Source organism: Protopterus annectens, chromosome 10.part0 (assembly GCF_019279795.1).
Source record: "Protopterus annectens isolate FY-2018-M chromosome 10.part0, PAN1.0, whole genome shotgun sequence".
In the NCBI taxonomy this organism is placed as follows: Eukaryota; Metazoa; Chordata; order Ceratodontiformes; family Protopteridae; genus Protopterus; species Protopterus annectens.
In genome coordinates, this window is record NC_056744.1 from 147813593 (window position 1) to 147885681 (window position 72089).

General features: G+C 41.9%; 1 protein-coding gene across 1 annotated transcript; it reads right to left on the bottom strand.

Moving 5' to 3' along the window:
• Nucleotides 1-15437: 15437 nt before the first annotated feature.
• Nucleotides 15438-39984, bottom strand: LOC122813013 (monocarboxylate transporter 7-like). Its single transcript, XM_044085117.1, has 6 exons — nucleotides 39750-39984; nucleotides 33059-33312; nucleotides 31646-31789; nucleotides 29899-30027; nucleotides 20249-21088; nucleotides 15438-18471 (listed from the first exon to the last, which is right to left on the bottom strand). Exons 2-6 carry the CDS (start codon nucleotides 33291-33293, stop codon nucleotides 18206-18208), a joined length of 1614 nt encoding a protein of 537 aa, XP_043941052.1. The 5' UTR covers nucleotides 33294-33312; nucleotides 39750-39984; the 3' UTR covers nucleotides 15438-18205.
• Between the last annotated feature and the right edge of the window lie 32105 nt (nucleotides 39985-72089).

Consider the following 72089-nt stretch of genomic DNA (forward strand, 5'->3'; position numbering starts at 1 on the left):
GTCTATGAATCATTACAAGAGACACCAAGTCCAAGTGCACATAAAGGGTGACTTACATGTTAGGCACATGGTGAAGTGTAAAGCCAAGTAGGGAGCCTTTGGCTGCTTGACCATGACTAAAGAAATTGCAATGAATGATGCTCTGCAGCAGAGCTGCTTTACTTTATAGCTACATTTGGACTGAACAAAGTATTTGCAGTGTGAAAAGTACCAAAAGTGTTGGGCTGATCCATTGGCAGGAACCAAGTCACTGGCATAAAAAAAAAAAAAACACTAATGAAATTAGAATTAGTAAAAAAATTGCTCTGTTATGATTTGCACAATGTCGTTAATGAGACTTGGGGTGAAATGAGAGGTATGCTGCCTGTAATTGCATATACAAGGCGTCATAAGCTCTAGAAGGAGGACTGAAAAATGGCACAATTCCAGAGGTCAGGAACATACCCGAAATTAAGTGAGGTTGAAATAACAGGTGGAAACCAGGATATTATGCAGTTGTAGACTAAAAAATTATGGATGAAGCCCAGCCCATTATTATCCAGAGTGATCTTTGTTTCCATTTTATTAAGTAATTCTGTGGGAACATGAAGACAGGAATGGGGGAAATGGGACATGAAGAGGCTCTCAAAGGTATTAGTTATGCATTATTGGTTAAAGCGCTTCATATCTGCCCAGCTTACTTGCAAATTTCATCTGCATTCCAGAACATTAGTTCCTGAGGAAGACTGCATATACTGAAACTGAGGTTTTTACAAGAAAGCCTTTTTGGAAAAAATATTGATGAAAATGGTGGTATCCCCCACCCCCATATGTTTCTGCAAAATTCACAAGAGCCATGTGTATAGTCACTGGCACCAGTAATGGTATGCTGAGGGGTAAACTAAATTTAAGCAGAACAGAATATCAAGGAAGTAATTAAGTCCAGTAATACATCTGTGGGAAAGGTTGTGTGGCACAGGATAGAAATAGTTGCAAGATACTAGTGTACACCATTCAACTAGTGCATAACCAAGTCTAAGAATTACAAAACTACGTTTGACTAGCAGAAGGTGGTGTTGCAATAGAAATGAAGGCAGTGTTGATATGAACATATGCCGTGTTCAACAAAGTCAGTGATTTCTTTAGCACAAGTTCTAAGAGCAGTGTATCTCTGGACTGTAATGAGATCATCAGTATCCCCTGGCCATTATTCATTCCATTCTCTAGAAGCACTCTGCCTGTCCTAGTATATTCTCTCTGGTGACCCTCCACACTCCAGCCAGAACTCTCAGGAGCTCTAAGCTACTGCTACTAGAAATCTCGAAGCCAAATAAAACCATAGGCCAAAGCATATACAGCTACACCCCAGCCCATAACTGGAACAAACTACCCCCTGATATCAGAAAAATACCTACTTCACATGAATTCAAAAAAGTAATGAAACAATATCCCCTCCCCAACTTGCAACTGTAACTCCTATCCTTTCTTAATCTATTCACCTCTTACTGACACTCTCCTGAAGCTGTCTCGTTGTCTGCCCTACTTAACTGTTTGACACTAACTCCAAACAAAGAATCCCTATCTATTACTGTATTGCAACCCAATTGTGTTTATTTCCTGTCTTGAACAGTCGTGGAACTCTCACACAGGAATTTTGTTGTATAATGCCTTTTAATGGATGCTGTTCAATCTCAGTATATACTACCACTACTTGTATAATGTATTTTTAAAGCTTTTTTGTACCACTACTCTGTTGTATAAAGTATACATTTCTCCTCAGGTATCCACTGAAAATGAACTTTAGCTCAGCTGGACCAAGATATACTACTCAGACAAGCTCCTCGTGGGTCTGCAGAGTGGTCCTAGCAGCAGGGAACTGAGAAAAGCGACTATTTTCTGGATTTAATTATCTTTGCTTTTTTTTCACTTGGAATAGCTTCTGTAGCTTACCCTGAACTAGCTTCAACTGTTTTTTAACTGTTTGCTGCATTATTTTAAAATCTGCACTTAAAGTTACATTTTAGTCAAATTTGATCGAAAGTTTGTTGTTTGTTTGTTTAATTTAACTGTGGAGGCTGCCCACTAAAGTGTGCTAGCCTGTGTAACTAATTTATCACTGTTTCTGCATTTTCTGTGAGTTTCTACCAAAAAAAAACAAAAAAATAATCCTTGTTTTCCCACCTTCCTTGACTAGTTTAGACCAGTTTACAGGCATTGCTGTATTCTGGGCTGTGGTGTAGTTCCTGTGTTGTCTATTACCTTACTTGGATAGAAGGAAGTTTCTTTGCTCATCAGTGGGAGTGGGGAGCCTTGAGCAGCCTATCTGTCCCTGTAGGAAGTGACCTCAGCACAAGAAGCTGTAGTAATTGGTTGTTTTGGACCATTTCTAGCTCTTTTGTAGTTCACTGTTTAAAATCTGCCTCTGGGCATTTTTTTTCTGGCTATACTACTCAGACAAGCTCCTCGTGGGTCTGCAGAGTGGTCCTAGCAGCAGGGAACTCAGAAAAGTGACTACTTTCTGGATTTAATTATCTTTGCTTTTTTCACTTGGAATAGCTTCTGTAGCTTACCCTGAACTAGCTTGAACTGTTTTTAAACTGTTTGCTGCATTATTTTTAAATCTGCACTTAAAGTAACATTTTAGTCACATTTGATCAAAAGTTTGTGGTTTGTTTGTTTAATTTAACTGTGGAGGCTGCCCACTAAAGTGTGCTAGCCTGTGTAACTAATTTATCACTGTTTCTGCATTTTCTGTGTGTTTCTACCAAAAACAAAAAATAATCCTTGTTTTCCCGCCTTCCTCAACTAGTTTAGACCAGTTTACAGGCATTGCTGTATTCTGGGCTGTGGTGTAGTTCCTGTGTTGTCCATTACCTTACTTGGATAGAAGGAAGTTTCTTTGCTCACCAGTGGGAGTGGGGAGCCTTGAGCAGTTTATCTGTCCCTGTAGGAAGTGACCTCAGCACAAGAAGCTGTAGTAATTGGTTGTTTTGGACCATTTCTAGCTCTTTTGTAGTTCACTGTTTAAAATCCACCTCTGGGCATTTTTTTTCTGGCTATACTACTCAGACAAGCTCCTCGTGGGTCTGCAGAGTGGTCCTAGCAGCAGGGAACTCAGAAAAGTGACTACTTTCTGGATTTAAGTATCTTTGCTTTTTTCACTTGGAATAGCTTCTGTAGCTTACCCTGAACTAGCTTGAACTGTTTTTTAACTGTTTGCTGCATTATTTTAAAATCTGCACTTAAAGTTACATTTTAGTCAAATTTGATCGAAAGTTTGTTGTTTGTTTGTTTAATTTAACTGTGGAGGCTGCCCACTAAAGTGTGCTAGCCTGTGTAACTAATTTATCACTGTTTCTGCATTTTCTGTGTGTTTCTACCAAAAAACAAAAAAATAATCCTTGTTTTCCCGCCTTCCTCAACTAGTTTAGACCAGTTTACAGGCATTGCTGTATTCTGGGCTGTGGTGTAGTTCCTGTGTTGTCCATTACCTTACTTGGATAGAAGGAAGTTTCTTTGCTCACCAGTGGGAGTGGGGAGCCTTGAGCAGTCTATCTGTCCCTGTAGGAAGTGACCTCAGCACAAGAAGCTGTAGTAATTGGTTGTTTTGGACCATTTCTAGCTCTTTTGTAGTTCACTGTTTAAAATCCACCTCTGGGCATTTTTTTTCTGGCTATACTACTCAGACAAGCTCCTCGTGGGTCTGCAGAGTGGTCCTAGCAGCAGGGAACTCAGAAAAGTGACTACTTTCTGGATTTAAGTATCTTTGCTTTTTTCACTTGGAATAGCTTCTGTAGCTTACCCTGAACTAGCTTGAACTGTTTTTTAACTGTTTGCTGCATTATTTTAAAATCTGCACTTAAAGTTACATTTTAGTCAAATTTGATCGAAAGTTTGTTGTTTGTTTGTTTAATTTAACTGTGGAGGCTGCCCACTAAAGTGTGCTAGCCTGTGTAACTAATTTATCACTGTTTCTGCATTTTCTGTGTGTTTCTACCAAAAAAACAAAAAAATAATCCTTGTTTTCCCGCCTTCCTTGACTAGTTTAGACCAGTTTACAGGCATTGCTGTATTCTGGGCTGTGGTGTAGTTCCTGTGTTGTCCATTACCTTACTTGGATAGAAGGAAGTTTCTTTGCTCACCAGTGGGAGTGGGGTGCCTTGATCAGTCTATCTGTCCCTGTAGGAAGTGACCTCAGCACAAGAAGCTGTAGTAATTGGTTGTTTTGAACCATTTCTAGCTCTTTTGTAGTTCACTGTTTAAAATCCGCCTCTGGGCGTTTTTTTCTGGCTATACTACTCAGACAAGCTCCTCGTGGGTCTGCAGAGTGGTCCTAGCAGCAGGGAACTCAGAAAAGTGACTACTTTCTGGATTTAAGTATCTTTGCTTTTTTCACTTGGAATAGCTTCTGTAGCTTACCCTGAACTAGCTTGAACTGTTTTTTAACTGTTTGCTGCATTATTTTAAAATCTGCACTTAAAGTTACATTTTAGTCAAATTTGATCGAAAGTTTGTTGTTTGTTTGTTTAATTTAACTGTGGAGGCTGCCCACTAAAGTGTGCTAGCCTGTGTAACTAATTTATCACTGTTTCTGCATTTTCTGTGTGTTTCTACGAAAACAAAAAAATAATCCTTGTTTTCCCACCTTCCTCAACTAGTTTAGACCAGTTTACAGGCATTGCTGTATTCTGGGCTGTGGTGTAGTTCCTGTGTTGTCCATTACCTTACTTGGATAGAAGGAAGTTTCTTTGCTCACCAGTGGGAGTGGGGAGCCTTGAGCAGCCTATCTGTCCCTGTAGGAAGTGACCTCAGCACAAGAAGCTGTAGTAATTGGTTGTTTTGGACCATTTCTAGCTCTTTTGTAGTTCACTGTTTAAAATCCGCCTCTGGGCATTTTTTTTCTGGCTATACTACTCAGACAAGCTCCTCGTGGGTCTGCAGAGTGGTCCTAGCAGCAGGGAACTCAGAAAAGCGACTACTTTCTGGATTTAAGTATCTTTGCTTTTTTTTCACTTGGAATAGCTTCTGTAGCATACCCTGAACTAGCTTGAACTGTTTTTAACTGTTTGCTGCATTATTTTAAAATCTGCACTTAAAGTTACATTTTAGTCGAATTTGATCGAAAGTTTGTTGTTTGTTTGTTTAATTTAACTGTGGAGGCTGCCCACTAAAGTGTGCTAGCCTGTGTAACTAATTTATCACTGTTTCTGCATTTTCTGTGTGTTTCTACCAAAAAAACAAAATAATAATCCTTGTTTTCCCACCTTCCTTGACTAGTTTAGACCAGTTTACAGGCATTGCTGTATTCTGGGCTGTGGTGTAGTTCCTGTGTTGTCCATTACCTTACTTGGATAGAAGGAAGTTTCTTTGCTCACCAGTGGGAGTGGGGAGCCTTGAGCAGTCTATCTGTCCATGTAGGAAGTGACCTCAGCACAAGAAGCTGTAGTAATTGGTTGTTTTGGACTATTTCTAGCTCTTTTTTAGTTCACTGTTTAAAATCCGCCTCTGGGCGTTTTTTTCTGGCTATACTACTCAGACAAGCTCTTTGTGGGTCTACAGAGTGGTCCTAGAAGCAGGGAACTCAGAAAAGCGACTACTTTCTGGATTTAAGTATCTTTGCTTTTTTTTCACTTGGAATAGCTTCTGTAGCTTACCCTGAACTAGCTTGAACTGTTTTTTTTTAACTTTGTGCTGCATTATTTTAAAATCTGCACTTAAAGTTACATTTTAGTCGAATGTGATCGAAAGTTTGTTGTTTGTTTGTTTAATTTAACTGTGGAGGCTGCCCACTAAAGTGTGCTAGCCTGTGTAGCTAATTTATCACTGTTTCTGGATTTTCTGTGTGTTTCTACCAAAAAAACAAAAAAAATAATCCTTGTTTTCCCACCTTCCTCGACTAGTTTAGACCAGTTTACAGGCATTGCTGTATTCTGGGCTGTGGTGTAGTTCCTGTGTTGTCCATTACCTTACTTGGATAGAAGGAAGTTTCTTTGCTCACCAGTGAGAGTGGGGAGCCTTGAGCAGCCTATCTGTCCCTGTAGGAAGTGACCTCATCACAAGAAGCTGTAGTAATTGGTTGTTTTGGACCATTTCTAGCTCTTTTGTAGTTCACTGTTTAAAATCCACCTCTGGGCATTTTTTCTGGCTATACTACTCAGACAAGCTCCTCGTGGGTCTGCAGAGTGGTCCTAGCAGCAGGGAACTCAGAAAAGCGACTACTTTCTGGATTTAAGTATCTTTGCTTTTTTTTCACTTGGAATAGCTTCTGTAGCTTACCCTGAACTAGCTCGAACTGTTTTTTAACTGTTTGCTGCATTATTTTAAAATCTGCACTTAAAGTTACATTTTAGTCAAATTTGATCGAAAGTTTGTTTGTTTAATTTAACTGTGGAGGCTGCCCACTAAAGTGTGCTAGCCTGTGTAACTAATTTATCACTGTTTCTGCATTTTCTGTGTGTTTCTACCAAAAAAACAAAAAAAAATCCTTGCTTTCCTGCCTTCCTCGACTAGTTTAGACCAGTTTACAGGCATTGCTGTATTCTGGGCTGTGGTTTAGTTCCTGTGTTGTCCATTACCTTACTTGGATAGAAGGAAGTTTCTTTGCTCACCAGTGGGAGTGGGGAGCCTTGAGCAGCCTATCTGTCCCTGTAGGAAGTGACCTCAGCACAAGAAGCTGTAGTAATTGGTTGTTTTGGACCATTTCTAGCTCTTTTGTAGTTCACTGTTTAAAATCCGCGTTTGCACGGCTTTGCGCATTTGTGCGCATAGCGCAGCACCGGTTAAACTTTTTCTGGCTCCGCCAAGTCTGCTCTTCAAATTTTCCCTTAAGGAAGCTCTACTCTTAGTATAACCAGACTACTCACTATATTATAAGCCTAGCACTTGTTCTCAATACTTCTCTACTAAGTAAGCACTCTCGTACTATGTAAAGCACTACATCTACTCACCACCCCTGTGAATATCCACTTTCCTTAAAGGTACAGCACTCCCTTATACTGTTCTAGCATGTTGAGTGGTAGATTACTGGCGTCGTCTCCAGTTCAGCTGGTCAATCTAGGTATCTTGAGACAATGCTACAATAGTCTCATGTACACAGACAACACTCTCCTCCTCCCAACAAACACAAATACATGTGAGAGATGCAACTATATAGCCAAACTGGAGACTGAACTCTCTCAACTTAGGGCTGGCATGATCAGACAGGAGGAGATGGCAACCACACACACAACAATCCATGCTGGTGTGAATGACCTGAGACGTACCTCCCTGGACTACATGAAAAGAGACATAGAGGAGCTCTCCGATTATGTAGCCCAGGCTGGTATGACCCTGACCCTGAGCAGCATCCTGCCCTCACCAAGAATGATACCACAATACAAAGACAAGATGATCAGTTTAACAATTGGCTCAAGTACTGGTGTCATTCTAAGGGGATCCAATATCTGTCTGCCTGGGATGACATGTTGGACAAGCCACGCTGCTTCGCAAGGGATGGCTTACACCTGTCACCACTGGGCTTCCGGATATTGGCTAAGGCTCTTGTCACCCCCATAGTGCCTTTTTTAGGCAAGGCTCAGAAGACAAACCCACCTCCTTAGAAAACAAAAATGGAAAAAAAATAAGGGTAATGCTGCTCAACACCAGAAGTCTAAATCTCAAGATGCAGGCACTTGATGCGCTCCTCAGCATGGAGAACATCGACGTCTGTGCAGTAACTGAAACCTGGTTCAAGGCTCCGGAGAGCACCCCAGCGCTACTAGGCTATACCTCGTATCATGCTTTTCGGCCCCAAAACCCAGGCCGAACCACAAAGGGAGGGGGAGTGTCCATATTCATCAAGGACACCCACACCTCCAGGTTAGTAGCAACACATGAAGCATCAGAGACCATACAGGTGCAACTAACTATAGGCAAAACTGCTATACAACTGGTAGCATGTTACAGACCACCCTCCCAATCTCAAGAACCCCACTCAGCCTTCCTGAAGACATTGGAGGATATGAATGTATCACAAAATACCATCATACTAGGAGACTTCAACTGCCCAAACATAGATTGGGTACATTATTCTAGCCCTAATACCCTAGCCCAAAGGTTCCTGGAATTCATAAATTCAAATGCACTGGAACAACTAGTCACCTCTCCCACTAGGGGAGATAATATACTAGACCTGATCATCACAAACATGGGGAAAAAATGCTCCACACCGGAAGTATACCCCTCACTAGTGAGATCTGACCACAAACTAATCACCCTGGATGTACATATCCCACCTCCACCCCCAGCACAAAAGACCACCGTGAGAAAATTCTCAAAAGCAGACTTCACTCTTCTTAAGATTGAGATGGTATCCTTTAAGCCCACTGTGCCAGTGGATACCACATCCCACAATGCCGAATCCTTCACAAATGCTTTTTATGGACATCTCCAAGAATGCATGGATCATGCAATCCCAAACAAATCCAAGTCCCTCTCCACCAAAGGTAAGCGTCCTGTCTGGTGGACCTCAGCCATAAACAAATAGTATAACAAAAGAAGGAAGCTACTGCACGTCAGAGCAAAATCCCATGAAGGGAAGACATCTCTGATCAACATTAGCAAAAAACTACATTCTCTCATAAAAACACCCAAGGCCAACTTTGAGAGAAAAATCGCTAAGGACACTAAAGATAACCACAAAGCCTTCTTCAGCTATGTTAGAAACCTGGGCGGAAACCCTCAGATATGCTCAGAGTTGGTTCACAACAACATAAAATATACTGAACCCACAGATATTGCCAACATTCTGGCTGACAGGTTCAGTGCAAATTTCTCCCCTCCTTCACCCCCAAAAGAAGAAATACTTATCCCAGCTGAATGTAATCTCCCTGTCATCTCAGATGTCCAAGTGAGATCCGCTCTAAACAAAGCAAAAAACACAGCATCAATGGGACCTGACGGTATCCCGGGTTGCATGTTACGTGAACTCCAAGAGGAGCTAAACCCACACATAAAAATGCTATTTAACCTTAGCCTTACTTCGGGATATGTACCTGAACACTGGCGTACAGCAACAGTGGTCTCACTCCACAAGGGGGGTGCCTCTACAGACCCTGGAAACTACCACCCCATAAGCTTAACCAGCCTGGTCTGCAAAGCTATGGAAAGAATCATTATGGAACTCATAAACAGAGACATAGGGGACCTACAGACACTTGACCCCACCCAGTTCGGCTTTGTAAAGGGCAGATCCTGCCTTTTAAACCTGGTTGACTTTTTTGAAACAGTCACTAGAGCCATTGATGAGGGCAAAGGAGTCCATACAGCATACCTGGACTTGGCTAAGGCCTTCGACACAATACCCCGCCCAGGCATCATAGATAAGCTCAACAGCTTAAAAGTAAACCCTTATGTCACTAGATGGGTTGCAAACTGGGTGAAGGACAGAACCCATAAAGTTAAAATCGCTGGAGCAATGTCAGACTCAAAGCCAGTCACAAGTGGTGTCCCACAGGGATCTGTCCTGGGACCCCTCTTGTTCAGCATTTATTTCTCAGATGTTAAAGCAAACATGGGAGGGCTGTGGCTGACAAAGTTCGCAGATGATTGCAAACTAGGCGCCATAGTCGATACACCAGCAGACACACACATCCTACAAAAAGGCCTCACAGAAACGGACAACTGGTGCCGGAGTCACGGCCTTAAACTAAATGCCAAAAAATGTATAGTCATCCCCTTTGGGAAAAACAAAGTACCAACAAATTATCACATAGACAGCAACCCACTGAGTACGGAAAAAGTAATCAGAGACCTAGGGACCCAAGTCGACAGTGACCTCGCATCTGGCACCCACGTTGCCAAAGTGGTTAGAAAAACATTCTACCTTGCACACCTCATCATGAAGGGATTCACATCCAGATCCAAGGATGTCATTGTACCCCTATATTCCTCCCTCATCAGACCCATGATTGAGTACAATGCCCCATTTGGTATGTACCTCACCCGGCATTTGCAACAGCTGGAGAGACCACAAAAGTACCTCACCAAGAGGATCAAGGGTCTCCAACATATGTCTTATTCTGCCAGACTAAAGAAACTTCAGCTCTATTCAGTAGCATACCACCTGCTCAGAGGTGATCTCTGCCTGACGTACAAGGCCATGTCCAATCAGGATCTGATGGACATGCTCCACCTCAAAAAATCCAAATCCATCAGGACCACGAGAGTTAAAGACTTAAACCTCTGCACAAGTATGAATAGGACATACTGGAGGGATAGATTCATAACCCAGAGGCTTCCCATGCTTTGAAACAGGCTCCCAGTTCGTATTAGGCAGAGCCCCTCACTGACTCTTTTCAAGAGAAATCTTGATGAGTGGATGGGAGTTCGTAAGTTTACCCCAAGGGTCACATCTGTGTCACTACTAGACAGGGGCACAGTAAACTAATTCTATTATATAAGGGGACCTTCATTGTGTCACTACTAGACAGAGGCACAGTATTCTAAATTTATTCTGTACAATTTTTGTACCATTTCATGGGGTGGCAAAAGCCACATCACTATGGCTAGGCTTACAAATGCCCCAGGGCAGATAGCCTAGTACTATACTATGAAACTATGAAACTAAACCTGGTTAACAAATGTCAAACAAACCACCACCAAATGCTGAGAACACTATTAGTTAACAGATACATACATTTCCTCTTAGAGACCTAAACGCATTTTACTAAGCCCACTACTTTGCTTTTATGTGTGTTATCTGTCTAGACTGCATTGTATGAGTTGGGACTGCATTGTTAAATATAAAGTGTTCCTATCAGTGTGTTATTTTTCTGGTTATAGTTCCTTCTATTTGGCACATGTATGTACTAATATATGTATGCATCTATCATCAAGTACCAACCCCTATCTCCTAGTTTCCTGAAAGGTTTGCAACACTAGGACACCTCCATAAGAAAATCTATCTGGAAACATCCCTGTACTAACCTTGACTCTGTAAAGACCTGCCAATATTAAAATTATTTGTATCCTGTCTGTATGCATTAGTTTTTAGCTGAACTGGGTCTGTAGCACAACTAAAAATCCCTGTAATACCCCACAGTTTACCCTATAAAACTGAAGTGGATAAATCCCTATAACTTTATCAATAAGCGACCATATCTATGTTACTATGCTCTTAATACTACAAAATATAGCAAAATTGGTAGAAGAAACTCAGTAAGTAAATTGGGTAAAAAAAGAGGCTTCTAAAGTTAAATTACGCTAAAAGTGTAAACCAAAGGCTAAAATAAAAAGTTCATTTTTAAAAAGTCTTGTACTCACGTAGCATACTCAGGTCCTGCAGATCTCGTGGACTGGCTTTGCCAGCATTCATACCATGTAGACTGACGGTTGCATCCTTATGTATCTGTACCTTTTGGATCTTATGTTTATTTTATCTTTTTTATTTTTTATTTTTTCTTTTTTTTTTTTATTTGTAATGTGGAGTTTTTCTCCTCGGCCTCCCGAAAAAATTGGCCTGAGCCCAGTGGACTGGACCTCCCCGGTCATCAAACTGAAATAAATAAATAAATAAAGAACTAAAACAAGAACTGCACCATGGTTTTCGAAAGATACCAGACAAATGATCTTACTCAGAAACAAAGTGAGGGCTACCTGGCATACCACAAAATCCCCCCTAGATCAACTCAGATATAGACAGGTAAGGAAAGAGACAAAAAAAAACATTACGCTAGACAAAAAAAAAACCTTTTACTGCCAATTACAACAGAGGCACCAAAACAATCTGCAAATGTTCTGGGCAGACATAAATAAACATTTTCACCCAGGACAAACTACCACTCCTACCCCATCAGCCATCAACCAAAAACCTTCAGAGGATGTTGCCAATACCTTCAACAATTTATTTACACAAACTATCCAGCAAACTATCTCCCATAATCAGTTTCCAACTATTCTTTAACTTTTAACCAGTTTCTACATCACTTATTCAAACTCTAATAAAGAAACTAAAACCAACCACCCTATCTGCGGATCTCCTCCCTGCTGAGTATCTTCAAAAAGCAGTGGACGCCATAGCATGCCCTGTCTCTATACTTATCAATAGAACTATATCAGAATCCTCCATTCCCTCCATCTGGAAGATATCAAATGTTATTCCACTCGATAAAGGAGGTCGCTCAACAGAACTGTCAAATTACAGGCCTATAGCTATTCTATCACCCCTGGCTAAAATTATGGAGTAGTGTACCCATAAACAACTTCTGTGCTATTTCATTCAAAACAATTGCCTGGCCAAATCACAGCCTGGATTCTGACCTTTCCACAGCACCACCACTGCCCTCCTCTCCTTCTCTAATGTTATCAATCAAAATCAAAACAACAACAAGCTCTCTTCTGCCCTCTTTCTTGAACTTTCCAAAGTTTTCGACATGATAAACTACCCACTACTCATAAATACACTCAAGACTATCCCTCTAGATGACCAGGCTATCCAGTGGTTTCAATCCTACCTGTTTGAGAGGCAACAGACTGTACTTTGGCAGAAAAAGCTATCTTCCCTGCTACCCATCACCCTAGGTGTCCCCCAGGGCTGTATATTAGGTCCCCTCCTATTTTCTATGTTTATCAATGACCTGTACACTGTCATCCCTAAAGCATCTTGTATTCAATATGCGGATGATTCCACTCAGATTTACTCTGCCACCTCTCCTACAGACCTGCAGACTCTATAACCCAAAATGTTTTTAATACTATTGAAAATTGGCTGTTAGATCCTCAACTAATTTTAAATCCAAACAAAAGGAATCTGTTGCTCTTCTCTTCCACATGCAAGGCCTCCTCTCCTACCTTTACTATAAAATCTAAAAATGGAACTATCATTGCCCCAGGTTTTAGTACCAAGCTCTTAGGGTAACAGTTGACAATAGCCTCCAGTTTGATTTGCATATTAATCAAACCATCAAAAAAGTTAACAAAAAAACTTGAATCTCTTTACAAGATTAAACCATTTCTAACTCCACTAGCTAGGACTGTTATTGCCCGCACACATCTACTCTCCACTCTGCTCTATGCCACTCCTCTTTTCACTAACTTGAGTAAAACTGACTTTAAACTCTCTAGCTGCTACAACCATATTGCTAGATTTGCCACTGGTGCAGTCTACAGATCGCACCACTCTCTGAACCTAAATCTCCTAGGGTGGTGTGAATTGCCTAACCAACTTCAGTACAGCCAATTAATAGTAACCTATAAAATGCTCTACCAACCTGAAAACACACCAGTACTTAAAAGCATCATAACCTCTTATAGTAATTTCAAGATACTTCACTTATCCAACAAGCTACTAATTCAAACACTCAAATCCAACAACTCAGCAGGCAACTCTCCATTTGCCAACTATGTTGGCAAAACATGGAACTCACTCTCTGCTGGGCTTACCTCAGATCCCACTCTATCCCATTTCAAAAATAACCTTAAACTGCTCCTTAAAAGCCACTAGCTTTGTCTTTGTTCTTACCCTAACTCCCACAATACAAACACGTGCTAAATAGGACACTTGTTGTGAAGGCTGCCAGCCTAGTCAGATAGAATTTTATAGATAATTCAATCATTTGGAAATATTAATGTAAGGCACAGGCCTGATGTCTTAAATGGAAAAAAATAGTTACACGTGGAACTGGAAAAAATGTAACAACAGTGCACTCTACTGACAAAGTAAAGCATGTTGTGACCCTTTGATGTAAACACAGCTCCAGACAGTCTAGATGAAGGAATTCTTGCTATTGTTTTAAGGCCAGAGTTAATGACCAGAATCTGCATGCATAAATGTCCTTTATTGCTCTGGTTTCTGCCCAGAGGTGAAGAATGTAAATATAGTTTGTTATCCTGGGAACCCAGGGAAGTGTGAAGAATGATGTAATGTGAACCAGGAATGTGATTTTAAAACAGAGAAAATCAGAGAGCATTAAGTATTTTTGTCTTGACCATCCAACTCATCAGCACTGTCTTTTCTCTATATATAAGTTTTTCTTAGACTTGTGTTTTCTCTTAGAAATAGCTAGCAACTAGAAAGATTAGACTGTGTTTTCTGTGATGTCAGAACTGTACTACCAAATTATTTTAAGTATTTGTCTGTGATCTCTGAATTCTTGACTAGCACTGTGTAGTAAAAAGTATTGTCTTGTGTTTTTATTATTTATTAAATATTTTAAAACCTTTCAACTGTGGTGGTTTTGTGTAGAGATAATTTAAGCTCTAGAGTACATTGCATGTATATAGTGATCATGTACCAAGTCACTCTAATAAGCCTTGACTGCTTAGTCACACTTACCAATTGGATAATAATATTGCACAGTAATAATTGGACACCCTTTTAAGGGCCTTTGAGTAGCTGATAAATATTAGTGGGTGGTGGCATCTGTTACTACCATATAGTCTAGGAAAAAGGGGCACAGCTGGAGAACATGTACCAGCCTTCCCCAGGACTGTCTGTGTGGTTATTTAAACTCTTCTCAAAGTGTGTGTGTCAGCTAGGGACACGAAGCACTGGTTGGACAGAGAGGGTGCTGCAGGTTTTAGCTTGCCCACTAGGCTGAGATCTGGACCCTATAGCTGTGCCAGTAGGGAGTCTTATTGGGGACCTGGAGAGCAAGGCAGCGACCAGGCCTGGACTGAATGTGATCTCTGTGTGCTCTTAAGGGAAATTGCACTTTACTGTGTGTATTCGTTATCCATTCCTCCTATATGAGATGCCCCTCACTGGCGTTAGTAGTGAGGATTGTGGCTCTTTGATTGCTGGACCAGGGCATGGGCGTCACACCTGTCTTCATCTAGTTTTCTTTCTTAATGAAAGGTTACTACTTCATATTAAATATGATAGACTGTGTGCTATTGAAATGTGCTTGTAATAGTGATTTACTTGTATTATGTAAAATACCTCTGTATGTACAATACCTCTTTGTATGTGTGGTGTTGTAATAGTGCTCTGAATGTAACATGTAATTTCTCTGTGTGTATGTATGGAGCTTTTCTTCCCAGGCCTCCACTGAAAATGGACATATATCCAGTCGGACTATCCCAGTAAACAAATGTAAAATAAATAAAACAAAAATAAATAATGAGCAAAGCAAAAAACTGTAACGTAATCTTTGTCAGCAGGCATCCCATGTACTTGAAACGGGAAGATCAAAGGCAGTGGTTCTATTCTCACAGATGCTGGGATTAAAAGTTCCCCCTATGTGCACTGCAGTGCAGCAAAGAGAGGATAATGTAAGTTACAGGCGACATCCTTTAGACAGGACACATTTGCCCCTGCTAATGGTAGCTCAGGATGATCTTCAAGGTGCCATGTTAACGGGAAAAGCACCTTTGTCATGGCCATATTTTCGTCATACCTGTATGAATGGGTTGGAGAAGGGTTGTTAGTCTAATGCTATCTGGTTGTTAATATGACATTTATCACACAGCAATACTACAGATTTAGAAAATCAAAGTCAAACGCTTTATTGAAAAAAGTTTCTGTTTCAGCATTTTTAAACTTTTACAGTAAAAATACAAACATTTTTGTCAGCCTCACTCCGCCATTTACATGGGAAATACTGATGTACTCAAGCATAAAATGAAATATAATTTACTGTACATTTTATACATTCTCTTTAAATAACACAAGGTTACAAATAAAATGCCCTGAGGTAAAATAATGTGCTCTTGCACATTTCCAGCCAGTGACAAAGCAGCAGATTCACGTGAAATGAACAGACTTAAACTGTGTTGAGTGGAAAACATGATGCTCTGCTTAAGGCAAAAAAGTGGAACAATTTCAGTCTTTTGCACTGTATTATTAGGAGGGGAAACAGGAAGTTTTCATGAATCAAGTTTATGACCAGACAGCAGGGTTGCGATAATTTGCTGCAAAAAAATGCCCTTTTTTTGTTAATTATTACATGACAAACTAATACTACAGATTCGGTAACATAGATTTGGGAAGCTTTATTACCTGGCGAGCAATGCAGGCTTCAGTTATAAAAATGTTAGGAATGTCAAGGTAGATTTTTGCAACAAAAACAAGCCAAGTAATGAATGACAAATGAATGGCTACAGACTTCGGTAACAGAGGACAGATTAGGTGGCTTTGCCTGACAATGCAGACATCAATTACAATCAGACATCAATTACAAAAAAAAAATGTCAAGGTAGCTATTTTACTGACTGGAATCTAAGTTTACCACTATCTTTTCCACCTCGTACAAAACATCTGCATGAATAATTATAAAAATTAAAAATAATTTACAATGCAAATGAAGAGCCAGTGAGGCTTTAATAAATATGCAAGTGAAGAACACACAAAAATATCGCTAAGTCTTAAAAGCATAAAATAATTTTTGGGAAGCCTTTTAAGTCTGGACCCAGCAGCTGATACTCTTTCTACCAAATATTAAAGGCTGGACATTCCTCTTGACCATAGATTGCAGACACTTGTTGAATATCTTACATGCACACTGATCCCAAACCTAGTTCAAACAAAATGCTGCAATTACAATATTGTTAAAGGCAGACATCTGCTGAATGTAAAATTTGTGGTGCAGGTCATTACCAGCCACAGCTACACAATATGCAGCCCTGGTGCCTTTAGAAACCTACAAAGGGGCAATTTTGTAGGGGCAACTCTTAGCAGTGCCATAAAGACTGTGCATGATGAGGGACAGCTGCACCTGGAGATGTGTGAAACACATTTATGCTCTAGCTCACATTACAGCAGCTCTTTAGGACTCTGTACAGACAACCTTCCTTGTTCACCATTATGGAAGCTGAAATAGTAATGAAAAGGGTGGTATTAGCTCCCAACAGCCCTCCTGAAAGGGTTATTTAAATAATTCAGTTACTATTAGTCTCTCCCCCAAAGCAGCAGACTAAATATAATGTTTCATCCAGTTTCCCAAACTAATTAAATTAATGACAAGTAGTACACCATCTGCCAGCTATAATGCAGTCATAATCTCATAAAAATTTGCCATTTCAAAGCTTGGAGAGGGTCTGCCTGTACTGAAAGTGTAAGCATAGACAGCTGGGTGGAAGAGACTGGGAAGACCTCAATGCCTCCCTGGTGACTCCCAGTTTATATCAAAGACCTCAGTGCCTAACCACAAAAGGTTGTGAGCCAGTCCCCTGGACTGCATGCTTGCTATCCAGCCCTGAGCAGTAGTTCTGAGAGGGCTGAAGTCAAAGTCCCCTTCAAAAGGAGGTTAGGAAACAGGTTAAGCACCACTACAAGAAAGGGATACGGCTCAGAATACTGACTGGAAACTGGCTTCGGGTTTCAGCTACTAGCTAGCTCTACACAAGAAAAGCAGCCAGCGGGCCAAAATAGCAGCACAACTGCCCCTACAAAAAAAAAATATATTGAGACTTCTAAAATTGAAACAGATATGCTCATGGCCTATCGCTGCTAGGACTTCACCAGTGCTGAACACTTCCAGAATTACAACACATAGCATTTTGTGATCCAGGACCAGACAGCTGCTGAGAGGCACACCACCCAGCCTCTTTGTTTACAGCTATAGGAAAGACAGACTTGAAGTTCACAAAATTACATTTATCATAACCTACCCGCAAGACTCTATGTGTCTTCAGCATGCATTTTAAAGGCTTGAAAGTGTTCCCTCAGGCAGATACAAGTGTATCTGAATGGAATGATTTATATAGTGCATCTCCAACCATGATGAAGACACCACACAGCTGATGCACTGAATTTAATGTTCCCTTTCACTATATAGGAGATACAAGTATACGGCTAGTCAAGTTCATGTGCTTTATTAGGTGTGCCCACCCTTTTTTTTACATCTTGAACTAATGTAATAGTGTCTGTGTTAACTTTTAACCAACAACTGAAGAAGAGACATAAAGCTTTTTATAATAAAGCCCATGCCCATATCAGAATGCGTATTCATCATTTTGCTTCAGTCTGACAATTCATTTTCCAACACTTGACATTTTTTAAACTAATGTAAACATGTCCAGACAGACGTGGGGCACAGAAGGCCATTTAAAGGATGGAATGCAGTCTGCACAAGGCAGCACATGCTTCAATTGGGGGAGGGGGATGAGGTAAACTAAACTCCCTTTAACCACATTCCTAAGTAACTTGCTCTCATCTCTAATACAAATGTCATTGCATAGGCAGCATGCAACTTAGTATTTCTACACATATTTCAGTCATTTGTACTGTATTTCTTAACAGACTGACAGTTCAGACACAGCTTCCATATTCATGATCTGGTTTGAGGTCAAATTCTAGAAAATCGTCAGGCACATTTACTACAGCTTTCAAGTAATTAGGGTCTTGTTTGTGGTCCAGTGGATCTTTGTGGTCTACAGATTCAGGCTGTTTCCCTCTTTTGCACACTCCTGCCTTGCAGGGTCGTACTAATGCCAAGAACAACGCAGCGATTGCCATCCCACCAGCACAGAAGTAGAAGGCAGAGCCATAGTTCTGTGTTTTATCAATCAGTAAACCTGGAAAACAAAACCAAAAGATTGTCCATTAATTGTGTAACACAAGGCACTACTAACGTAGCATGACAGGTAATGGTACTAGTACACTGACATCTTCTCAAGCACAATCCAAATTTAAAGGGTTTTAAACGACTATATGCCACACTACCCCAGTCTGCCACCTCCCGTATTGCATCAAGTTCAGCCTTGAAATCTCTCTATTTGCACGTGAAAACAAGTAAAACATGTCCTGAAACAGTCTTGCAACACATGAAAAGCACATATAGCAAACCCTATTGGTAGTTCCTCCAGTTAAACCTTACTAGCATGTGTGAAAATACTCTGGTATGTTCAAGTGTGTTTCATCCATTTTAAGAAAGCAGAGGGTTTACTACATTTATCCACAATCTCACCAAAACGCATTACCAAAAACTGTCTGCATTTCAGCCACTTTCCATCTATCAGTCAGGAAAACACTGGTGGTCAGAACATAGCCCAAAGGCGCTATCGTTGTTTCCTATACATACAAGGGTGCTCTGAAATTGTAGGTCTTTGTAATGTAAACCTGCCTGATACCGTTATACAACCTGAATCTGGTCTTCAAACACTGCAAACAGATACGGAAATGGGGCAAATGTTTTGATGAACTGCACATTTCATGCCAGATATGTTTGGGACTTTCTGGGATTATAGGTTAGAGCATTAAAGTGGCTACTACTGTTGGAAATCCCCACCCACATCCAAGGAATGCAAGGGGGGGGGGCTCTACCTCCCAGAAAAGAGGGGAGGGGCTCTACCTCCCAGAAAAGAGCTGTTTCAGTGTGAAATCTGTTTACAGTATTGCAACTACCTGCTTAATAACTGGACTGACATTTCACTATGGCAAAAAATTAGACAGGCGAGTACCTGCAAGTTTTCAGCTCATTTGAGAATAAGCAATGACATGTAAGAGAGAGAGATGGTGTTACACTTACTAGTCCAGGGCACTTACAGTTCCCATGTGGGACAGCAGGAACACAGTCCCAGCCAAGAGCCCCCCCCCCCACTGCCTGCTAGCGCTATCAAAACTGGTAACATTACATCAAGGAGTAAAAATACATAGAGTCCTGGGTGCAAAATCCTCTGGTACAGGACCGGTTTAGACATCCACTTGGGGGACAACAGCCTGCACATGTGATGCATGAGGTTTGTCAGGTGCATCACTTGTACTATATAACTGGAAGAGTGAGGGGAACACTTGATCTCACTAATATCAAGACCCTGACCCACTGAAAGGGAAGTAGGTAAAGGTGTTTGACATGGGGGGGGGGGTGGCATTTGCTACTTTTCTTAGCCCAGCACAAAGGCCATTCTCTAGCCACCTTACATTAACATCTGTCTCACTGCAAACTCTGCTTTATCCATTCATGGGGAGGGGAAGGAGGAGGAGAGGAAGCATTTCAACTTAATGTAAGATCAAATTTGCCATCAAGTCTTTAGCTCCAATCCAATTTAGTACTGTACTCCTAGGGAGTTCTAGTTAGGAAACTCAGGTCAGCCACTTATGCTCCACGGCTACATGTACCAGTTTCCCAACATGGGCATTCACATTCCACAACACAGCACAGCCAAAGTGCCTCTTCAGCTGTGATAAGCAATGTTAACCCTACTTCAGCTTATGCCTTAAGCCCCCCCCCCCCAAGAGATACTGTTGCATCTTCCTGCGAAAGCCCTACCCAGGAAAAGGGTCAGCAGTGTTCCACAACACAAGGTCAAGTTGACTACAGTGCATTTAACATTGCTATAAAATAACACATACCTGAAAGGGGTGGTGCAGCTAATCCTGCAAAGCTCTGGATGAAGACATACACTCCAGCTGCGGAAGACATTTTCTCAATCCCGACCACATCATCTTCAGCCAAGAGTGGGATGTGTGTACCTGCCACTGTTCCCAACATAAAGCCAAACACTCCACTACAGACCATCAATCCCCAGAACCCAGATGCAGAAGGGAATGAAAGCAGCGACACGCACAGCAGCAGCACACAGATCAGTTCAATATATACCTTCCGTATTGGCTTCTTGTTGTGGATCAAGCCAGCAGATATTCTGCCAACAAGTTCGGCAGCAGCCATTGTAGAAAGTACATACGATGACTTGTCTTTATCAATGCCAAGGCTAACAGCCAGTGCAATAACATACAACTGTGGGGCAAAGAAACCTACAGTGGCAAAAAGTCCAAATAGTGCATAACAGATAAAATTGAGCTCCTTAAGCAAGCTTAAGTCTAGGAGTGTGTTCCCTGGTTTTGTTTTTGAATCTTCACTTGCAGGAAGCATCTGTGTATTTTCCTTTGCAGATTCACATTCATTCCCTTGTACAACTATGCTTGCAGGAATATTAGGACATGAGGTAGAAAGTACAACTCCAGAGTCTACAGAATTAAAGGAGGTACAAGTTTGTTCATTCTCAAGTATATATTTAGTTTCCAAATTATCGACTTGTGAGGATTTCTCTTCTTTTTCACTTTTAGATGCATTCTCCTTTTTAATGATTATTGGTCGAAGCAACGCCCCGCAAACCATAATGTTTAACTGTAGAGCTCCCACAATTAGAAGGCAATGGCGCCAACCAACAAGGTCTTTTAGGATAGTAAAAGCTGCAAACAAAAGGGAAGAAATACAGGTAAGTCTACAGTAATTAACCACAAAACTAGATTTTTTTTCCATCAACCCTTTAGAAGAACGACTACAATCAGACTTCAAACCATTGCGCAAGTCTACATTACAACTTTACCACATCTCATTCCTCTGCATCTGAAGATGATTGCATCATCACAAGTAATATATAGTCTGGGGGGTTACAGTAAAGCATGAAGACTTTAGTTGAGGTAAAGCTACTCTGTAGACGTGTAATTCACATCTGTAAGTCATGTGGGCAACAAACTGACCCTTAGGTAGATAAATAGAGTTTTACCTTTAATACAGAAAAACAAAGGTATCTTTCCTAGATGGAGTTGATAAAGTACTGCTGCTCAACAGTAGGGTATAACTTCAAGCCCCCAACCCACCCATCAAACATTATGTAGTGCCTACAAATCTCAGAAGGCTCTGAAAGAAGGGGCCTAGTCACATACAGTTATCTTGCCTAAATTTATCAATACTCTACCACATCAATAAATAGCGATGGGGAGACAGTCACAGACCCAACTGCTATTTACCTCCACCCTCTGCAGGAGACCAAGAATACAACATTAAGAACACCCAAACACAGGACTTTTGTCACTTTGCAATTGACCATCCACTTGGTCCTAGGTTAACAGACCCAGTTTAGCTTCCCATGAGCCGAACCAGACCCATGTCTGAAATCAACTAGGAGATCAAGGACAGTGGTGCAGCATGACATTGTTCAAAGGTATGTTACATGTATGTGCCAACCACTTCCACTTGCCCCTACAAGCACTCTTGCCATCTTCTGGGGCAGATGTGCAATGTGGCACATGCTGGCATATCATTCAACCTGTGCAACCTCAACCTTCTATTTAACATACCCCCATCTTTCATCTCTAGCTTTCCCTGGAGATGCAGAGTGAAGGACATGCCCAAATATACACCCTCCCTTCTCCATGATCGGCATACTCATCCTCCAACGCCAGCACCTCAGACGCCTGAGCTGCTAAGTGAACCCAGGCCACTTGGGCCATAGGTAAGACTTTATGCACTTATGCCATGGTGCTGCAGCACTACTTGAAAAAGAGCCGACCATTTAGTGGACTGTGCACTAAACAAGGGCTGTTAGAAGCCAGTCACAGGTTTGACTTCCCAGCTCCACTTGTAGTTTAACTACATTGTGTTCATAGGCCACCCCCTAAAGAAAGGCACTTCTCCCAAGCAGGCATATGTGGTTAACAAATTATAGTTAAACACCATTAAAGAAGTGACAATCTGCCACAAGGTATAGATAAAGTGCACTGATGTAATACAGGAGCAGTTCCAAACTGACCAAGTCAAAACAGTGGTTTGACTGCAGTCTTACAGATGTGGCAAAATGCAGTACTGCAAGGATAAGCAAAACACAGTACACTTCATAACCATCTTCTGTTTTGATTCTGAAATAGACACAGAAATTAGCAGAATATGCATGTAGTCTTCATTATTATGTTAAATTATAAAGCCAGAATGCAGCAGATGGACTCTAGCCTATCTAAAAATATAGATGTAAATCACATGCATAATGAATAAAGTCTCGATCCTATTCAGCCAGTGTCTACGGCATACCTTACTTCAGTACCATTCATTAATCCAGTCAGCAGTTTTTGCCTTACCACATCACAAAAACTGCTCCAGTCCACTACCTTTTCAGTGAAATATTTCTCCTCATCTCAGACCAGACTCTCTTTCCAATAGTGTGCCCTGCTGCATTTCTTGTTTTCTCATGCCACGCTCACACTGTCAGTGGCCTTTAATATAGACCATATGCTACTTTGGGTTGCAAAATCTGCTCTATTACACTGACCTTGCAATTAGGGTATTTTAACTACAGGAGAGAGAACATTTTCTGCTTGCTCCATTCTGCAAGTTCACTCTCCCTCTTCACTGGGGTTCGGTGCTAACTTCCCTTGGGTCACCTGATATCAGTACATCCAGGTCCATTTTCTCCAATTTTAACCAATAAACTGAGGATTCTGCTTCAGTACACTTTGCACCAAATACATCCAGACAGGTTTCAGACCATTTCTCCAGTCCTGTCACACTAAATCTGGAAAAACTCACCTGAGAAAATTCCTGTGTGTTCCAGTGTGGAGACTTTACCCATCTTTTTTGGTCCTACCATTGGGTAACACTGCATTAAACTAGCAACATTTTGTGGGTATGACCTACTCAAATTTTAGATTGCTGCCCTATAAAAAGTAGTTATGTATTCACCATAACGTTCCATGTTTGTTGTCCATCTCGCCATTCATTCTTACTGGTTGAGTTCTCGGACACATACTATAGCTCAAAGTCTTTCACTTAGCTCATGGCTGAACACCTATCCCATCATGTAGTGTGTGATTCCCCAGATCTTGTTTGCTGCTAACCACAGCCATATGAGTACACTAGTCCTATAATGAAGGATACTTAAAAGGGAAGAAAGCCAGAGAAGCTCCTTGTCCAAGGAAGAAATTAGGCAGGGGAAGGTGAGAGGGATTGTAAGAATGAATGGTGACATGGACATGGAAAGTTATGGTGAGTACATAACTTCTTTATGTTATGTTGTCCTATCTTGCCTTCATTCTTACTGGTTGGGACCATGCTCCCTTGGTGGCTCATGTTAGTACACTTTTCAGCCCAGTGCAACCAAAGGAGTCCCTGTCCCTGGAGGCCAAATCCACTTTGTAATGAGAGATAAAGGTGCGAGGTCTTGCCCACGTAGCAGCGGCACAAATACTATCCATTGATAGTCTAGCTAGATAAGCAGATGACATTGCCATGGCCCTAGTAGAGTGACCCTTGACTTTAAATGGTAGTTGTCGGTTATTAGAATTGTAAATAAAAGGTAGTGCAATTTGAGAGCCACTTAGAGTGAAACTTTAGAGACTGGCATGCCTTTTTGACTTCTGAAAAGGAAACAAACAATTGATCAGACTTCCTGAAATCTTTGGCTCTATGTAAAATGAAGAAAACTTGTCTATGCACATCTAACTGGTGTAGCTTGTATTCTGCCCTGTTGCCATGATTAGGGAAAAACACTGGCAGCTCAATAGATTGATTTAAGTTATTTTGTGAACACACCTTATGTAAAAATGATGGATTTGTCCGGTGAGAAACCCTATCCTTATGGAAGATTAAATAAGGAGGTCTGACTGATAAAGCTTGCAATTCCGAAACTCTTCTTGCAGAGGTAATAGCAACTAAGAAAATTGTCTTCCAAGACAGAAATTTGAGGTCACAACTTGATGAGGGTTCAAAAGGGGGCAAGGTCAGATATGTTACAACAAAGTTCAAGTCCCAGGATGAAAGTGGTTCTTTAATGGGGGATCTTGATAAGCAGGTATCTTTTAAGAATGCTTTACATAACCTGTGTGGCATCAAGTTCGAAGTTCCGTCACCTATATGAAAATTTGAGATTGCAGCTAATTGCACCTTGATAGTAGCTGCTGCTGAACCTTGTTGAAAAAGCTCTGATAGGAACTCAAGAATAGAAGTGATTAGAGCAGAAAAGGGATCGATGTTTTTACTCTGTGCCCAGAGTGAGAACCTTTTCCATTTGCTAGAGTATAGCTTCCTAGTGGCCTTGTGCGCGGATGCCAGGATGTGTTTAACTACTGGCGTAAAATTGTGAAGCCTGACTAAGTTGGGAACTGGAGCAGCCATGCTGGCAAATTGAGAGTTTGGAGGGAGGGGGTGGAGCGTTCCCGACATATAAGTCAGAAGATCTGGAACTAGGTCTAGAGTCCACGGTTGCTCCTGAAGATAAGGCCAGAGGAAGGGAAACCAAATCTGACGAGGCCAGTATGGAGCGATGAGAATTATCCTGCTTCCCAATGAGTAGGCTTTCTGAATGACTTGTGGTATTAGGGGAAATGGGGAAAATGCATAAAGTAGTCCCGAGGGCCAATCGTGAACAAGAGCATCCCTGGGTGACTCCCCCAGAGGGGAGATTAGGGCACAATAGCTGCTGCATTTGGCATTCATGGAAGTGGCAAACAGGTCGCAGCAAGGCTGGCCCCATTTCAGGAGTATCACATTGGACTTCCGAGATGTGCACTGCTACCAGAAAGCGTTGGGAAGAGATTGCCCATTGCCATACTCTGAGAGCCTCTCAGCAAAGGGGGTAAGACTTGGTTCCTCCCTGCTTGTTTATGTACCAAACCGCCGACGTATTGTCTGACTGAATTGCAATTGTTCCTAGTGGAAGAGAGCACTGAAGTGCTTACAACGCCAAGAGCACTGCTCTCATCTCTAGAACACTGATGTGCAAATGGGTCTTGTGTTCCTGCCATGTGCCTTGGACCATCCTCCCCAGATAATGCTCCCCTGCAACAAGGCAGATTTCCCTAAGTTTATTGTTATCCCTAATTGAGAACAAATTTGTAAGGTTTGGTCTCTTGACTGTTGTAGTAGATGCTTAGTGGTGGCAGTCAGGAGCCAGTTGTCTAGGTACAGAAACACCTGGATTCCTAGCCATCTCAAGTGAGCTGTGACTACTGTCATGCATTTTGGTGAACACTGGGAGCTGTAGTGAGACCAAACGGCAGGGCTTGAAACTGGTAATGACTAGCTCCCAGTTGGAAGCGTAAGTGACTCCTTGATGATCTGTCCATTTTTATTTGGTAGTACGCACCTTGGACGTCTACTGAGCACATCCAATTGTCTTTCCCTAAAAAGGGAAGAATTGACTGCAGTGTTACCATTTGGAACTTGGACTTCTTTATAGATTTGTTTAGTTTGCTGAGATCCAATATGGGTCTCCAGTCCGCTGTTCTTTTTGGCACTAAAAAGAAGCTAGAGTAAGTTCCGAATCCTATTTGGTCTGCGGGGACTTCTTGGATGACTCTTGTCTAGCAACGTTTGAATCTGTATAGTTGCCTGTTCCCTTAGACTGGGTGGAATGTCCAGGATGCTTCTGAGTTGTGGGATGGGAAGGGAAAAGGGAATGGAATAACCTCCGCATATTATGCTTTGTACCAACTTGTCTCTTGTGATGTCTCGCCAGGCTTCTGGGTACAAAGATAATCGCCCTGCTGACTGCCTCCAGAGTAGGACAGATGGGCCTTCTTTCAGGAGCGCTGGAAAGGTCGGCCACGAAAGGAATCACGGTCACCCTGATTTTGCGAACCCCCTCTGCCTCATGGATGGCGTCTACCATTATTGACCCCCTCTGCCCCTGGGGAAGGATTCACCTCATACGTCCTGAAAAACTTCCTGGGATTTCTTGAACCACTTTTTTCCACCCTTCCGACCCTTAGGATAGGGTCTGGAAGGGACAGAAAAACACACTCCAATGGCAGAGAGAGAGTTTTTCCTTCCTGCTCGCATCTTGTAAGTGCGTCTACCATTATTGACCCCCTCTACCCCTGGGGAAGGATTCACATCATGCGCCCTGAAAAACTTCCTGGGATTTCTTGAACCACATTTTTCCACCCTTCCGACCCTTAGGATAGGGTCTGGAAGGGACAGAAAAACACACTCCAACGGCAGAGAGAGTTTTTCCTTCCTGCTCGCATCTGGTAAGTGCGTCTTTGACTTTTGGTCAAAGAGTGAAGAACCATCAAAAGGGGCATTGACAAAGGTAGACTTAAAAGGTTCCTCAAAGTTACACAAGCGCATCCAGGAGTGTCTCATTAGGGAAACTCCTGAACCCGCTGCCCTGCTCGCTCCATCCATTGAAAAGGAAATCAGCCTCATGGAGGAGTTAACTATGGAATTTAAGGTGGATAGCTGAGAGGTCACTTTGTCTGAAACCCATGCAGCTAGTGAACCTTGGAGAGTATCTCTTAACTCCTTCAGGAGATCTTTGTAGCCTAGTGAAGTGTGTACGGTAGTTCAGCGATCTAACGGTAAAAGTCGCTGACTAAAAAATATGCTTCCCATATCTATCCATCGCTCGAGACTCCTTGTTCGGTGAATGGACAGATGAGGACATTTCAGAGAGTTCCTTCTTGGTGGCTGATGCCACCACCATAGCATCTACAGGAATGCCTTTAGTAAGAGTGTTTTTCTGATGGAGCTGTTATAAATTTATTTGGTCTCCTAGGGACTGGTTCCATTGTGTCTGGTGACTCCCACACCTTTCGACTAACCAATTCCATTAGTTCATCAAAAGGCGGAGACACCCAGGAGGCTGAAGGTTGAGATCCAAAGGCCTTTAGGTGCACTGACTCCTCATCAGAAGGGTTGATGGGCTTCTAGCCACCTCTCTGTTTCAGGAATTCTAAGATAACTGCAAAGGAGATATATGCACAGGGCGACTGTGGGGACCCTTCTGGACTCGTCGAGATCAGTGTCTGAGGTGACTGACTCATCTGGTGAGTCCAAACGCTTCCTCTTGCATGTTTTCTTCCAAGGAGCCTCCACAGAAGGGTATTCTGGGGAGGTCTCGGGAGAGTGTGACTCGCCCAATGGGGCTACCTGAGGCCCTGAATCTCCGCTGTTCTGAGGATGGGATGGTGCCAAGACAGACACCGGTGTCTTAGAGGGAAGACTACCATTACCCTTGTGCACAGCTGTAGGTGGGGACAGCATACTCTGCATCAGCTCGAAAGCAGGTTCCCCAGGCTCTGAGGATGCCCCCAGTTCCAAAGTAGAAGGAATCCCCGGCTCCAATGAGACTGGCTCCGAGCTCGATGTAGGAGCCAAGCTCACCCACACCGAAGCCCCGAGAAGTAAGCTCAGAACCGAAGAGACTCGGGTCCAAGCACCCCCCCCCGGAAATGACCGGAGAACTTTAGCTCCTAGACACCCCAGAAGGCACCAAGGGTGCCTGAGCAGACAACTGTTCCGAAATCTCCTGGACGGGTTTCTGTACAGAAGATTCTACAGCAAAAGGTACATGGCACTCCGGTTCCAAAGATCCAGCTTGGCTCGGAGGAGGAATTGACATGGATGAAAGAGTCTTATTAGGCTCTGGAACCAGTTGGGTCAGAGCCAAAAATAACTTGGCCAGCAGTCTGCGCACCACCCTTGTCACATCATCATATGATAAGCTTCCAGACGACCTGGAGGAAAGGGTAGGTGAGCGAGATCTCTCCAATATGGGAGATCTTAAGGTAGGGGAGACCAGTAATAACTCAGTGGACTGACTCCCAAAGCTAGTCTCTCTTGTCTCTGAAAGCTGTGGAGCTGAAGGACTTGACTTGTCCAAGTCCAAGATCTCTCTCGGTTCCGAATCCTGTGGAGCCGAAGAGATTGATATGTCTGTAGAAATTTTTAATATTTTCTCTGGTGGTTCCGAATGACTAGATGAGGAGGAAGGAGAAGGTCTCATTGAAGGTTTGTCACTTCTTGAAGAAGGGGACTTAGGCTTACAGGAGGTACTCTTGACTTTCTAAAGCTTCAGAGAATGGAGTTTTTAGTAGCCCACTGACTATCAGCGTATTCTTTCTCTCTTGCAAAACTAGTGAACTGAAAGAATGACAGAAGGTACATGACTCCTGCAGGTGAATGGCCCCACAAGCAATAAACACAAATGCTATGACCATCAGTTAGAGACATTTTTATGAACATTTTTGACACTTTTTAAAGCCAGATGGCTTAGGTTCCTTCTCTCTACCTTCCTTAGACATGAGAAGGAAGCACAATTACAAAACACTATAAATTGAAAGCACTAACAGGAAACGGTATAAGTTGAAAAACACATGTAATATGTCAAGCCTAATAGCACTCTATAAGAATGTAAACTCATGGCACATCTATTTTAAAAGGAAAGAATAGCTCTGCCCTCTAAGTTAAACGGGCGCTAGGCCCTCTAACTTAAATGGACCTAGCACTGCTACTAAATGAGAAAAACTAGCTAAGGAAACAAAAAATTAGCTAAGCCCTCTAATTTAAACGGGCACTTGACTCTCTAACTCAAACAAGCCAAGACTCACTAATAAGGAATACCACACTAGAAAAACAGACTTCACTAAAGACTTCCGACGGGATAGAAAGAAGAAAATAGGCCTGCGACTAAAGTCGACGGCCAACTAAGCAATCACAGTAATGTAAAATATAAACAGCACACACAACAGCAGAAAGAAAACTATCTATATAAATCAGCTATAACTAAGTGCAGGCCAACAACAGTTATGAAAAACACAAGATATACAAATTTTTCAAACATTTAGCCACAGCCAAGAAGAGCCTCCAATCTTGTTAAGTGGCAAACTAGATCTGGGGAATCACATGCTGCACGATGGGATAGGTTTTCAGCCATGAACCAAGTGAAAGACTTTGAGCTATACTATGTGGCCGAGTTGGAGCCAAGGATCAGCTCTGAACCCAACCAGTAAGAATGAAGGTGAGATAGGACAACATAACATCTATAGTTTGATTTCTGTTCCTATCAAAAATGTGCTGCCTGTTAGTCTGTTAATGCCATGTAGCCACCAATTGCAAGTGCATTGAGGGTGTCTGAATGTGGAATCAGATCCTGACTGCCCCATTAATGACAATCTTCAGACAATCTAAACTGTGCTAGTCGCAAGAACATAATCAGATATTTACATCATGTTGGCCAAATATAGTAGCTTGCAGTGTCTTAGCTGTGTATATCCTCCAAACATTTAACAGTAGGCAAACTGTTATTCATGCCTCCACTCATGTTTGAACAAACAACTGAAAATGAGGCAGTTAGTAACCACATGTGATACACTCTGTGCCAGTGAAGGTGGTCTGATGATCAGCCAGTGAGGACTGAATACTCACACTCACTCTGAAGAGAAATTTGCATTTAGCTTAGCAATCATTTAAAACAGCACTGTAAAAATTAATGTGGGTAGCTTACCTGGAGCAAAAACGAAAACAGCAACACATTCTCCTGTAGATGCAATTGCTGCCACAAGTGAGAGTTTCTTATCAAAGTACAAAGCCAAAATGGAAACAGTTGGAAGGAAAGAGAGACAATAGCCGAAGCCTGTGAAACAAAACAGCAAAAAGGATAAGGCTCCACTCCAGAATGGCAATACACTTATAAAAGTTGCCTAAAGTTGTTTATATATTAGATGCAGACAATGCTTAACCTATAACACAAGCACTACACAGTCACCAAAGGGAACTTTAACCCAACCGACAGGCTCTTGTATACTTAGGACAGTTTTTAAAAACTTCAAATCATCCAGTTTAGTAACCCCCTTCCTTATTCCAGTTCAAGGTTGTGGAAGCCTGAGCCTATTGCGGCAACTTTTGGCAAGTAAGGGGCACTCTGCAGGAAACAGTCCTGGATGGATAGCTAGATAGCATGAAAGATAACCTGAGCCCCCAGGAAAAAAAAAACATGGCCAAAAGAGAGGAAAAACCAAAACAGGAGCTTATGTAAATTCCAAAGGAGACATCCCAGCTCAGAATGGAGCCACAGAACCAAGTGCTGGGAGGCAGCGGGCATGACTCCCCTGGCAAGCTGAAGTCTACAGTGCTAGCTTATGCAAACTACAGCTTAATTTATCCACTCTTTCAATACATCCCATGTTTTTTGCTAGTTTGTCAGTTACTAAGGTATTAAAGGGGCACAGTGTCAGCTTACACTGCAGAAGTTTAGAGGAAAACTAGGGTGGATCTAAGGAAACCCCAAAACTGCCTGCACTGCTTCTAAAACTGAAGACTTAAAGATTTGTTTCCTTGTATAAGTGGTCCTAAAACTCCCACCATAATAAATACTATGATATTGTTCCAAAGGGCCTTTTTAAGCCTGCCATGCTCCTCAATAAAAATCAGACAGGTACTGGTTCCCAAGGGTTTTGTGGTTTTATATATACATACACATACATACTTGGGCATGGATAGCCAAGCATTTACAAGCTTCCTCTCTATATTAGAGACAGATACCAGACCAGGGGTATATTTACAGTTCACCATCCACTGATCCAAGTGTTGCCTGAATAAGTGCAGGGATGAATTCTGCTTCACATGGATGAGAAGCTTATCTAGAGAAGGGGGGCTTCTGAGATACCAACCCATCCTTCCACCATGTCCTATTTATGTTGCAGGTGAAGTACAGTCCCTGAATCAGGTGTTTCTGATGCTATTTTTTTAACAGATGTGCAACAGGTCCATTAGGGCTGGATCACAGGATGCTTTTGCAAAGTGTAAAGGGGGACTCAGATGTGTACACCAATATCTGACTCTTCCTAATCTGGATGCTGCAAAGTTTTGTGATTCGGTACTGCACTGTAATCCCAGTTAATTTAGTCTCTCTGTCTAATCACCGTAAAAATCTGAGTGGTATCCAAGGTATCTGAAGCCAGACCACCAGAACCTTCTGTCATGAGGCGAAATCTAGCAATTACTATGGATTGGGATACTGATTTCTCCATACACTGAAGAGTGCTGTACTCATCCTGGAAAAATAATACCAAAGGAATGGAAGTTTTAATTATAAACTACACCTGCTACACGTACATAAACTACTAAACTGCATTTTCTGTAAATGTGTCTCCATAATAAAACTAGACTGCCAGCCATGCTTGACTCCTAAATTATTACAATTTCCTAAAGCAACTCTAGTTGGATTAAGGCATTTTATATGCAAAACTTACCAGAAATTATTCCAATGGTGATGTACATTTCAACAACACCACTTGCAAAAGATGAAGCTATCATTCCAAGACCAACAAGGAACCCTCCAATCATCACAATGGGACGATGGCCAAACCTGTTGCTCAGTACAGTTGACAAGGGAGCTGAAAAATACATTTTGAACTGAACATTAGAGCACACACACAGAACTCACTGTTAATGAAACAGTTCAAGCTTCCATTTTAGAGAGCAGAAATCGGACAAGACTTTTTAAAAATCCCATTCTACAGTCCTCTGTTCAGTTTGCAATACGGACAATGTTACAAGTGAACTGTATTTAGATTATGTTCCAATATTCTGATAAAACTTTGGAAAAATTATGCAAGCCTGCCCAATACTACCAAAACAGCAGTGATCTGGGTCAAAGCCACATGTCAAAAATCCACAAATGATCACAATACAATTATAACATTCAGTGACCATCAGTATGAATATAAGCCACAAAAAGTGTTTCCCTAGCATTGAAAAGATAATGAAACTCGTATCATAGGTTTGTGATTGTGTATAGTTTTGTTTTTCAAGGGGAAAAAGTACACATTAGGACGAAGCAAACAAAGCCGGGACACACATCTAGTCACAACAGGATGGATACACCAGTGAAATTAAAAGGCACTGTATACACCATCCTCCTTTTTGCTTTATCAGAAACTGATGAAATAAGAACAAATTGAGCTGTGTTAATAAACTCTGTAAATGAATACATGGTTAACCATTTTGCTTGCACAGTTTTCCTGAAGAACTAACAGATTCAGGAAGGTGGTTTAGGACTGAAGTACTGCTGCCTGTATTAATATTTTTAACCTATAAAATCTGTAAATGAATACATGGTTAACCATTTTGCTTACACAGTTTTCCTGAAGAACTACAGATTCAGGAAGGTGGTTTAAGACTGAAGTACTGATGCCTGTATTAATACTTTTAACATTTATTTAAACATTTACTTGGTTTAGAGAGCAATTAAATTGCAAAACAGTCAATATGATCAACCTCCACATGCCATAAAACCCTCTGCTCACTTCACATCAGTTCAGGTCCTACTTGCTAAATGGAAAGTGTAACCTTGCAGGACCACAATCAATATGGGAACGCCGCACTAAATGTAAAGTGAGCTACCGCATGTGTGGGAGACATCTCAGTTATGACTAAGTTATTGCATGTGCAAATTTGAACACACTGAAAAATAAACATTTCTGCACTCTGAACAATCTGCTTAGAATGAATCAGTTGCTGTGATATTATTCATGTTATCTATAGTAACTTCAAATACTCAGACACAAAGCAGAATACCAGTTAAAATAAAAGTGAACACTTTGGAATCTGTGAGAGAGCCCTCCCCCCAAATAAAAACAAAATGTTAATGCTAACCAACTTACCTGTAAATGTCATTACAAAAGTACAGATTGACAATATCCACGACACTCTGCTGTTACTTTCATCAAAATATAAGACCAGGTCATTGAAGAATACACCAAATGACTTAATGATGCCATAAGTCAATACTTCCAGAAAGAAGAAAGCAACGGCCACCACCCATCCCCATCCACCATCAGGGACCTTTGTGTAAACTTTGGCCGATGTGCAGCTTCTCATTTTAGCAAGGGGTGCCATGGTCTAGCAGTTAGGCTCTCTGGAAAGGAGAGAGAAGAAACTGTAAAACATCCAAAGTAAAACCAACTCCAAACAAGCTACCATAGACTCTCTCTTATCCAGCTTCTCTTTAACCAGCCATCACATTTCTGCTGTAGCCCTAGAAAAATACAGAAGAAGAACAACACTTCCACCTCCTCTGAGCTAAATGATGACATACATTTAGTTTTAGACTTCATATTCATTAGAAAAATGCATACTAACACAAATTGTGTTATTATAGCTGATTTACAATCTATAAATACTATTTTGTATGCTTTTTTCTGATTAACCAGCCATTCATTTATCCAGCCTAAGGTCTGGTTCCAGCGAGACCTGATACGAGGGAGTCTAGGCTCATGCACAAATACATTAAGTAGTTTCCACCTCCCTTCTTATGTTAGGAGGTCCAAGGAAAAGCATTACACTCAGAAATAAATCACATATGGAAGGAAAGTGCTCTACACAGCCTCCTACTGATGTTTTGAGCATTACACACACAAACCACTGAAGGACTACCAGTTACCCCTATACTTAAAAGTCAGACTGGTAAACTCAGCCAAAGTGGATATGCAGCATACACAAGAATGTAAGCTACTCTGCATGTATCCAATACTGGTCTTAAAAGGACAAGCAGAGGAATTATCCAGGACTTTCAACATAAATAACTACACAAAAACTCCAGTAGCGGCTAGTGTTCAGTCTGATGTGTCTAATGTCTACAGAGTAATGCAGTCAAATTCTTTGTATCAGCAGTGCATCACCCTGTAACCTGCACATGGAGTAGTCTTTAATGCATACACAGCTCAGGAAAAGTTCCAGATCTTCGAGCAGTTACACAGATGTTACTTTCACAAAACGGGCCCATTGCACAAATACAAAATTAGGTGTACACATAGCACAAAACATTTACAGGCTGATGTAGTCCGGCACACAGCCATATCTGGACAGGAACTAGAACACCTACTAGCTCTATACACTTGCACTTTTGACCACAATGTACACTCATCTCTAGTATACTCAGAATGTTAATGGGTTTAAAGAGTGACCACAATGTACATTTTTGCAGGCTAAATAGTGTACTGACCTTACATGTATTTAGCATTTCGTATCCTCTAATTCTGTGTCACCCTCGTCCCTGTGCCTGGATCACAAGTGCCAATTCAAACCTGAAGGATATAGGGCATTCGTCCTTGAGGAACATTCTTACTTCCAGTGAAAGTTTCTGAACCTCTGTCCATTCATATTCCATTAGTAGCATTTGCCTCACCAGAACTTTAATCTATTCTGTTCAATTTAGAGAAACTGAGCACCACAATATCTGCCACATCCTAAACCTTTTGTCAAATAAATAAGGTTGTGCATATTGGGCTAGAATGTAAAGCTCTACCTGCTTTTCACATCACTTTTAGCTGTAGTCCTTTTGTGGGTTGTCCATCCCTTTAAACACCTTGTGAAAGCCATATGGCACACAAGATGCAGTGTTGAAAAGCCAACCAGCAAATTAGAGTGTGCCACTAAAATACATATTAAAACAATAAAAGTAGCACTTCTATTTTTAAGTCACAATAATACATACAACCTCCTACCAAATGTTGGAGCAATACCATAAAATAAGCAAACATGGGATACTACAAAAAAAGTTGATGCAAGCATCAGGATTTTCCAAAACAATAAAATGAAAGATGTCAAACTCAAAATGAAAAGCCTAAACTGAAGTAATGGAAGAATATTTTATTTGGTAGATTTTTATGACATGCCCTAACCCCATTGCTGGCCATCATTCCCTTAGAAGAACTCGCCCATCCACTATTCTAAACCACAGTTTGGGCGTTTTGGGGGGCATGTTGCAGAATTCACATATCAGCTTTCTGAATACTGGTTAGGATATTTAACATCTAGACTATGGGATAAGGGATGATTTTCTGGGCAGCAGAAAAGGATGAAGATAACGTTCATCAAGTGAACACCATTAGACAGAATGGCAAACACTGCGCTGTACCACTCCTTACAATGTCCACCATTAACACCCTTTAAGGGCTGCGGGGCAGTAGGATGAATCTGTGTTTAAGGATAACTGTCCTCTGTATCTTACCAGCTTACCTCAGCTTGGGCGAGGGGTGGGAAGGACTAGAAGAGAACAAGCTACACCCAGACCAAAGACACAACAGGAAAAGGGGAGTAAATAGGGTGAACAGAAATACGCAACTGTTGTGGGGAAGAACAGCAAGTCAACATTCGACACAGCTTTTCTTGGTATGGCTACAAGCTTCAGCATAATGGAATTATTAAAAAAGATAACCAAAAATATTTTATGGTAATGTAGAATAAAAACACCATGCTCCACTGAAGAAACAGATACAGTAGTAAAGTACCAGCAACCCAAAAGTGCACTTCATTTTCAGCTGCCATTACTTGTACAATTCAAGTTCACTGTAACTTATACAATTTTCATTTTGAAATTTTGCTTGTAACTACCAAAACAAAATTAACAGAACCAATTTCTCTAATAATCATATCATATACGTGATATGGTTTGTGTATGGAGTGAATGAAAGACACGCTTTAAATCTGATTGAATCCAGAGGACTTAATCACACATATCTCTAGACTTAAGTCACTGAACCTCCTTTCCTTTTTGGTTAAAGATTTTAAAACACCTGAAGTAACCATCATTAATCATGCTGGTGTTTTAGAAATGGTGCTCCCTTCCCTTCATATCGCCATACCAAATATTTTTTTTCAGACCCAGAATACCCTGTCCTTTCCCTCTAGGTATGTTTGTTTAGTCTAATCATATTCTTATATGACACTTTGGTGGAAGTAAGCCAGTTTTGGACTTAATACATCTTTTAGACACAACTGTAGATTTGTCATGTGCAGAATAGAGCTGTGGATGTAGAAAACTTTCAAAACCAGTAATGTGCCCAGTATGGAACCAAGTCTCAATCTTTCCAAGTTTTCCACCCCTCCCCCAAAATGCACATGCTCACTTTTTTGCTTGTAACATATACATTACTCTATTCATAAGAAAAATGTTATCAACCCACTGTAGTTCGAGAGAAAGGCACTGTTAACAGAATTTAGACATCTTCAAAGGCATTGGGGGGGGGGGGGCAGTGCTCTGTTTACATACCTAGCTCTAGCAACTTCTCCTATTCCTATGAACCTAAATTGTAAACCAGACAACCAGACAACCAAGAAAATGGCGGGTTAGTAGTTTACTTTGGCTAGATGCAACTATTTTTGCAACACATTGCAAATAAGCATGCCATTCTACTGAAAAGCAATACCAGTATGTTTCTAGTATGTATGTGCCTTTACTAGATTTTAGTAAAATAGCTAAAAGGTATGCCCCCCAGGGCTAGCTAAAAACTATGGCCCCTAGGACATGCAGTAAGAATAATACCACATCAGATGAACACTAGAAGTAGCCATGTGCTGTGGCTACAAGACTAAACATAATGAATGTTGTTTGCTTCTAGAACCAAGCTTTACACATTGCTTTTATAGTTTGTAAGTGAGCATTTTGTTCCTTCCACTAAAGAGAGATATCGCACACACCAGCATTGTATTGCATCACTGGTGAAACCCAGTGTAGTATTTGGACACAAGATATGGGCACAAAAAGGCTTGTTCGGTAACTTGTGGACTAGGCTGCTCTCATTGGACCACTCAGGCACAATCAAGACATCCTTATTACAAGTACACGTAACGACAGTCCACAAAAAAAGCACACACTAATGGCCTGCACAGACAGTAATGTCTGTGTGGGACACTATGTACTTAAGCCAACATGAGCAGTCTTGATATATTGCTACTCAAAATAAGGAAAAAGCAACTTCACAAGTTGCTAGTACATATGACATTAGAAATGTTCTACTCTGAAGGAACAAGAGTGAATTTTCCACTAACTGCTTAAGTTTTTCTTTCTGTTTTTCCCGATTAGGGGTCGTCACAGCGGAACTCCGGTCCGCTAATGATTGGCAGTAGATTTTGTTTATGGGTGCCGAGGTGCCAGCTCGACGCCCAGCCTTCAACGAAGGCACGCATTTACACGTCTTCTACACAGAAGGCGCTCCAGCTGAGACTCGCACGGAAGAACCTTTTGCTGTGAGGCAATAACGCTACCGCTGCACCACCGTGGCTTGCGTTCCATTAACCACTTATAAACTGCATTAATCACACTAGCTTTAGAATGTACTCTCGTGATGGGATTTTAATTAATTTTCCATTAGGCACTAATGGGTTGCCATATACCCATACAACATGCAGTCTTTCAGACCATGCAGAAGGATGAACTTATTTTGCTTTTACTGGTACCTTCACTACCACTGCTTAGGGCTTTCAATTATAATGACACAGGCAGGAAGCCATGTGGTATTGCTTAGCAAACCATTCTTTCCCCAGACAGGGATTACAAATGAACCAGTTTTCTTCTTTACAGATGTGTGCTCTATTTTTGGAGTTTGTGGAAATTTCTTGTAAATCAGAAGAAAAAGAACCCCCCACTTTCTAAACATCTGCGAGCTATACTGTCTAAAATATTTTATCTCAGATGTAAAGGCAGCAGGCTAACCACACATTCTCAACTTCTTAGTGGCTACCTAAAAACTCATGGAGCCTTGCCAGGTGCAATACATTGACCAGGCACCACATAAAAAGCAAGTTTAAGGGAATCATCCACATTGTGCCTTTTATCAGACTCATCTGACCTTTCCTAACTTCTGTCCACTCATTCAGCTGAAGACCTTTACAGCAGCCCCCCAACACTTTTTTTGGCAGATACATTCATGGACTGTATTCTGCTCTGATTTGCATGTTACACCTGCTCTTTTCAAACGAGAGTCGAAGTAGTATCAACAAATGTTGCTATGCAGGTAATAAAGTAAACAGCAACTCGACAAGCACTCTCTGGAACTAGTTTGTAGTGCTCAGTAAAGTCTCTTTAGGCAGCGCACATAATACAATACAAAGTACGATATACAAGCCATCCCTGAATTGAAGGACTGCCTCAACCATCCGGATACCACATCTATTCTTACCAGAATCCCTCTCTCAAAGACAAATGTCCTAAATGAATTCATAGTACGGATATCAGCGACCGGCACTCACAAAAAGGAGACTTCAATCTGTGCATCAGCTTATGATAACGGTAAGAAGACCAATGCGTGCTTGGAAAATTAGTCCCAGTAGCTAAAACTTCTTGATTGTCTCTCTCAAGGTATGTTAGGGGGCTGGGGGGGGGTGAAGAATTTTAGACCAGGTTACTTGTCTAGATAATGTGGTTTTGGAAACGCTCAGGATTACAAGAAACAAAATTTATTTCCAGTTTTGCAGTAAAAAGCAAACAAAGATTCACGGGGATGAATAACCTGTAATACAAAAGCGTTAAAAAGTGAAGGTGTTTTCCTTGCCAATGAATGCTGCTCTTCTTCACGAATCTTGAGTAGAGAGACCCATCAGTACCATCCTATTATTCCCCAAGGACCTAGCTCCCACTTCTAATGCGTTTATCTCAAAAGGTGCAGCCCTACGTAGATGTTCTACAAACTTAAAAATACAGAAGTGTTACATCTGTGCCACAAACACATGGTGTGTGGTCACACCACTAAAACATAGATCACCAACCAACTTTAGCAAGAGCGTTTGGGGAAAGTGGGTAATTACTCCATTGGTAGCCCCCTTTAGCACTGTCTTTAACTGTACCTCACAAAACAGCTCAACCCAGACCTTACTTTTAAGGGCATCGTACAGTAAAGTCGTTGCATCATCAGCATTACGTAATCGGGAGAACAGAAGACCCACAAGCCGGCTCGTTCCGGCTTAATATGCTTGGAAGCCACGAGGGCTGCAGTTACTGCTCATCGGTGCGGTCATTTGTCTCCCTTTTTTTTGTTTCCTTCAACTTTCCATAACGCAGCAAAACTGTCACCCCCGTTTTAGTATACACATTTATCATATTTAGAGCGATTTAACAGCTTCAATAACAGATTGAAAGATTAATTACATCATTTTTTTTTTGGGGGGGGGGGGGTTACCGAACACCTGGGAGTAGAAACAAAGCACACACCAAAAGGGCGCGTTCCACATAAGCCACTTGTGAAGCTGTATATTCAAAAATAAATAAAATATGGAGTTGTCTGTGTTGGAATATTTAAACCTTGCTGGAAGATGTAGCCTGAAGAAAAAAAAGTGTGTGTTAAAATATACTGCACTGCATTCTCAGCGACCACCAAGAGTTTTAGTAACAATTGTACAGCAACTATGACTGCTTTACCTTACCATGTCAAGTTCTTATTATACCGACGTCTGCAATTAATTGTGGGCAAATGACTTGCCTTAACTACTTGTACAAATACTGCTTCTACATTTTGTCAATCACAATGTTCAAGCAAGTCATATTACAGCTACTTGTACGAAACACCCACAACTTACCCTGGCAGTGGTCTTAATGGTCAAGACAGATAACGACAAATAATAACAAGATTCCCTTCTACAACATATTCCCTAAAATGATAGCTAATTTAAATGACCCCCTCTGCCCCCGTCTATGAGGCACGCTACAAGTAAAAGGTCGATAAATATTTCAAAAAATCTTGTTAAAATCCATGGCTGTCTGCCTCAACTCTCTGCCGCAAAGGAGGCTTAAAAAGCAGCTTGGTAATACTCTACACTGTTAAGTTTCACCCCTTTTATATGCCTGCCTCGAAAGGTGTTTTTTTTTCTACTGTGCATTTTATACCGGCTTCAGCCGGTCCTCGCCTGCCTTGCCAAGTTCTTGAATGCGCGCCCCAATATGTGCGCGCGTCTTACGAGTCGCGGGACTGCGCGTCCGTACTACTCTGGAACAGGGGAGGCACATCATACAGAAGCACCTGCAGAGTTTATTGTCTGCTTATGTGTTTACAATTGGCATTCTGGACCCAAAACTAGCAAAAAGTGCATACAACCTAATACTCCGAATGTGTTTAATATTTAAAGTAAGACAAATGAAACATGGTCTGCAAAGATCTTTTTTCCCTAAAGTTACAGTATATATTGCACCAAGTCTTGTACAGCAAAGCAGTCGCGAGTGCCTATTCTGTTTTACGTGTATTAACTTGATAAGGGGATGGTGTTTTGACCTATTAATTTGCAAGTGGAGTGTATTTTAAAGTAGGAGACGATTTACAATGGCTTATTCTTCACTGACTGTAATTTAGCCGGTTCATATAAAATATTCCTGTTCTGGTCAGCATAGCTACAACCACCTACAGATACAACCGGTAGGACTTGGTCCATAGCAATATATTTAGTTGTAGAGTTTTCTTATTTTTCTTTCATTTTTTTGTAACTGTTTGTTACACAGTGTTGTTCGTGTTGTTTATTTACGTGTTTTCGTTTATTAGCAGTAGCATAGGGCGGCCATGGTGGTGCAGCGGTTAGCGTTGTCGCCTCACAGCAAGAGGCTCGCCGGTTTGATGCTCGGTTGGGGTGCCTTCTGTGCGGAGTCTGCATGGCCTGAGCCTCCCTGTGGTTTTCTCCGGGTGCTCCGACTTCCTCCCAAACTCATGCTTGGACACTCTAAATTGGCCCTAGGCGTCCCTGTGCCTTCTGTGGAAGGCTGGGCGACACTGCAAAGCTCCACTGCCAACCATTAGCGGACAGATGAGCCTCTGTGGCGACCCCTAACCGGGAAAAGCCGATAGAAGAAGTTCGGTGGCATAGCTCTCAACCTCTTAGTTCAAATATATATATAAATCTGGACAAAGCCTTACAGCACCGGAGACGAACGTCCAAAGTATGAGCAGAATTTAAATATTGCTGTTACAAAGTTGCTAGAAAAACAGAATTTGTCTTAACGTGCATTTTTCTGAAGGACATGAAGTCTGAAACACAAATAGTGACTTCAGTCCTCAGATCATCCCAGTAAGTTGCCTGAAAATCACACATTTATGAGGAACACACGAGAAATATGAGGCACATACCTCTCAACCTCTTAGAGCACGAAATCTGGACAAAGCCGTAAATAAAAGTGGGACAAAGGCCCACAGATAGGGACAACTTTTAAATAGTACTCTTATAAACTTAGAAAGTTGATACGATAACAGGTTTTGTATCCGAAAGATACGAAGTCTGAAACTCAAGTGTCTGTCATTATTTTCTAACTGCAATCCGTAATGATTTACGACTATTTTGCCGGAATACCACGAATATATGAAAAACGGACCAAAAAACATGAGGCTAAAATCTGGACATTGTGCGAAAATATGTACAGTTCAGATTGGGAGGCATGTGAGGCAAAATCTGGACAGTTGAGGGGTACAAACGAAACAGCCCTGCCTGAGTGCGATCCGGTGCCTACAACAGTTACACTATCTCAATGTATTCAGTATGCAGGTACGCAGACGTACACCCGCAAATAAATCAGTGGTGGCGCGTGCTGTACGCCCGCTTTGGAAGACAGAAACAGCAGAAGTTTGAAGCTTTCTGTGAAAAGTCTTTTGTCTTGGATATTTAAGGATGACACGACGGTTAAAATAAGTAGTAGGACATTGTCTGCATAAACACCAACTCGAATCTCCCTTGAAAATAAGACTACAGATAGAGCAGGACTAACCCGGTTAACAGAAGCAAATGTATGAGTCAATATTAGTAACAATAGAAAGCATAACTATTTTTATGTAAAGCACAGGGCTCCTGGCAAGTGTAAGAGAAGGCAGTCGGTATTGGATTATAGGTAAGGGGCTCTGGTTATTAAACAAAGTAGGAATAAAATGATTTTACATGGGCTATTAAAACTGTGTAATGGTCGAATAAACAAAATATAGAGCAGCAAACCACACTGGAAGGGCAGTCTTTGCTTAGTCCTCCCAGAAAAACAATCAGGCAGTATGTGTAACAGTTACTAACTAATTAAGAGTTCACAATGAAGTTATAATGTACGGTTTGTTCATGAAACAGTAAGATTCATTATTATTTACCGTGGCTTTCCCTTAGAAAACTTAACATTGAATGTGTGGTGTATCCTATCACTGTGAAACGCGGATTGTTTACTAAGCAAAATGAAGAAATGTTCCTTGAAATAAGGTACACTTGAGAGGTTTGTTTCCGTGGCACTGAGGTATTGATATGGGAATCAACAGAACCCAGTAGTGTTATTATTAAAGTGTGATGTGCAGAAGGGGGCGTAGTTTGACGTTGGAAGGTGGAAGACTTGGTGGCATTTGTAAAGTGTTATTGAACAGATAGGATACTAGGTGAATGGCGCAGTCTTTCTGAAAATGTTGCAAATTCAGTAAATACACAATTCAGCTATGACGAGTAGAAGAAAGGTGATCATTAAGTAAAAATGCATTCTCTTCAGTGTACGTTTTGCCAAGGCATTACTGGCTAAAGCCAACCATGCCAAGACAAATAGTGGAAACGGTTTTAGTGGTGGCTTCAGAATAAATTATTTTCTCATAGACTGTCACAGTAGCCGCTTCCTAAAAGCAGTGGTGTTATTTGAGTTTATTATTCTGCAATTTAGGGAAATAACATCCTCCTAGGAGATGTTTGTCTGGGGTAAGAGATGCCCTGTCTTCCATTCAGAAAACGTTCCTCCGTTATTTTTTTTTTTACAATACATTTTTGTAAACTGGATTTGCTGAGATGTTATTAAGTGGGCTGCTTCGTAGCAAATTGGACCAAAATGGCATAGTATGTATATAAGTGAGCTTTTCAGCATGACTAACAAGGCCAACACAATTTACAGACAGATGTACTGAATATGAAGGCTATCAAACACACTTACAGATGTACATTGATAGAACTAAGTCCATTGTGTTCCTGTAGAAGTAGAATGTATGATCCCAGAATAACTGTCCCTCCACCACAAAGTGCATGTATAAAATTAGATCCGGTTTCTGTAATGTCACCCATATAAATCTGCCAGTGCTTTTCAGCACCATTTCCAATTCCTTGTGCATAAATACATAAAACACATGGTCGGTCATTCAGACTACACCTAACACAGTAGCATTATTATAACCATTACTGTGGCCATTGATGGGCTGTAGGAGCTGGCACCATGATAAAACTCTTCATCTATGACATCATCATTATATATACAGAGAGTATGACATTTGAATAATATGCAAATAAACACTAGTAAGAGTGGATGGTTAATGAACAGAGTGTAGTACAGTAGTCTCATGCATGGAACACTGTGTAGCACCACTTCAAAATGCAAGATTGTATAGGCTTTGTGGACATGTGAAGCTGGTGACAATAGTGTAACTATGTAAACTGCTACCCCCACACACATGGGTCCCTGTTAGAAATACAGGTACTAACACATAAAAAAACAGCACATTCAGAAGTTCTGTTATGCTTTTTAAAACATTTCTGCAGGGCTGCTACTTGCCCCTATACTTCACATCCCTATTCCATGCTGCATGTGCTCACACACACACTAATTCCAAGACTGCTGTACCTCTGAAGAAAGTACATTTGTGTAAAAATCTTATGATAATGGTAGATGTCCTTGCCTTCACTGCTGCAGTACTCCTTACGAATAGGATTCCCTGCCGTGAAGCCAGTTCTGGCCAGTTTACAAAACTCTACCATTGCTTTAAGGTACGGTGAATGCCACCTGCGCAGTCCTTGCGTAGGGCCAGGGATAAAGGTGACGTTCAGGCATACCATCCTCAGAACTGATTGCCTCAGTAGGAACAGCAGTCCAAGGAAAACCAAGAAGAATCTGCACATCCAGGAAAGAAAAAAGACCAGGGGGATGGAGGGAGGGAGTGAATATTGCAGTGATGAAGGCAAGGACATCTACCATTGTGGTAAGATTTTACACAACTGTACTATGTTCTTACAGTCACCGCTGCAGTATTTCTTACAAATGGGAGAGAGCAAAAGCTCAAGAAGAAACTTGGGAGGAGGAGGAAGCAGCAGAGCCCTCCAAGAATCCATGAAGAATGGCAGCAGCAAAACCAGCTGTAGCTCTGGAGACACCATCCAACTGGTAGTGTTTGGTAAAGGTGTGCACAGAAGTCCAGGTAGCAGAATTAGCATCTAAGCCTTTGAAAAAAAGCACCAGAAAAAGCCACAGCTCTAGTGGAATGAGCCTTTACAGAAGAAGGAAGGTTCTTGCCATGAAAAGTGTAACAAAAGGAAATAGCCTTTGAAATCCAAGTGGAAATGGTTTGCTTGGAAACAGCCAACTCTAAAGACCTAGGATGAAAGGAAACAAATAATTGGTCAAATTTTCGGATAGCTTTAGTTTTATCCAAATAAAATCTGAGCTGTCTATGCACATCTAAGGTATGCAGCACCCTCTCACTGTCAGATTGCAGAGAGGGGAAAAAGTAGGCAGATTAATAGACTGATTGAATGACAACTCATTAACCACCTTGTGCCTGAAAGAAGGATTTGTACACAAGGATACCCTGTCCTCATGAAATATGAAAGAAGCTGGTCAAGCCATAAGGACTTGCAACTCAGACACACGTCTGGCAGAAGTAAGAGCTAACAAAAGAACTGTCTTCCAACAACAATGTTGCAAGGAATCTAAAACAGCAGGCTCAAAAGGAGCCTGAGTCAATTTTTCCAGAACAAAATTAAGATCCCAGGGAGGAGGAAAAGGCTTCCTGGGAGGTCTAATATTAAGGACACCTTTAAAAAATTGCTTAGCCTCAAATCTAGAAGCTAACGTGGGAGTTATTTGTTTATTTATTTTACATTTTTTACCGGGATAGTCCGACTGGATACATGTCCATTTTCAGCGGAGGCCTGGGGAGAAAAGCTCCACAAAGACAAACTTACATAGATTACACAGAAGTTAGCAAACAATAATAAAAACAAAGTGATTATATACAATGGGTTAGTAGTGATTCCCTAGTAGGGACTCACAATTGTCATGGACAGAGAATTAAAAGTAAGAGACATCAGATTGGAAGCACAGCTTGGTGGTGTAGTTACAAGTTATGATAATTGCAGAATATGCTTTTAGTTAATAACTTAATCAGGGTTGGTACATGGGAATAGCCAATTCACTTTGAGATACTGTTTGAGGTTTTTTTTGAAGAGACTTTTGGAGGATTGTAGGGTTATATATTTTGGCAACGAATTCCAGGTTTTGCCAATGAAGTTGACAAACAGGGATTCACCAGCAGAGTTATTAGCTTTGTGGGTTTGGACCAGTAGTTTATTGGCTGACCGTAGGGATCTTAGATTGCTATATGGCTTAATAATATTTTTAAGTGGGGGAGTATCCTCAGAGTGGTACAAAATTTTGTGCGCTATTAAGAGTTGATTGAATTGAATTAAGCTGGGCAGTTCTAGCCACTTTAGTTGTTTAAGGTTCTGGCAGTGGTGGGTTCTATAGGCGGAGCCAGTGGCGAATCTGGCAATATGATTGTAGCTATGGGACAGCTTACTTAGTTCGGATTTGTTGAGGTTTGAGAGTACAGGCGAGGCATATAAGAGAGTAGAGAGTAGGTGTGATCGGGCGATTGCAGTCCTAGCCAGTGGAGTTAAAAATGTCTTGTTTTTATACAGTGATCCAAGCTTCTTATTGATGGTCTGTATGGTTTTGTTGACCTGTAGGTCAAATTTGAGATTATTGTCTATGATAACCCCTAGCAGTTTGGTGTGGTTATCTGGGGAAATAGTGGTACCATTGTTAGCTGTGACAGAGAATGCAAGTGTGGTGGATCTACTAGTGGGAGAGAAGAGTAGAAGTTTAGTTTTATTGGGGTTCAGAAGTAGGCGTTGATTGGTGAGCCAGTTCTCAATAGTGTTAAATGTATTTTGGGTTAAGATTTGCAAGTCGGATGGGGAGGTGGCTGAGCAGATGAGAGTGGAATCATCTGGATAGCAGTGTGGAGGTTAGTTTTATTGGGGTTCAGAAGTAGGCGTTGATTGGTGAGCCAGTTCTCAATAGTGTTAAATGTATTTTGGGTTAAGATTTGCAAGTCGGATGGGGAGGTGGCTGAGCAGATGAGAGTGGAATCATCTGCGTATTGGATGCAGATGGCTTTAGGGATAGCAGTGTGGAGGTTGTTGATAAAAATAGAGAAAAGTAGTGGACCTAGTATGGACCCTTGAGGGACACCAAGTGTGAGAGGTAACTGGCTGGAGAGTTTGCCCTGCCATAGTACCGCCTGCTGTCCACCAGTCAGGTAGGACTGGAACCACTGAATAGCAGGCTTGTTGAGGGAAATAGATTTTAGTGAAAGAATGAGAAGTTCATGGTTGACCATGTCAAAGGCTTTTGATAGGTCAAGAAAGAGGGCAGAGGTTAGCCTATTGTCATTCTTGTTTTGGTTTATGGCAGTAGTAAAGGAAAGGCAGACAAGCAGAAAGAGCTGATAAGTGGGCCTTAATAGAATAATAGGCCAAACCAGCATTGAGCAACTCACACAACTAAGAGAGAACCAAAGGAACATCCACAGAAAGTGGGTCGAGGTCACGAGAAAGACACCAAACAGAAAACCTCTTCTATTTAGATAAGTAGGATTTCCTAGCATTAGGTTTCCTGGCTTCCTGCAGGACTTGCAGCACATCCTCAGAAAAAAGGTGTCTATGAGGAATCAAAACCCTATCACCCACAGTGTCAGCTGAAGTGCGGACAGGTGGGGATGGATGAGAGACCCCTCACCTTGTGTGAGGAGGTCCACCCTGTGAGGTAACTTGTGATGATTGTCCCTGGCTAGATGCAGAAGTAGAGGGAACCAATGCTGTCGCGGCCAAAAGGGAGTCACCAACAAAATTTTGGGAGCATCCTGTTGAATCATGAACAGGACTCTCAGAATGAGAGGAAGGGGAGGAAATGCATAAAGAAAATGAGAGGGTGTCCACTTTCCATACCAGAGGAACTGGGACTCTGGCACAAAACAGAAAAAGTTGTCTGTTCAGAGGGGAGGCAAAGAGATCTACTTGAGGAGTATCACACTGGTAAACAATTTCCAGAAACACATCCCTGTGAAGCATCCATTCATGGGATTGAGTGAAGGACCTGCTCAGATTGTTTGCCACAATGCTCCAATCTGAAGGAATGTAAACTGTCTGAAGTGTCACTCGATATTGGATAGCCAGATCCCATACCAGAAGTGCCAGCTGGCAAAGACGGTAAGATCTCATACCCCCCTGTTTGTTGATATACTACATGACTGTAGCATTGTCTGTGAATACCTTGAGATGCCCTGGACAGAAGAAAGGATGAAAGGCCTGAAGAGCCAGCATAAGAGCCCTCATCTCTTTGATCTTGATGTGCTCCTTCTGCTGACGAGGCGACCACACTCCCTGAACCCTCAGGGAGCCAAATGTTGCTCCAAATTCCACATCTGATGCATCTGTGAACAGATCCTGAGAGGGAAGAGGAGGCTGAAAAGGGAGCCCTGGATTCAGAGACAACTGCTGAATCCCACCACAGAAGTTCTTTCTTGAGACATGGGAGAAGAGGAACAGGAAAGTCTAGAGGATGTGCATGCTGAAGCCACACCGACTTCTGAAACCACTGGAACATCCTCATGTGGAGTTTGGCCAGAGGGAACATCAGAATGGTGAAAGCCATGAACCCAGGAGCTCACAGAAACTCCCTGGCTGTAATGGAGGCCAGGGCAAGAAGAGTTTGAAAGAATGAAATGAGACAATGCATTTGGAGGAGGCAGAGATGCCAGCATTGGCATTGTTTGAAACCTGCAACCCAGAAAGACATGATCCTGAGAAGGAGGCAGGTAAGACACTTTGAAGTTCATTGTGAACCCCAGGCTCTAAAGAAGAGAAATGGTAAAATGAAGATTTTGCAAAAGGACCTCTGGAGAAGATGCCTGAATCAGCAGGTCATCCAAATAAGGAAATATATGGATCCCTTGAAGCCTGCAAAAAGCAATCACAGGAGTGAGACATTTGGTGAAAACCCTTGGGGTAGTAGAAAGGCTAAAGGGCAAAGCACAGAACTGAAAATACCAGGAAGCAACAGAAAAATGCAAAAATCTACTGAAAAAAGAGGATGGAGCGGAATATGAAGATAAGCATCCTTGAGGTCCAGAGACACCAGAAAGGCCTGAGGGAGCAAGAGAGGAAAAAGGGACTGAAGGGATAACATCCGAAAGGAAGGCACCTTTAGAAAGGTGTTCAGTTGGGAGAGGTCTAGCATATGTCTCCAAGTACCTTCTTTTCTGGGCACTAGAAATATTCTTGAATAAAAAACCCTTTCCTCCCTTTGGGACACAGGCACCTCTTGAATAGTACCCCAAGAAAAGAGGTCTCGAAGAACCTCTGGGAAAAAAGGAAGCTGTTCCTGAGGAGGCTGAGGAATGCCCATAAAAGGAGGGTAAGAAATCCAGACCATGAAGTACCCTTGTCGAATGATTGATAGAACCCAAGAATCCTGGGTGATTTGGAGCCAAAGAGGAAGAGAAAGAGAAAGGTGAAGAGAAAGAGGAATGTGGCTGGGAACGGGTGGATAGTCGGACAGCACCTGGTTTGTCAGGAAAGGAAGGTTTAAGAATCCCTACAATCTCAGTGGCCTTAGCAGGAGGAGTCTGTTTACTACCTCCTTTTTACCTTTAGAAGGAGGGCAAGACTGTCTATGAACAAAGACTGGCTTAAGAAGGATAATTTCACTGAAATTTAGGCACAGGAGAAACAAAGACATGCTTAAGCTTCTGTAAAGCCTTTCCCTTGTCCTGAAGAGACTTAAATAAACCAGCAGCTGGTTCACCAAACAAAAGAGTATTATCCAGAGGAGCATCCATCAACTTAGCCTTAATATCATCGGGCAAAGGTTGAAGCCAAAGCCATGAATATCTCGTTAGAACTGAACCAGAAGCAGCAGCCCTAGAAGAGGTATCTGCTGCATGGTAACTACATTTGATAGAATGACAAACTACCTGAGAGGAAGTTCCAAGCAAGGAAAGAGCAGAAGGTTTACTCTCAGAGTCTGGAAGATCAGAAAGAATCTGACAAGCCTGAGAAAGAAGAGCCAAGACATACATAGAGATATGGGTCTGATAATTAACTCCCTAAAAGCTAGAGTAGCGGAAGTATAAACCTTCTTACCCAGCTTATCCATGGTTCTACTGTCCTTGTCAGAAGGCAGAAACTTGGATGAAGGAAGCAACTGAGATGCTTATCAGAAACTACAGACAACACAGAGGGGTCCGCAGCAGGACATTTAAACAAAAAGGAACAATCCTCAGGCACCCTATAAAACCAGACTTCCTGGGAGCAAGGGGCAGAGAATCCGGTGCTTTACAGGCAGTGGAAAAAACATCCAATAAAGCAGGCAAGACAGGAGGAATGGCTGCAGGTTTAGGAGATTCCATCTACAGTAACTTATAGTACCTCTTATGGATATTTGAAACCTGGACACAATCCCATTAAAAAAAAAATCCATCATCCTAGAATCCTACAGACCATGTCCCCAAAGGAAATTTTCTCTGAAGGATTATCTAGAGTATGAGAATCCTACTCCTCAGACCTGCAGTCTAAAGGAGAATGAATCTGGGTAGAATAAGCAAGGGAGTCATCATCAGAATCCACCTCTGAAGAATATAATTCTCTGGGCCTTTTAGGTGAAGAGGTGGACCAAGGAGGAGCAGGAACTGAAACCCCTTGAGGAGGCTTTAGTGACAGTAAACCATTAAATAACCCCTGAGTAATGGCCTGCCACTCACTTTGTGGATCCCTTGGAGCAGAAGAAACATGATTAGTTTTCTCTTTCTTTCATTTTTAAGGGGACAGCCGTCTTAAAAACCTGAGAAGGCCCAGACTCAGGACAGCATTCCACAACTGCAGTAGGAACCTCTTTCCTAAAGAGAAACTGCAGAACCCTTCTAGACCCCTCAGAAACAGTCAACCGTGGTTCCCTCTGAACACCCAAAATGGATGCCTGCAAAGCCTCATCGGATGTCCTGCCCACCAGATCCTCACCAGCCTCCAACCCAGACATGGAAGAAGAATCTGACAAAACAACCGGGTGAGCATCTGGGTTCATAATAACCTCAGGAGAAACTCTCGGCAGAGGCTGGACAGCAGAAGATTCCGGTCTTACCTTATGCACCTTCTTCTTCCCTGACAGCTGACTCTCGGGGGAGGAAGTTCCATCCATAGCACCTACAGCAAGAAGCTTAATATGCTGGTTCTCAAGGTACAAGGAAAGGGAAGAAAGCCTATTGTGAAGAGTTTTGGGGACAAATGCCTGACAAATTGAACAAGACGTATGGTCGTGAGCAGCACCTAGGGAAAAAAGACACTTATCGTGACGGTCTTTATGGAAATCAGTCTCCCACACCGGCATTTACCCTTCCTGGATGACAACCCCAAACAGCACAAAACAAACAGAAAAAGTAACCAAAAACCCAACTGGGTACTTATCTACAGCTGTGAGGACTGCAGTAAACAGGAGTAAGTACAGAGATGCCAACAAACAGAAAAATGGTAAAAAAAATGGGCAGAGGTAACAGATCAATGGTTAAAACAGTGTTCGGACTGGTGGCAATGTAGTTCTGAGGATGGTACACCTGAATGTCACTTTTATGCCCTACCCTACGGAAGGAGTCTGCAGGTGATGTTCAGCGTACCTTTAAGCAATGGTAGACGTTTGTAAACTGGCCGGTCAGTGGGCTTCACGACAGGGAATCCCATTCATAAGGAATAGTGCAGCAGTGATTGTAAGGACATCAGTCAGAGATACCTCAGCCTCAGGCTTAGTATACTCCTCCTCATTCCCATTTTTCAGTACTACTATTCCAAAGATGCCAATTATAATGCAATCTTCAGAATTTTATCAGGCAACACACACACATGTATGAATGTACTATAAGCCACAGACAAAAAAATAGAAAATACAAACACTTATCTGCTAAATAAAAACTTAACTTTTTATTATACAAATAAAAGTCACAGGCATCTTTTTCTCTAACCTTACAGAGACACAAGTCCACCATCACGTTACCACTTAAATATTGTAATCTATTCCAGTCGGAATTTCAAGGTTAACAAATTAACACTTAAATAAATAAGTGAAGTAATCAAATAATCCATCTGTTCCTCCAAGAGAGTAGTCTGCTCCCTTAAAGAAATGTGCCCCAGTTAATTGAAGTCTACATTCAGCCCCTTAGGTGCGTATGCCTGATATTTCAGTACAAAATATATCTCCCTTTGTTGCAACCAACATTTTAATTTAATTTTGTGATGTAGTGGATGTTGTAAAAGTACTATAAATTTTAACTCACTTATATGTTGTGTGCGTAAAAAATGACAAAACACACACACACACACACACACACACACACACACACACACACACACACACACACACACAGTATTCTGTGTATTCTGCACCTCATGTCCAGTGGTATAGCACAGAAGGTTAATGTTAAGGGCTTGTAAAGTTTCATTATGTATAATCTGGCAGTTCCTGGTTTATTTCCCTCCATTACCACTTACAAAGTTTAACTCTCTGGAAGTCTACATCTGGTTAAGATAAGACAGACATGCCTCATTTGTACAGACCATACCTCTCAAATATACCTTATTTTGAGGAACATTCCTCATTTGCACTCTTAAAAAGTCCATGCTCCTCACTATTCTACATTGAAAGGTTCTGTCACACATTCAATGTTCATTTTTAATATCCAGGGTAAATAATACTGATTTGTATTAATTTATCAAAAGAACATTTTAGAAGTATAAAATGATACCTTTTACCCATCATCCCAGTTGAAGTTGTTAGAAAGTTGTTGGTATGTAGTCTACATTTTGCCCATTTGTTCCACAATATGACAGGTAGTGCTCCACATTTTTGGAATGAAAGGATGAGAGCTAAGGTATAGACTCTTTATATGGCGAACTGCACACACATTCTCAATTTATTTGAATATTCAGGCATACAGGTTGCAGTGCTGTGTATCATTTAAACTGTGACATCTCCTTCTCCAAGTGCTTCTAGCAGCATTGAGTAACTGGACACACAGAGAGCAGTGACCTGCACTCTTTACATTTTTAAATTGTACTCTGATCTCTTTCTTATGCTACTGGATACTTGTGCACATAAGCCCCAATACTTTGCAATGTTAAGACACTTTGCCTGTCCATGTATATCTACAGGCCCACGTAGATGTAGGGCACACTACACCACTCTTGTCTGTATCTTATTCTGCTGCCTTAAGTGACCTGTCTTGTGGTCATTGCTCAGTGTGCCATGAGGTAAACAGCACACATTACTCCACTGTTCTAAGCCGAATCTCTATGGACACCCAAACAAACTGTGTTGCAACTAGAATGTCAGTAATACTAATTAAAGTCAACTAAATGCTAAGTTTGAATCAGTGCTGACTTAGAAAAGACAAGGCCACTAGATTGCTTGTTCTTTTCTCATCAAAACCTGGACCACAGTTCCCTCCTTGACCTAAACCAACCAATCAGACTGATCGTCTACCTGTTCCTCACCTCTTCCTACCATTGCACATCTCCCTGAGGTACTGGGTGCTATAGATTGCACTCATGTGGCAATGAATACTTCACCTGGCCCATGGACACAGATGTGTATCAGTAGGAAAGGCTATACTTCATTAAATTGTTAGGTTGTCTGTAATACACAGTGAATCATTTCTAGTGTGTGTGTGTGCGTGTGTCTGTGTGTGTGTGTGTGCATGCGCGAGTGAGTCCCACATGTGAAGGTGACATTAGAGTTGACAAATGCTGCAACAGTGTGTAGAATAAATGCTGACACATGCACATGACACCTGTAAACCAATTCACCAAACACATTTTGCTGTATTAAGTTTTGCAGATGATGCTGGCTATCCATTTGAACCCTGGCTCATGACTGTTCATGTGCATCTCTGAAAAATGGAATACATATATTATGATACTGCCAATGTCCAGACATATAACATCACTGAACATGTGTTTGGGATGATGAAGGCCTAGTTTTATTGCCTGGATCTATCTACTAGGTCTCTAAATTATTCCCCTGAGACAGCCAACAATATGTCTGTTGTATATGCCATGCTTCCTAACACTTGTATGTATAAGTAGGCTCAAACTCACAGCTATATGTCAGCACTACACCACCTGTCAGACAACCTATCAGGAGGACGAGGAAATGACAGTGGCTATCAGGAGCTGGATGATTCATGATCAGTGAGAACCCCACCCCTCCAGATTGTGAGAGATGCAATACACATCAGTACTGATAAGCTGGCAGCATCTAGATGAGAACTGCTGGCAAAGATGCTCATAGATGCAGACTGCCTCAAGGCCCTATCCCTGTATTCTGGCTCCCTGTATTCCGTCTCAAGAATATCTGTATTTTTTTCTTAACGCACCTGAATATGTAAGACAATGGCCTGCCCTGTCATGATGATCAGTGCAATCTCCTGCATTGCATAAAGACTTTCTTAATTTGTGCTGTTTACTTTACTGTGTATGATTTCTGGCCTAAGTTTTTCACTTTCAAATTAACATTTATAAACTATGTTAGTTACTCTGTGGAAATCTTATCTACAGTAGACAGCAGCTTGTACAACCCTGACACTTCCATCTGCTGGGTATAGGCATTTGCCAGCAATCTTTCAAGCCCTCTGTGGTCATCACTGATAAGACAGCGTTACAATGCAATAGTGGTGACACTGTATTATGAATGACCTGCATCGATAAGCCTTGTCACTGTTGAGTTACTCATGATCCCATCCCTATGAATTTTCTTCAGACTTTTCCAAATGTTGAATGTCTTCATTTGTTTTAGTAGACCCACTTTTTCTGTGCTTAAGTTTATATCTTTTTTAATACTATGCAAACCAATAAGCCTCAGAATTTTTGGCCAGCACTGACTTACTCAGAAATTAAATACATTATGATAAATTTGTCCATGGGCATTTTATCATGGCTTCCTCCATAATAGTTTTCCTTCAAACTGTCTTAAATGCAACATACTTTGATGTTTTCATTGTTTGTTTTAGTAGAAAGCCATTTTTTCTGTGAGAAAATATATTATCTTTTTAACTCCTATATCTAAACCCACCTATATGTGTAGTACTGCATTTCTAATACATCCTATATTTGTACTTATTTGACGTGATATTTGTACCAAGTATTCTGTTATCTTGTATTCATTTCCACATTACAAAGAAATGCATTGCAGATTTATCAAGTTATTGTCACCCCAAGATTTGCCACTATGTTGGCAGGTAAACTGCAAAACACTGGCTATGGATGGAGTCAGTTAACAGCCAGTGTATAACATAGAAAAGAATGTTGATGCAGGTCTCTTGCAAAAGAAGTATCAGACTTTGTGACATAAGCAAATTATTATAGACTACTGAAAGCAGAGTAGGGCTAAAATATTTGAAATATGTTGTATTGTGAAATTATGCAAAATAGGGACACGTTCATTTTAATCCTCTAACAAACCAAATTATTCTGTATTTTCAGTTTTTCCCTTGGCAGATTAAAGGTGCAGATGCAAACGGATATTACAGTTACATGTTAATGTTTTGTTACTTCAAACAGTGCAGAGTAAACAGGCTATACTAGTGACATGGAATGACAAATTACAGAAATGACAGGTTTATGCTACCTTTATGGGCAATGGATTTAACATTATTCATCTATACAGCTGCTAACCAGATAAAATAAACCAAATTATTTTTACCTTTCTAGCCATGACCCAAGATACACTAGGAAAGACATGCAATAAAAACTGAAAATCTAGAGATTATCCATGAGTGTGGCTTGCGAGGTTTCAAGAAAACTCCACTAATTAGAGAGACCCCATATAAGGTTGTAGCCAAGCATACTTAGTGTGCTCAAATGAGAATAATTTTTTTCTAAGCATGTTTCAAAAACATTATGGCTCAAAGAACACAAAATGTGTAGAATTATGTAAATTATTGTATACTGTACAGAAACAAAATATGATTACCAGATAGGAATGCTCTTCTAAAAATGGCCTTTTTATACAAGTGGAAACAGTTGGAAATAATGTGCCCCTTTATGACTTGTATAGTGTCAACATTTTAAGAGTCAAGTTAATTTTTTATCAACATTTTAAAAGTCAATTTCATTTTAAAGGACAAGACAGTGATGGGGACAACAGAATGCGGTTTGAGTAAACTAAATACATTTCTGGCTATACCTTCACTCCATACAGACACGATACATGCTCCATACAAATGGAACCAGAAATCAGGATTGTACCCTAGAAAAATGCGATGACAACACTAACCAAAACAGCAGTGTGACACCAGAATAATAATTTCTAAATACTATAAGTTATTGTCTTCTGAAAATATTTAAGTTTTTACTTGCAGACATGATATCATTTTCTAGTACATAATTTACAGTGAAAAAATATCAGTACTTGCAAACAGTTTTAATGACAACACACTTTCTAAAGCAATATAGCATTTTACCTCAAAATAAATGAATGCCATACGAGACACTGATGGTTATTTTGAGACAGTGTCCTAATGGGAGTGATAAGCTGTCTCCTTCTGAGTTCTCTTACTGTTACAGTTGCGTTTCTTTTCCTCTTCTGGTCTTTTAATGAGCAGATCAGTTGCGGCATTAAACTTTATGTAACCTATGACATTTTTTGAGAAGTTGCACAGAGCTAGATTTCATGCCTCCTTAAATAGAATGAGCAAGCTCCAGGTATTTTGTAAAAAATTAATCTGATTGCTCACTGATTGAATTATTATTAAACTATAAGTTTTTATTAACTTTGTATAAGCCATTTTCTCTGCCATCAAATCATCCACTTGAACTTCTTCCTGGTGCTTTTATTTTCTCGCCTGAGTGCAGCACAGAATCATGAGAAGAAAGAAGACAAAGTGCGATGTTAAATCAACTGTGAGTGAATGTAACCTGCAAAATGGACACACACATACACACACACACACACACACACACACACACACAATGAAGAACTGAAGAACTGAGGCACTGAAATAAACAAATGCATGTATACATATATAGACAAATAAATACATATATAATAGCAGCAAAGCAGAAGTTTGTCACAACATTCATTTTTTTCTGGCACTGAGAAGGTGTCTAACAGAGGAGACTAGTACAAAAAAATAATTCTGACTTTATAAGCCATGAACAGATGAGGATAAAACATCAGCATAGTTATTTGGCAGAATTCACTGGAAGTCTGCGTAGGCTGTGCAAATTGTGATCACACTTCATTTTACATGATCACAGCACAATGTTTCTCTGTAGATATAGTTTAAGCTATTTTTGTACAGCTAATTTTATTTTTAAACCTGTGTAGCAATTCAATTTTGTTTCATAAAATGCATTCAGGGTTTAGGGAAGTCTATAGAAATGTTTAAGGATTTAAGTTAATCCTTTCTATAAAACATGCCTCATATTAGAAAAACTTGCAAGCTTGTTAGAAGTATATAGTAGTAGCGAGATTGGGACTGTCTGGAATGCAGTTATGGCCTGCAGATTGCATGCTGTCCCTACACTGTGTAGGTTTCATATAGGTACCCTGTTTTCTTCCCAGATCCCAAATATGCACTGTTTAGGATGGTACACTACTGTAAATTGTCGAACCATCCAGATAATTTTTAAATTGCATGTCCTTTTGAGGATTGAGGTAGTGGCAGACTGATCAGGGTGGACCAGACTTTCTTTATTTACAGCAGCAGTCTTCGGCTCAAATTTTTGGGATATCCAGGCATTCTCAGACAATATGAGATATAATCCTTCCAGCATGTGATGAGTCTACCCTGGGACCTTCCGCTAGTGAACTGTACTCAGTCTGCCTCCCATGAGAAGCACCAAGGGGAATTCCAAGCAGGTGGTGGAACCATCTCAGCCAAGCTCTCTTAAGTTGGTTGAGTCAAAGAAGTAGCAGCTCTACTCTTAAGATCCTTCCAGGTTGCTGAGCTCTACTGTCTGCCACAGGCAGCTCAGTTATTCTATAAACCTTCCTTTGGCTTATACTGTGACGGTCTTTCATTTTATCTGTCCCTTATATAAAAAAACTTTGACACAGTGGGATTTGCCTGGTTAACAACCAGGATGGTGCAGTGGTGCAGCAGTAGCATTGTCATCTCACAGCAAGAGGTTCTCTGGTTCAATTCTCAGCTGGGGTGCCTTCTGTGTGGAGTCTGTATGTCCTCCCTGCGTTTGTGTGGGTTTGCTCCGGTTTCCTCCCACATTACAAAGACATATATCTGGAGCCTTTCTCCCCAGGCCTCTACTGAAAATTGGCTTTGTTCCAAGTCGGACTTTCCCGGTTAACCAATGATAAATCTTCTTCTTTCGGCTGCTCCCGTTAGGGGTCATCCACCTGCATGTCCTCTCTCACCACATCCATAAACCTTATCTTAGGCCTTCCTCTTTTCCTGTTACCTGGCAGCTTCATCCTTAGCATCTTTTTCCCAATATACTCTGCATCCTTCCTCAGCACATGTCCAAACCAATGTAATCTTGCCTCTCTGGCTTTGTCTCCAAACCATCCAACCTGGGCTGACCCTCTAATATACTTATTCCTAATCCTGTCCATCCTTGTCACACCCAGTGCAAATCTTAACATCTTCAACTCTGCCACGTCAATCTCTGACTCCTGCCTTTTTGTCAATGCCACTGTCTCCAACCCAACAAATGATAAACAAATAAATAAAATAAAAACAAAACAAAATAGCCTGAATGCCTGAATCTATTTTTTTGTCCCAGAAGATTGGTTCTGTAATGCATTATATGTTTAGGTGTCTTACGTGACACACACACACACACACACACACACACACATGCATTTTTACATTTTGGTTGATAGCTGTCTGAACAGCCATGCAAACTGGTTTCAGCATGTTCTCCTCCATGTGTGTTTATGAGTGCATGATACAGATCAGTGGTGTTCAACCCTGGATGTCATGAATTAAGGGATGTCTGACTCACTGAAGCCTATTTAGCTGCATCCGTAAGAGCAAACAGATGACCCCCCCTGCAAGTAACAGCCTTTTTGCTTTAACATAAATTACTTTTCTGAAAAGTTAACGTTTTCCAGTCCTATGTTTTTCTTGTAAGAAATCATGGTATCTTTCCAGATCATTTCAAATGGCTGCCTACGTTCACTGATATTTCACTTTAGAGTGGTCTGGTACAGGTATTCCCTGGTCCATACCTCTCAACTGTATAGATTTTTGCAGAATGTCCAGATTTTTGCCTCATATTTTTGACCCGTTTTTCATAAAATTGTGGTTTTCTGTCAAATTAGTGGCAAATCATTGAAGACTGAATTTAGAAAATAATGACAGACATTTCAGTTTCAGACGTCATACCCTTCAGAAAATTCATACTAGTGCAAAACCTGTTATTCTATCAACTTTCTGAGTTTGTAAGAGCGCTATTTAAAAATTGTCCTTATTTTTGGGCCTTTGTCCTACTTTATTAATGGCTTTGTCCAGATTTCTGGGCCTTTGTCCCACTTTATTAATGGCTTTGTCCAGATTTCTTGCTCTAAGAGGTTGAGAGGTATGCCCCGGTCTCCTACATTTTTATCCAATCGTCCTGTTTTCACAGAAAATCCACCAAGTAATTGCTTACCCTGTGAGTTTGTGTAAACAGACTTTAAATAATTAAGCTAAGGGGATTCACAAAGAAACATTTTAAAGTAGCTGATTTAAAGAGTTCTTGTAGATGATTTGGGAAGTGACAAAAATAAGATGATAGATTACATTGAAAGGTACACAGAAATATCAGTATGATTAAAATAGTTTTTGCTTTTTTTTTAGTTGACCACAGATGTTCTAACCAGGACATATGTGCAGTGAAGCAAAGCCCAGCTGACATTTATATTCCCATTATGCAGAGATCTACAGTTGGACTCCTGATTTATCATAAAAACACATTTATTTATTTATTTATTTTTCTTTGTGTGTCCCTACCAAATATACATGAATTGCACACGATGAAATGTTTGTCCAGCAAGTAAGATGACTTTTAGGAAATCTATAAATATATTTAAAAAGGGGAGTAAATTCTGGCCATTAGCTAAATCAAACTGACAACAGCAAACACTATTGCAGTAGTTACTCCTAAAATACTAAGAATGGTTATGATTTAATTTTCTGGCCATTGGTTAAATCAAGCTGACAAAAGCAAACACTATAGTTGTAGTAGTTAGTCCTAAAATACTAAGGGTGGTTATGATTTAATTTTTCCAGTTGTTCCAGCAGTTTGAATTTCAGAATCTGACAATTAACAATTGAAAAACTTTCTCTTTGTCATTACAGATATGTGTAGGTAAGGAAGGCATAAAACAAAGCCTTTAGTCCTATGTGGTTCAGAAATTAATGTTAAATGAACACCAAGGTGGTGAATGTTGCTGCTTCACAAAACTTGCACCACCACACTTTTTTCAATTCTTGGTTGCAGTGCCTTCTGTATGGAATTTGCATGCTCTCAAGCATCTTATTACCTCAAATGGCAGTCTCCCTGGTGCATGACATGGCTGCACATCCAAAAGAAAATGGTACCAGCAGGGGATTATATCCCAGCAGCCCACAAATGGATAGGTCCAGGACTGACTGTGCATCAATACACACATTGTATGGATGCTGGTTGACATGTATGGCCTATAAACTGAAACTGGATGTTTGTATGGACTTCATTTGCCTGTGGATAATAAGGTACGTGCAGCTCTTACCATATCTGCAGAAGGGACCTATCAAGGACAAATGGGGACATACTGGTTATATTGCAAGCATGAGCCTGTAAACTACTCAAGACATTCCTTGGCACATTGATTCTACATGTAGAGCAGCAAATCTGATTTCTTATCAGCCAGGGGGAAATGACCACCAACATGTGTGGCATCTGCGATATAGCCCTTGGTACTACTCACCTCTCCAAAGAGCTGGAAGCCATATATTATACCCATGTTGCAATAAAATCTTCAGCTGTTGTCAGTGGGCAGCATTCCATCAACAGGAAGGGTTGGTGTATAAAGGTTAATATCCTGTCTGTCTGCACAGCACTCCATCAACAGGGAGTCTTGGTATATAGAGGTTAATACCTGTCTGTCTGCACAGCACCCTGGCGAGATGCCCATGATTCCCACAAACAGCATTATCTGTATCACAGCTTCATGTACAGAGGTATTCCCACAAGGCCATCTGATAAGTGCAAGAATGGTGGCACAATTACATATCCACAGCCACATACATAACACACACAGCTCTCCCCCACTGTCCTTAATGTGTTACTGTTGGCATACTGTACACCCATCTGTGAACCCTAACTGAATATATCTCTATGGAAACTACAAGGTATGGCCAAACAGCAGTCTACCATCACCCAGAGTGAAATCAGAATGTGGGAGAGAGAGTGTGTGTGTGTGTGGCCTGCTGAAGTCCCAGTTCCGCTGCATAAACATATGAGGAGAGGGAGCACTGCAGTATGCTGTCACTACAGCCTGCCAGCTATTTATAGCAAGCTGCACAGTATGATGCTACCACATCAGGAAAGCCAGCCAGACAGCATTCTTCATCCCTGGGACTGTCTGGCAAAATATAATTTCCAGGACCCTCCAGTAGTGCAGCACTAGAACCCACTGTAACCACCACCACATTCACCAGCAGTGACATAGATAACAGCAGATAGCCAGTAGCATTCACACCACACCACTTTAGATGGCACTGTGCACAGTATATGGCAGCACAGGCAAAGAAGCAATGTCTAATATATGTTTATGGGCCCTGTTGTGTACAAATAGCAGTATCACACAGAACAAAATGATACATGCAGTGTTACATAATGGCTATGCTGGGCTATGCATGGTTAAGCCAAACTGTGCATCAGACATTTCCACATATACCATGCAGAAACAGGGTGGTGAGGTTCACAGCCATCTTCATTTGCCGAGGTGTCTGGGATATAAGGACACATTGCAGTCTGCACTAGCAAAGGGTGGAAGACCACAGGTCAATAAAGGCAAACACTGGGTGCCAGGAGGACACGTGGTATCAGTGTCAGATATGATCTCCTCCACTGTGTGGGTGCTGTACCACTATGGGGTTATTGAGTGGGGTAACTGGAATGAGAAAATGTGGGAGAGGCAATAAAGTACCATAAACCAGCAAAGAGATGGAAAAGCGAGCAAAAAATACTGTAACCACACACAATAGTTCGCAGTGGAGAACCAAATAAGGGAATGAGACCGGAATCAAGTATCCAAAACACTGGAACAGTTTATTAACGCTTAACACTAACAGTACGTTTTCGAACACCTTCTTCAAAACCAAAAAACTTTTTTGGTTTTGAAGAAGGTGTTCGAAAATGTACTGTTAGTGTTAAGCATTAATAAACTGTTCCAGTGTTTTGGATACTTGATTCCGGTCTCATTCCCTTATTTGGTTCTCCACTGCAAACTATTGTGTGTGAATAAAGTACCATACAGAAAGGTCCTACTGTTATGAAAGTAGTGCAAGCCCAGATGACCTGGGACATGGATATAGTGGAACACTACCTGTACAAAGGTCGCACATAGATCTGCCCTCGCTAAGTGGTTCTACAGCATGGCTGGTCGTAGTGTCAGTGTGGGTATTGTGGAACCTCAATGATTGCAGGTACAAACAGCATACCATACCTTGTGATCATCAGTCACTGAATCCACTAGTGGTATGCACACTCCAGTGGCCATAGGCAGCACTGAGGGACAAGGCACTGATGGTATCATTGACTAACATTCACATAGAGGTAGTAGCCATGGAAGCAATTTGTTTTTCCATGTATCACAGAGGGCAGTTCATAGCACAGTCCATGCACTCGAATGTCTCCCAAAGGCCATAATCTGTGCCAGCAATCTCCATTTCCACATGTGTAGCTGCAGCCTTGCACATCTGTTAGTTGAGGTTAAGAGTCACATACAAGACTGTTGCTGGCTGTGACAGGGGACAGTGCTGTGATGCACCACTACCCTGTCATGCAGCAGGTATCTGTACATTAGATGCAGTGTGGTCATCTACCTCTGCTGGCTTACTACTATTGGTATTCATGATGTCAGTCAAAGAGTAGGCCAACCACCAAAACAAAAAATTGGGTAGGCAGTACACTGTGTGATGCAGTGTGTCGGGTGGATATAGGATGAGCTGCAGTGTCATCCCAGCCAGTAGGCATAGATCCACTCAGGAATGAGATGGGCAGTGCCAGTTTGTCTTCAGACTGTGACTCAATGTATGTGCTGTCTTTATTGTCTTACCCTGGCAGGAGACTGAACTCAGCTTGTTGTTATTGATCAAGTTCTATGTGTATTACAGTTGTAGTGGTGTGCCTGTTAATACAAATGCATAAAAATAAGTTATGTCTTACCATAATGTTCCATCTGTGTTGTTGATCTTCATTCATTCATTACTGATGGGTTATCAGTTCCATCCTCGGAACCATGCCAGCCAATATCAAGCTCACGTCAGCCAAAATCTCTTGAGCCAGGGTCCTACTCAGAATGCTCTGCTCTGTTACCGCAGATCGAGTTTGCAAGTTGATAGATAAAAGTAGAGGCTACCTATGGTCATAACAGAACTACAATAAAGGTGTACACGAGATCAACCAGGAACCTCCGGATGGGGGACGGAGGGTGGGAAGCAATGAACGAATGAAGATCAACAATACAGATGGAACATTATGGTAAGACATAACTTCTTTATCTGATGTTGTTAATCTTCATTCATTCCTTACTGATGGGACAGAGTCCCCAGCTACCTGTATCCCTGAGTGGCCCTCATGGAAGGACATTCCTGAGCACCATGGAGCCAAAGGAAGCTCTACCTCTGGAGGCCAAGTCCAATTTGTAATGAAGAATAAAGATATGAGGTTTGGTCCAAGTTGCAGCTGAGCAAATATCATTGAGGGAAGCCTTAGCATGGAAAGCTGCTGAAGTTGCCATAGATCTTGTAGAATGAGCTACATGACGCAAGGTGAGATTGTTTTTGTTGTATATAAAGGTAATAGAATTTCTCAACCATGAAGCCAATGTAACTTTTGATACAGGATGACCTCATCTAGGTCCAAAAAAAAGACAGAAACAGTTAGTCTGATTTACGGGTAGATTTTGTTCTGTCCAGATAAAATCGTATTTGCCTATGAACATCCAAGGAGTGCAGGCAATACGCTCCCTTGTTAGAATGGTTAGGAAAGAACACTGGCAAGTCAATAGATTGGTTGATAGACCGCTCTGACACCACTTTTGGTAAAAAGGAAGAATTAGTTCTCAGTGATACCCTATTCTTATCGAAGATAAGATAGGGAGGTTTGATGCATAAGGCTTGAAGTTCTGACAAGCATCTGGCTGATGTTATTGCAATCAGAAACAAAGTTTTCCAAGAGAGATATTTTACATCACATGAAGATGCAGATTCAAAGCACAGAGCTGTTAGAGCTTGCAGAACAAATGCCAAATCCCAAGGTTGTACCGGTTCTCTAAAGGTAGGTTTTAGGTGGATAACCTCTTTCACGAAAGTTTTACAGAGTCTGTGTGACATAAGTGAAGAATCTTGAAAACCAATGTGGAAATTTGAGATGGCAGCTAAATGTAAACAGATAGTAGAGGCAGACACCCCAGAGTGGAAAAGATGTGATAAGTAATCCAGTACCACCGAAACTGGGGCTGACAAGGGGTCTAATTGTTCATTCGCTGCCCATAGAGAGAACCTTTTCCATTTGTTAAGATAGATTAGTCTGGTGGAAGATTTATGCGATGCAACAAGAATATTGTGCACAGGGGATGAGAGGTTTTCATGCCTGGCAGTCACTGGAAGTGGAGAAACCAAGCTGTCAGTTTTAGGTTTGTTAGATTGGGGTGAATCAGACCCTGTGGATGGGAGATCAATGTTGCGGATGGATTGAGGATCCACGGTTGATCTAGCAGGTGAGGCCAGAGAAAGGGAAACCAGACTTGTCGAGGCCAGTATGGAGCAATGAGGATCACTTTGCTTTTCAACTATTGTGCTTTCTTCAGAAATTGGGAGATGAGGGGAAGAGGAGGATAAGCATAAAGTAGACCCGAGGGCCAAGCGTGGACTAGAGCATCTCTCTGTTACTGTTCTCGAAGGGGGATTAGGGCAAAATAGTTGCTGCACTTTTAGTTGGTTGGGGAGGCAAATAGGTCACAGCAAGGCTGGCTCCAGCGGTTGAAGATTTTTGCCGCTATCATAGGATTGAGGGACCACTCGTGAGGTTGCAGAATGCACCTGCCCAATTTGTCCGCTATCACGTTGGAGCTCCCAGGAATGTGCATTACAATTAGAAAGCGGTTGGAAGCTATCGCCCATTGCCATATTCTCAAGGCCTCTTGGCATAATGAGTAAGATCTGGTGCCCCCTTGTTTGTTGATGTACCAGACCACTGACATGTTGTCTGACTGTATCGCGATAGTCCCTGACAGAAGGATGGTATGAAATGCTTGCAATGCTAGTAGCACCGCCCTCAGTTCCAGGACATTGATATGCAAAAGGGCCTCTGTCTCCAACCAGGTGCCTTGGACCGAGTTTCCCTGACATAGCCCCCCCACCTCATCAGGGAGGCATCTGTGGTCACCATGGCTATCAGTTGATGGGGGTTGAAGGGGTGAGACCATTGTTGGGGATTTCGAGATGTCCACCAGAGTAAATCTTGCTTGCATCTCTGAGTTACACTTATCTGAAAAGACAAAGGATGTTGTAGAGGGTACCACTGAGTGAGATAGAGGAACAATGGTGATTGAGGCTGCCATTGACCCCAAGAGCTGGAGTATAGATCGAGCAGGAGATTTTGGGTGACAGAGCAGCGGTTGAACCTGTTGCCTTATTCTCTGAAGCCTGTGGTCCAGAAGGGATGCTGTGCAATTTCTCGTGTCCAACAGTAACCCTATAAATTCCAAAGACTGAGTTGGGGTCATGTTGGATTTCTCCCAGTTTATAGTGATTCCCAGGCTTTGAGCTGTTAGGAGAGTGTAGTGCAGGGCTTCTTCCAGTAAACGCTTGGTGGGGGCAGTGAGGAGCCAGTTGTCTAGATATGGAAACACCTGGAATCCTTGAAGTCGCAAGTGTGCGATAATCACTGCCATGCATTTGGTGAACACTCTGGGGGCTGTAGAGAGACTGAAGGGCAGAGCTTGAAATTGGTAGTGACTGGCTTCTATGTGGAAGTGGTGGTATCTTTTTGAGTGTTTGTCCATTTTTATGTGGTAATACGCATCTACAGAGCACATCCAATTGTCTTCTTCCAGAAGAGGAAGGATAGACTAAACCGTGACCATCCTGAATTTCTCTGTTTTTACAAATTTGTTGAGTGTGCTGAGATCCAGAATTTGTCTCCAATCCCCTCTCTTTTTTGGCACTAAAAACATCCTTGAGTAAAAACCGGATCCTATCTGGTCTGGGGAGACCATCTGGATGACTTTTTTTTGTAGCAGCTTTTGGATTTAGTGTGCTGCTACTTCCCTTTGACTGGGTGGAATGTCAGGTAATACTCTGGATGAGACTGGACAATGATGGAAGGGGATGCGATAGCCTCTGGATATTATCCATTGTACCCAAGAGTCGGTGGTTATATTTTGCCAGGCAGCGGGGTACAAAGAAAAATGACCCCTGACCGCTTCCAGAGGTGAGCAGTCGGGCAACACTTCAGGAACACTGATAGGGTTAGCCAGAGAAGGAATCTCTGGGACCCCGGTTTTGCGGACCTCCTCTGCTCCAAAAGGGGCATCTTCCATTTCAGTTTCCCCCTCTGCCTCTAGGGGAGAACTTGGCACGTGCGTCCCAGAAAGAACCCTGTGATTTCATGTGCCACGTCTTCCCGCTCCTCTGATTTCTGGAGTAAAATCGCTGAGGAGTGGAGTGTCTGACACCAATGGCAGACAAGGTCTTGCCATCTTGTTCACAGCTTGCCAATGTATCTTTCACTTTAGGACCAAACAAAGAAACGGCCTTGATGGGGGCATTCATGAAGGAAGCCTTAAAAGAGTCCGTAAAGTCGCAAAGGCGCATCCAGGCATGTCATCTCGTGACTATACCTGCGCCTGCTACTCTAGCTGCCCCTTCCATTGTGTGAGAAATAAGATACATGGAAGAGTTGAAAATGGACTATAGGGTGGCTGTCTGATAAGCCACATTGTCACGGACCATGTCAGAAACAGCTCCTGCCAAGGTTTCAGTGAGCTGGTTGATAAGATCCCTCTGAAGCCTGGTAAAGTGTGCCAAATAGTTCAAACACCTTACAGCAAAGGACGATGAAGCAAACACATGCTTCCCATGTCTGTAAATCGTCCAGGACTCCTTATTGGGCAGATGGACAGTTTGGCTCTCTTCTGCCAAATCCTTCTTAGTTGCAGCTGCCACTACCATAGCATCTACTGGAAGACCTCATGACCAATGTGGGTGCTCAGCTGGGGGCAATAATATTTTATCTGGTCTCCTTGGTATTGCTTCCAGAGTGTCAGGAGCCTTCCATGCGCACTGGACAATGAGCTGGATAAGTTCATCGGCAGGCGGAGTGACCCAGTTGGTAGGGGACCGGGCACAAAAAGCCTGCAGGAATATGGATTCCTCAGAGGAAGGATTAGAGGACTTCTAGTCACCTCTCTGTCTAAGGATCTCGAGGATGTCACCAAAGGACACCTCATCAGAGGGTGACTGTGGGGACCCTTCCCTGTCATCAAAATCCATATCTTCAGTCAATGACTCCTCAGTAGAGTCCATGTGCTTCCTCTTGCATGACACTTTGTGGGGGTACTCCCTCAGTGGGAGGTTCTGGGGAAGACTGCAAAGAGGGGGTCTACTGAGGAGGAGAAACCTGAGGCCCTTGTGCCTGGTGCCCAGTGGTTGGGGCTTGTGACAGTTGCGGCACAGAGGGGGGAGAGGACTCCGATATGTGGGATTTGCCAGTGGAGGCAAGCACCCTCTCCATGGCCTGGAAGGCCAGCCCACCCAAGGAGGGATAGGAGCCCGGAACCGAGCATGACAACCTCAGAACTGGGGTCACACTCCACCCTGACCAGCCCACTCCCAGACCAGGAGTCTCAAGAGGACCGTGAACTGTGAGAGAGAGAGAGGATCCCTGGAGGGTGCCATAGAAAAAATTGGCGTGGAACCAGGAATGCCCTCCCCCACGGCACAGCCACTGGCCTGAGAAGAGCCTGATGCCCAGTGCACCGAGGGCCACAAGGATGACTCCGGTCCCAAAAGTGAGATCCACTGTTGGAGTTGGAGGAAGGGACGCTGCTGTTGGAGTAATAGGCTTTGCAACTTGGGTAGAAGTCAAAGGAGGAGTGTACATTGGAGTTTGAGGAGATGTACGTTCACCTGAAGGAGGGGACGTGGACTTCAATAGGTGAGAGAGACCTCTGGCCACAAGCAACTGGTCAACAAGACGCAACACATCTTGTTCAGAGAAACTCTTGGTTGACCTCATGGAGAAAACTGATGGCGATTCTGGCCTTTCTAGAAAAGAACTATATTGACTGCCAGCAAATGGATCCAATGAAGGAGAATACTTGGTCCTTGCTAATTCAAGAGCCCAGAACCGAGGACGTCTACACCGAAGAAAACGGCGTGGACGTAGTCTGCGCTGATGACGTCAGTGCCATAGTAGTTGAAGGTGTCTGCACCGTAAAGGCAAAAGTCTGCCCTGATTGGTGCGGTGCAGTCGAGGAAAGTGTCTGCACTGGTAATAAGGACACTGCCAAGAAGGACTGCACTGAAGAACATGGTGCTGAAAATGTCTGCGCTGTGGAGTACAGAAAAGTCATACTCAGAGCTGAAGGAGATTGTACCAATGGTGCCGAAGGGGACTGTACCTGCATGGATGGTGCCTGTAAGGGCTGCGACGGAACCGTCGGAGCCGTAGTTGTTTGCACCAGGAACTCCGGTGCCAATATCGATAAGGAAGAGATGGCTGGAGCCAGAATCATTTGGGGCATTGCTGAGCCTGGAGCCGACAGGATCACAGGTGGCAGCACCAAAGTAGTAATCAATTTCACCTTCTTATGAGTCGACTCCCTACGATCTCCAGAGGGAGAAGAGGGGAGTGACTTTGATGATGAAGAGAAAGAACGCCTCTTACAGGGTTTAACAGGAGGGGTGAGCCCTCTGACCAGAAATAGCCTCAGAGAAAGGAGACTTGAGAAGGCCTTTCAAAATTAACTTATTCTTCCTCTCATTAAGAGTCCTGATAGGAAAATTTTTACAAATCCCACACAGGGGATCCACAGTAAGGTGGGAGACATTCAGACAGTAGACACATAAGTCATGGCCATTAGGAAGTGATAACTTACGGCCGCAATCCTTACACTGCTTGAAACCTTTCTTATCCGACATAAAGATGTGGAGAAGAAGAACAGTACCAAAAAGGAAGAGGAAAGACTACCCAAAAGGGTAAGAAGAGAAAAGGAATGATTACCAATGATGGTAATGAAAAATTACCTCAAAGGTAAGAAAAGGGTAATAAAGGGAAAAGACTAAAGGAGAGAGTCTAAAGTATACAACAGGGTAGGAAAATATTAGTAGAAACTATTTGAAAAATATTTAAACTAAGAACAATGTATAAAACTTTCAAAAATTAGACAGCTGAGAGAGTGGCTTGACACAGCTATACAGCAACGTGGCAAACGAAATCTGAGGTAACAGGGAGCAGAGCATACTGGGCAGGACCTTGGCTCAAGAGTTTTTGGCTGATGTGAGCTTGATATTGGCCGGCTTGGATCCCGATTACCCATCAGTAAGGAATGAACGAAGATTAACAACATCAGATCAATACTTATCACTGTGGACATAGGGCTTGTGTGATGACCATTGAGTGCACGTTACTGACAGCAGCCTTCTCACAGCCAAATATAATACCTATCTGTACCCGTGGTTCCCAGAGTCTGAGTGACCAATGTACCTAAGAGGAACAGAGGTTGTGGTTAGTGGAACCACCACTGTGCACATTTACAATTACAGTATGCCTCCTGTAGTCTGGGTGCATACCTGGTTGGTTTCCATGAGAGAAGCAGGACATCTGGCTGCTCACAGAATCTGTGATGATGTCTTCAAGTATAATTGCTGCCCCATCTGCAAAACCTTGCAGTAATGCCAGAAGTAATTCTTTCTTAGTAAATATTAAGCTAAAAAGAGGATACCTTCCTGCCACAATCCTTTATGCTACTATGTTACTTGCCTCCTGTGAAACCTGTTGTATCATTTAGTTTACATGCTTCTGACACTAATGTGTTGTACAGCTCCTCCTGTCTATGGCACTGGACCTTGTGTACCACTGCTTCCCACATGGTGTTGCAGAGGCTGGTAAGCCTGTACTCTCCCAAACAACCATTGCCCATGTGCCCTGTAGCAAGGACACCATTTTCTCCAGGGCTGATTTTGTCCAACCCCTGCCAACCTCTACTTCTGGAGAATAAGTATACCACTACAAACACATTACAGCATAGATTGGAAAGGCATGTGTGGGTGCACAGGTGTAACTATGTCACAGTAACAGTAGAAAGGCATGTGTGGGTGCACAGAGGTAACTATGACACAGTAACAGCAGGCTGCCACAGTAAGACATGACTGGTTTACTCTGAGGTGTGTACACTATGAGACCAACATATATTCTATGTACAAGGGGTCCCCCGCAGTGTCACATAGAATGCTGAATACCAGGCGGGTCTGTGCAGGATATTGCTGTGGTATTTACTGCAGAGAGAGCCACTGCATGCTGTACTGTACTTGGGTGTCCTTGATGTGAGTGTGTTGGAGCACATATGCATGGGGGGGCTGTGATGTTATGGCAAGGGTAATGTGCAGCTAAACCTAAGAATTTATACCTTGGGCAAGAGGCTTAGTATGTAGGGTGTAAGGGAGCCACTCCAGAGTTGTGTGCATGTGTCTTTTACAAGGTATTACATCCAGGGCTTGTACAAATACCATCCTTCAATTATGTTTATTATTGCCTACTTCCATGCATACATTCACAGGATACTATGTGGTTTACACAACCTAGGGTTGACTGTATGTGACGGGATGGCCATCCTATGTCAGGGAGCTGCCATCACTTGCTAGAACACAGTTGTAGGTGCCAGTTGTAGTATGAGTAGAAATGCACAGTAGTAGCCTTAACTTAGCAATTGTACTTTGATATTCACATGTATGTGACACTGCAAATATATATCTTACCACATTGATGTAGACAAGTGGGTATCTCATGTGGATTATTTCCTATGAACCTCATGCTTATATGCTGGCAGGAAGTGCTCCAATATCTGCTGCTCATTTTTTCTTGATGCATATTTTGGCTTTCAAAATGGTGGATCACATGTGAAGATTGTTAATATGTATTAATTTGCAACTTATATATGCTAATGAGGCTAGATTCTGCCTTTGCCTATAGGTTCATAGGTTCATACTAGGCTATCTGCCCGAGGGCATTTACAAGCCTAGCCCATAGTTTTGTGGCTTATGCCACCCCTTTAGTATGGGGAACTATACCCATTATTTTGCTGTGCCTCTGTCGAGCAGTGACACTGAGGTAATCCCTGGGGTATATCTGCGATCTCCCATCCATTGGTCAAGATTTCTCTTGAACAAGGCCAGCGAGGTGCTCTGCCTCACATATACCGGGATTTTGTTCCACAGCATAGGGAGTCTTTGGGTGATGAATCTATCCCTCCAGCACGTCCTATTAATAGCCGTGTCAAGGTTTAAGTCTCCCGCTCTTGTGGTTCTGACGGATCTAGATTTTTTGAGGTGAAGCATATTCATCAAATCTGGGTTTGACATGGCCTTGTATGTTAGGCAAAGGTCACCTCTGAGCAGGCGGTAAGCGACTGAATAGAGTTGGAGTTCTTTCAGTCGGGCAGCATAGGACAGATGTTTGAGACCCTTTATCCTTTTGGTGAGGAACTTTTGTGGCCTCTCAAGCTGCTGCAAGTGTCGGGTCAGATACATTCGAATGGGGCATTGTACTCAATCATTGGTCTGATGAGTGATGAGTATAGGGAGACTATGACCTCCCTTGATCTAGATGAGAATCCCTTCATGATAAGGTGGGCAATGTAGAATGTCTTCCTCACTACTTTGGCTACATGGGTGTCGAATGACAGACTACTATCAACTTGGGTCCCCAGGTCCCTGATAACTTCTTCTGTGCTCAGTGGATTGCCACCTATTTGGTAGCTAGGGGTAACCTTGTTTTTCCCGAAGGGTATGACTATGCATTTTTTGGCATTTAACTTTAGGCCATGGCTCTGGCACCAGTCATCTGTTTCCGTGAGACCCTTCTGAAGGATATCTGTGTCAGTTGTGTTTTCTACTATGGCTTCAGTTTGCAGTCGTCTGCAAACTTTGTCAGCCATAACCCTCCTGTGTTTGCTTGTACTTCGGAAAAGTAGATGCCAAACAAGAGTGGGCCCAGGACTGAGCCCTGTGGTACAGCACTTGTGACAGGCTTTGAGTCTGACATGGCGCCAGCAACTCTGACCCTGTGTGTTCTGTCACTCAGCCAGTTTGCAACCCATCTTGTGATGTATGGGTTAACATTTAAGCTGATGAGTTTTTCAATGATACCTGAGTGGGGTATTGTATCGAAGGCCTTCCTGCTAGACAGCAAAAATATGTATTAAATACAATACTGTATGCAGAAACATGGTAAATACTAATTATACCATTTAGGCTGCCTTTGCCTAGCCTCTACTTCCCACATATATTTTTGTGTGCTGGTGGTTTCACTGCTCACTAATAATTGGTGTGCCAGTCAGGTAAATTGTGTGCCAGTCTTACTGGACAGCAGAGCTGCAAGATTATGTGAGAAATTCACCTTTCTGAA

Excerpts from the sequence above, each read along its gene's own strand:
- LOC122813013 (XM_044085117.1), bottom strand. The coding sequence starts at position 33,293 with ATGGCACCCCTTGCTAAAATGAGAAGCTGCACATCGGCCAAAGTTTAC. Across the intron at positions 31,790-33,058 it reads TTTTGTAATGACATTTACAG|CTCCCTTGTCAACTGTACTG; the intron begins GTAAGTTGGTTA and ends TGTATTTTTCAG. Across the intron at positions 18,472-20,248 it reads AGCTGCACCACCCCTTTCAG|GTTTACTGATTGATAAAACA; the intron begins GTATGTGTTATT and ends TTTGTTTTCCAG.